This window comes from Achroia grisella, unplaced genomic scaffold (assembly GCF_030625045.1).
Source record: "Achroia grisella isolate CSIRO2021 unplaced genomic scaffold, CSIRO_AGI_Agris_v1 utg537, whole genome shotgun sequence".
NCBI lineage: Eukaryota > Metazoa > Arthropoda > Insecta > Lepidoptera > Pyralidae > Achroia > Achroia grisella.
Window position 1 is genome coordinate 311,830 of NW_026712923.1, and position 57,899 is coordinate 369,728.

Sequence of the window (57,899 nt, forward strand, 5' to 3'; positions counted from 1 at the left end):
TAGTGTTAAGGTAAAGAAACCAATGCTATTGCGAAGAAAGATGCAAAAGCATATGGTACTAAGAAAATGATAGAAGGTCATTATAAAGTGGGTGAAACTTGTCTTATAATTGAAGATGTAGTAACTTCTGGTTCTAGTGTATTAGAAACAGTCAAAGATTTAAATAAAGAAGGGTTAATAGTTAAAAATGCTATAATTATTTTAGACAGAGAACAAGGTGGCAGAATGAATCTTGAATCCAATAATGTATATATTGATTCACTATTTACAATGACTGAGTTAATTGACATTCTCGAAAAACATAAAAAGATTACAAAAGAAATGTCTATAAAGCTTCACAAATATCTAAGAGAAGTTAAAGCACCAGTAACTAAAGGTAAGTGCATATATCTGATTTCTATATAAGATTTACCATTTATTATATCAACTCCTTGATATAAGTTATTTTATTGATGACCATTTCCAACAATTTAATAATACTCATTGTTTGCAGATTAATTTGAGGACAGAATTCGAATACCTTTCGAGAAGAGAGCAGAGTTATCAAAGAATCTAGTAGCAAAACAACTCTTTAACATTATGTCTATTAAAAAAACAAACCTATGTTTATCTGTCGATTTGACATCATCTGTAAAAATTCTCGAACTTCTAGAAAAAGTAGGAGAATACATATGCTTAGTGAAAACCCATGTTGATATTATAGAAGATTTTACTTCTGATTTCATTTCTCGACTTAAACAATTAGCGGACAGATTTAATTTTTTGATTCTGGAGGACAGGAAATTTGCGGATATTGGTAACACAGTATCATTACAATATCAAAAAGGGTTATATAAGATTTCAGAATGGGGAGATTGTGTGACATCTCATTCTTTACCTGGAGAGGGTATATTGAAGGCTCTGAGCAGTGCATGTACTGGAATAGAAAACCGTGGTGTATTTCTTCTAGCTGAATTGAGCAGTGAGGTATAAATAGAATCTTAGCTCTTAGATGAAACGAAATTTAAACTTAGAACCTGGTTATGTAAACAAATTATTTTTTTGACAGGGAAATTTGATTTCTGCAGAATACAGAGAAGAAACTGAACATGGCTTCAAAGAATCCAAATATAATTACTGGTTTTGTATGCCAAAATAAGGATACATTTAAAGATCCTGGGCTGTTACAATTAACTCCTGGCGTACAACTCGAAAGTGCTAAGGACGATCTGGGTCAAGTATACAATACACCAGAAAAAGTAATTTTAGAAAATGGTGCAGATATTGTGGTTGTTGGGCGCGGAATAGTCAATGCAAAGAGCCCAGAAGCACAGGCGGTCGTTTACAGAGATGCTTTATGGAAATGTTATTCAAAAAGAATCTCAGGTAAATTAGAGTAAGTGTTAGTTGAGTAAAAAATTATTATTACATATATATATATATATAATTATGGTATAGTAATTATATAACTAAAGAAGTAGTAATTGAGCGACGGAGCTGAGTTCGGCATCTATGCAATGGCGCTATATCTATAAAGTAAATTTTAGATTTGTTTTGGTTTAAATAGAGTGACTTGACAGAGGTCCTATAAACTTTAGAAACTATAAAATACAGGTTCTTATATTTGTGTACAAACAGGATAGATCGTAAAATATATACTAAGCGGAAGTTTTATTTGTGAATAACTTTCGAAACATTCCAGTCTAATATATTTATTTAAGATATAAAAACAGATAAATGTCAATAACTTAAGTGCCTACTCATATATATATATATTATAAAACATACCTACCCTGTATACATAAGTCAATCTAATGTGAAAAATTTTTAGACGTCTCGTCATAGGACTTATTACATAAGTGCTTAAAATTAAAATTATTCTATTCCCTATTCTTGCACTGATGACAACTAGTAAATCAAAGTATAATTAGCTTATGTGTAATATCTAGAAGTTAAGGTGGGTTGGTGGTGATATATATATTGTATTCTTACTATGTCACGCACAGAGCCGATATGCATCTATTTAGACATTCCTAGATAGACTTGTATTATGGTTGGTCAATTAAATACATCATGTATACAATAAACCTACAGAAGAAGGCAAGAGCATTTATTGGCATTTTATTTAAGTACCGATCTATATACTACTACTACTATTATACTATAGATGTGAAATAAATGGAATACAAAGAAAAATATCGTTTTATTGTCTATATTTTATCATTACATGTAATAAAATCGTCGAACTTTAACAAGGCGAAATCTGTGTTGTAATTTGTAAATTTGTGTGTTTACTTCCTCTCGTATACCTACTGATGATATATATATATATTTATAAAATAAAGTATCGTTCTACAATTAGAATGAGAATTTCACATTACTGCAATGAAATAAGAACCATGGGTACAACGATAGCCTTTATAGGGGAACAAAATGAAATTTACGTACCTACGTAGGAGAAATAAGGGAAAATTAAACGATAATGTAGGAGAGAATGAGAATGATATAATTGTCTACTGTGGGTTAGGTGGGTAGGTACATTCGAATCATATATATCTATCTATAATTAATAATGATATATGATGTATATATAGTTGTTCTTGTAACAAAACATCCCGTCCCCTGGATGAATGGAACCAAAGAAGAATGTTATATGTGCTTCTTACGACGCGACGCTAGACGCTAGTTTACATTTACCTACATGTGTTGTGTTCTACACGTGTTACAAGGCAATTATTGTTTACTATCGTAATTAACTGTTTAATTAAACAACACGCATACATACATACTACTACTAGACATACTATTTCAAATTATTAATCAATTATTATTTCTTACCAAGTAATAAGGTATTACCTATACCTATGTAAACATTTTTTGATCTAGAGGACATACTGGCTGGTTGTAAAAAAATCGTGTATCACTTGTTTTTTTTTTTCACAAAATTTAGTATTCTGTATCAATTTTACGGAAAAGAACGGGTTAAATTTTGGACATACTCGGAATTAGTAATCATGGGTTTTCAAGTGTAATGTTATTACGTAGCTTATTTTAGACAGCTTATTTGATGAGAAAGTTTTATTAGTAATTTGTACGATTAGAGTCATGTTTTTTTTAAGCTACATGGCACTTAAACTCAACAAACGTTATAAAAAAAAATCGTTTGTGGTCCTAGCTATTATTATACTTATTAAGCATTCATGGGTATTTTGTCAGTTATTATGTTTTTGTTACCAAGTCCTCTACACATAAAAATTAGGTTGAAATACATTCAACAAGCCATTTTTTTTAATAAGTTGTAAAGACGCTGAATTGGATATTTTTTTAAAAATCACATAATTTAGAATAACTCGAAACATATAGAGGGTCAAAATAATTGCATCTGAGCTCCTCTACCTAGTCCTGATGGGAAAACGTCGAGTCACCAGTAACCTTGTATACATGAGTAATATATTAGTTATCTGTGGTAATACCGATGGACAGAAACAAAAGATAGATGCTGACTGTTAAATAGTTCGTCCCGAAAATCATAGATGTCCTATATTTTGTTACGAGTTGTTCTTCCCCTCCCCTGAATGAATGGAACTGAATGGAACATTCTTAGCATCTTAGTACTGCGCTAACGCACATACACACGTGGTATAATATAATTGTTGTTTACTATCGTAATTTTGTTTAATCAAATAACAATGGCTTATAATACACTAGAAGAACTAGCAATAAAGTTGTTTGATATAGATGCAGTTAAATTCGGGGAGTTTAAGACGAAGAGTGGAACTATGACACCTGTTTACTTTGATTTGAGGGTTATAGTTAGTTATCCGGACGTAATGGTATGTGAAAAATTAATATTCTTACTAATAAGTTGTATCTAATACTGTCTTATATTAACTTGAATTTATTGTACGACGTCAGATTCGACATTAGTTGTGTTTCATATTATATCTATTCCCAGGTTATTGAGACTGGTACTGTGGCTGTCATGTGGTGTTTTATAGAGTATCTATTGTATTCAAAATATTTATAATAATAATGTGTAAAGGGACCGGCTATATTATCAATTTAATTAACGACAATAATAAAATTATTTTTTTATTATTCAGAATTGAAATGAAATATGATTTTAATAATTTATTTGACTTGTATAAACATACTTGTGTTATAAACAGATGTTCAATATTTTAATATTTCAGATCCAATTCTAAAAGTGAATACACTTCAGGAATATAATTTGCTATTTTTGCATTATTTAAATATTAATTATCTACTTGTTTTTTTCAGGAACTATTAACAGTCCTGCTTTACGACATTGTTAGTAACCATAAAAAATATGATCACATATGTGGAGTCCCTTACACAGCTCTACCAATTGCTACTTTACTTAGTGTTAAGGTAAAGAAACCAATGCTATTGCGAAGAAAAGAGGCAAAAGCATATGGTACTAAGAAAATGATAGAAGGTCATTATAAAGTGGGTGAAACTTGTCTTATAATTGAAGATGTAGTAACTTCTGGTTCTAGTGTATTAGAAACAGTCAAAGATTTAAATAAAGAAGGGTTAATAGTTAAAAATGCTATAATTATTTTAGACAGAGAACAAGGTGGCAGAATGAATCTTGAATCCAATAATGTATATATTGATTCACTATTTACAATGACTGAGTTAATTGACATTCTCGAAAAACATAAAAAGATTACAAAAGAAATGTCTATAAAGATTCACAAATATTTAAGAGAAGTTAAAGCACCAGTAACTAAAGGTAAGTGCATATATCTGATTTCTATATAAGATTTACCATTTATTATATCAACTCCTTGATATAAGTTATTTTGTTGATGTCCATTTCCAACAATTTAATAATACTCATTGTTTGCAGATTCATTTGAGGACAGAATTCGAATACCTTTCGAGAAGAGAGCAGAGTTATCAAAGAATCTAGTAGCAAAACAACTCTTTAACATTATGTCTATTAAAAAAACAAACCTATGTTTATCTGTCGATTTGACATCAACTGTAAAAATTCTCGAACTTCTTGAAAAAGTAGGAGAATACATATGCTTAGTGAAAACCCATGTTGATATTATAGAAGATTTTACTTCTGATTTCATTTCTCGACTTAAACAATTAGCGGACAGATTTAATTTTTTGATTCTGGAGGACAGGAAATTTGCGGATATTGGTAACACAGTATCATTACAATATCAAAAAGGGTTATATAAGATTTCAGAATGGGCAGATTGTGTGACATCTCATTCTTTACCTGGAGAGGGTATATTGAAGGCTCTGAGCAGTGCATGTACTGGAATAGAAAACCGTGGTGTATTTCTTCTAGCTGAAATGAGCAGTGAGGTATAAATAGAATCTTAGCTCTTAGATGAAACGAAATTTAAACTTAGAACCTGGTTATGTAAACAAATTATTTTTTTTGACAGGGAAATTTGATCTCTGCAGAATACAGAGAAGAAACTGTGAACATGGCTTCAAAGAATCCAAATATAATTACTGGTTTTGTATGCCAAAATAAGGATACATTTAAAGATCCTGGGCTGTTACAATTAACTCCTGGCGTACAACTCGAAAGTGCTAAGGACGATCTGGGTCAAGTATACAATACACCAGAAAAAGTAATTTTAGAAAATGGTGCAGATATTGTGGTTGTTGGGCGCGGAATAGTCAATGCAAAGAGCCCAGAAGCACAGGCGGTCGTTTACAGAGATGCTTTATGGAAATGTTATTCAAAAAGAATCTCAGGTAAATTAGAGTAAGTGTTAGTTGAGTAAAAAATTATTATTAAATATATATATATATATATATATATATATAATTATGGTATAGTAATTATATAACTAAAGAAGTAGTAATTGAGCGACGGAGCTGAGCTCGGCATCTATGCAATGGCGCTATATCTATAAAGTCAATTTTAGATTTGTTTTGGTTTAATACTGTCTTATATTAACTTGAATTTATTGTACGACGTCAGATTCGACATTAGTTGTGTTTCATATTATATCTATTCCCAGGTTATTGAGACTGTACTGTGGCTGTAATGTGGTGTTGAAGAGTATCTATTGTATTCAAAATATTTATAATAATAATGTGTAAAGGGACCGGCTATATTATCAATTTAATTAACGACAATAATAAAATTATTTTTTTATTATTCAGAATTGAAATGAAATATGATTTTAATAATTTATTTGACTTGTATAAACATACTTGTGTTATAAACAGATGTTCAATATTTTAATATTTCAGATCCAATTCTAAAAGTGAATACACTTCAGGAATATAATTTGCTATTTTTGCATTATTTAAATATTAATTATCTACTTGTTTTTTTCAGGAACTATTAACAGTCCTGCTTTACGACATTGTTAGTAACCATAAAAAATATGATCACATATGTGGAGTACCTTACACAGCTCTACCAATTGCTACTTTACTTAGTGTTAAGGTAAAGAAACCAATGCTATTGCGAAGAAAAGATGCAAAAGCATATGGTACTAAGAAAATGATAGAAGGTCATTGTAAAGTGGGTGAAACTTGTCTTATAATTGAAGATGTAGTAACTTCTGGTTCTAGTGTATTAGAAACAGTCAAAGATTTAAATAAAGAAGGGTTAATAGTTAAAAATGCTATAATTATTTTAGACAGAGAACAAGGTGGCAGAATGAATCTTGAATCCAATAATGTATATATTGATTCACTATTTACAATGACTGAGTTAATTGACATTCTCGAAAAACATAAAAAGATTACAAAAGAAATGTCTATAAAGCTTCACAAATATCTAAGAGAAGTTAAAGCACCAGTAACTAAAGGTAAGTGCATATATCTGATTTCTATATAAGATTTACCATTTATTATATCAACTCCTTGATATAAGTTATTTTATTGATGACCATTTCCAACAATTTAATAATACTCATTGTTTGCAGATTAATTTGAGGACAGAATTCGAATACCTTTCGAGAAGAGAGCAGAGTTATCAAAGAATCTAGTAGCAAAACAACTCTTTAACATTATGTCTATTAAAAAAACAAACCTATGTTTATCTGTCGATTTGACATCATCTGTAAAAATTCTCGAACTTCTAGAAAAAGTAGGAGAATACATATGCTTAGTGAAAACCCATGTTGATATTATAGAAGATTTTACTTCTGATTTCATTTCTCGACTTAAACAATTAGCGGACAGATTTAATTTTTTGATTCTGGAGGACAGGAAATTTGCGGATATTGGTAACACAGTATCATTACAATATCAAAAAGGGTTATATAAGATTTCAGAATGGGGAGATTGTGTGACATCTCATTCTTTACCTGGAGAGGGTATATTGAAGGCTCTGAGCAGTGCATGTACTGGAATAGAAAACCGTGGTGTATTTCTTCTAGCTGAATTGAGCAGTGAGGTATAAATAGAATCTTAGCTCTTAGATGAAACGAAATTTAAACTTAGAACCTGGTTATGTAAACAAATTATTTTTTTGACAGGGAAATTTGATTTCTGCAGAATACAGAGAAGAAACTGAACATGGCTTCAAAGAATCCAAATATAATTACTGGTTTTGTATGCCAAAATAAGGATACATTTAAAGATCCTGGGCTGTTACAATTAACTCCTGGCGTACAACTCGAAAGTGCTAAGGACGATCTGGGTCAAGTATACAATACACCAGAAAAAGTAATTTTAGAAAATGGTGCAGATATTGTGGTTGTTGGGCGCGGAATAGTCAATGCAAAGAGCCCAGAAGCACAGGCGGTCGTTTACAGAGATGCTTTATGGAAATGTTATTCAAAAAGAATCTCAGGTAAATTAGAGTAAGTGTTAGTTGAGTAAAAAATTATTATTACATATATATATATATATAATTATGGTATAGTAATTATATAACTAAAGAAGTAGTAATTGAGCGACGGAGCTGAGTTCGGCATCTATGCAATGGCGCTATATCTATAAAGTAAATTTTAGATTTGTTTTGGTTTAAATAGAGTGACTTGACAGAGGTCCTATAAACTTTAGAAACTATAAAATACAGGTTCTTATATTTGTGTACAAACAGGATAGATCGTAAAATATATACTAAGCGGAAGTTTTATTTGTGAATAACTTTCGAAACATTCCAGTCTAATATATTTATTTAAGATATAAAAACAGATAAATGTCAATAACTTAAGTGCCTACTCATATATATATTATAAAACATACCTACCCTATATACCTAAGTCAATCTAATGTGAAAAATTTTTAGACGTCTCGTCATAGGACTTATTACATAAGTGCTTAAAATTAAAATTATTCTATTCCCTATTCTTGCACTGATGACAACTAGTAAATCAAAGTATAATTAGCTTATGTGTAATATCTAGAAGTTAAGGTGGGTTGGTGGTGATATATATATTGTATTCTTACTATGTCACGCACAGAGCCGATATGCATCTATTTAGACATTCCTAGATAGACTTGTATTATGGTTGGTCAATTAAATACATCATGTATACAATAAACCTACAGAAGAAGGCAAGAGCATTTATTGGCATTTTATTTAAGTACCGATCTATATACTACTACTACTATTATACTATAGATGTGAAATAAATGGAATACAAAGAAAAATATCGTTTTATTGTCTATATTTTATCATTACATGTAATAAAATCGTCGAACTTTAACAAGGCGAAATCTGTGTTGTAATTTGTAAATTTGTGTGTTTACTTCCTCTCGTATACCTACTGATGATATATATATATTTATAAAATAAAGTATCGTTCTACAATTAGAATGAGAATTTCACATTACTGCAATGAAATAAGAACCATGGGTACAACGATAGCCTTTATAGGGGAACAAAATGAAATTTACGTACCTACGTAGGAGAAATAAGGGAAAATTAAACGATAATGTAGGAGAGAATGAGAATGATATAATTGTCTACTGTGGGTTAGGTGGGTAGGTACATTCGAATCATATATATCTATCTATAATTAATAATGATATATGATGTATATATAGTTGTTCTTGTAACAAAACATCCCGTCCCCTGGATGAATGGAACCAAAGAAGAATGTTATTTGTGCTTCTTACGACGCGACGCTAGACGCTAGTTTACATTTACCTACATGTGTTGTGTTCTACACGTGTTACAAGGCAATTATTGTTTACTATCGTAATTAACTGTTTAATTAAACAACACGCATACATACATACTACTACTAGACATACTATTTCAAATTATTAATCAATTATTATTTCTTACCAAGTAATAAGGTATTACCTATACCTATGTAAACATTTTTTGATCTAGAGGACATACTGGCTGGTTGTAAAAAAATCGTGTATCACTTGTTTTTTTTTTTCACAAAATTTAGTATTCTGTATCAATTTTACGGAAAAGAACGGGTTAAATTTTGGACATACTCGGAATTAGTAATCATGGGTTTTCAAGTGTAATGTTATTACGTAGCTTATTTTAGACAGCTTATTTGATGAGAAAGTTTTATTAGTAATTTGTACGATTAGAGTCATGTTTTTTTTAAGCTACATGGCACTTAAACTCAACAAACGTTATAAAAAAAAATCGTTTGTGGTCCTAGCTATTATTATACTTATTAAGCATTCATGGGTATTTTGTCAGTTATTATGTTTTTGTTACCAAGTCCTCTACACATAAAAATTAGGTTGAAATACATTCAACAAGCCATTTTTTTTAATAAGTTGTAAAGACGCTGAATTGGATATTTTTTTAAAAATCACATAATTTAGAATAACTCGAAACATATAGAGGGTCAAAATAATTGCATCTGAGCTCCTCTACCTAGTCCTGATGGGAAAACGTCGAGTCACCAGTAACCTTGTATACATGAGTAATATATTAGTTATCTGTGGTAATACCGATGGACAGAAACAAAAGATAGATGCTGACTGTTAAATAGTTCGTCCCGAAAATCATAGATGTCCTATATTTTGTTACGAGTTGTTCTTCCCCTCCCCTGAATGAATGGAACTGAATGGAACATTCTTAGCATCTTAGTACTGCGCTAACGCACATACACGTGGTATAATATAATTGTTGTTTACTATCGTAATTTTGTTTAATCAAATAACAATGGCTTATAATACACTAGAAGAACTAGCAATAAAGTTGTTTGATATAGATGCAGTTAAATTCGGGGAGTTTAAGACGAAGAGTGGAACTATGACACCTGTTTACTTTGATTTGAGGGTTATAGTTAGTTATCCGGACGTAATGGTATGTGAAAAATTAATATTCTTACTAATAAGTTGTATCTAATACTGTCTTATATTAACTTGAATTTATTGTACGACGTCAGATTCGACATTAGTTGTGTTTCATATTATATCTATTCCCAGGTTATTGAGACTGGTACTGTGGCTGTCATGTGGTGTTTTATAGAGTATCTATTGTATTCAAAATATTTATAATAATAATGTGTAAAGGGACCGGCTATATTATCAATTTAATTAACGACAATAATAAAATTATTTTTTTATTATTCAGAATTGAAATGAAATATGATTTTAATAATTTATTTGACTTGTATAAACATACTTGTGTTATAAACAGATGTTCAATATTTTAATATTTCAGATCCAATTCTAAAAGTGAATACACTTCAGGAATATAATTTGCTATTTTTGCATTATTTAAATATTAATTATCTACTTGTTTTTTTCAGGAACTATTAACAGTCCTGCTTTACGACATTGTTAGTAACCATAAAAAATATGATCACATATGTGGAGTCCCTTACACAGCTCTACCAATTGCTACTTTACTTAGTGTTAAGGTAAAGAAACCAATGCTATTGCGAAGAAAAGAGGCAAAAGCATATGGTACTAAGAAAATGATAGAAGGTCATTATAAAGTGGGTGAAACTTGTCTTATAATTGAAGATGTAGTAACTTCTGGTTCTAGTGTATTAGAAACAGTCAAAGATTTAAATAAAGAAGGGTTAATAGTTAAAAATGCTATAATTATTTTAGACAGAGAACAAGGTGGCAGAATGAATCTTGAATCCAATAATGTATATATTGATTCACTATTTACAATGACTGAGTTAATTGACATTCTCGAAAAACATAAAAAGATTACAAAAGAAATGTCTATAAAGATTCACAAATATTTTAAGAGAAGTTAAAGCACCAGTAACTAAAGGTAAGTGCATATATCTGATTTCTATATAAGATTTACCATTTATTATATCAACTCCTTGATATAAGTTATTTTGTTGATGTCCATTTCCAACAATTTAATAATACTCATTGTTTGCAGATTCATTTGAGGACAGAATTCGAATACCTTTCGAGAAGAGAGCAGAGTTATCAAAGAATCTAGTAGCAAAACAACTCTTTAACATTATGTCTATTAAAAAAACAAACCTATGTTTATCTGTCGATTTGACATCAACTGTAAAAATTCTCGAACTTCTTGAAAAAGTAGGAGAATACATATGCTTAGTGAAAACCCATGTTGATATTATAGAAGATTTTACTTCTGATTTCATTTCTCGACTTAAACAATTAGCGGACAGATTTAATTTTTTGATTCTGGAGGACAGGAAATTTGCGGATATTGGTAACACAGTATCATTACAATATCAAAAAGGGTTATATAAGATTTCAGAATGGGCAGATTGTGTGACATCTCATTCTTTACCTGGAGAGGGTATATTGAAGGCTCTGAGCAGTGCATGTACTGGAATAGAAAACCGTGGTGTATTTCTTCTAGCTGAAATGAGCAGTGAGGTATAAATAGAATCTTAGCTCTTAGATGAAACGAAATTTAAACTTAGAACCTGGTTATGTAAACAAATTATTTTTTTTGACAGGGAAATTTGATCTCTGCAGAATACAGAGAAGAAACTGTGAACATGGCTTCAAAGAATCCAAATATAATTACTGGTTTTGTATGCCAAAATAAGGATACATTTAAAGATCCTGGGCTGTTACAATTAACTCCTGGCGTACAACTCGAAAGTGCTAAGGACGATCTGGGTCAGTATACAATACACCAGAAAAAGTAATTTTAGAAAATGGTGCAGATATTGTGGTTGTTGGGCGCGGAATAGTCAATGCAAAGAGCCCAGAAGCACAGGCGGTCGTTTACAGAGATGCTTTATGGAAATGTTATTCAAAAAGAATCTCAGGTAAATTAGAGTAAGTGTTAGTTGAGTAAAAAAAAATATATATATATATATATATATATATATATATAATTATGGTATAGTAATTATATAACTAAAGAAGTAGTAATTGAGCGACGGAGCTGAGCTCGGCATCTATGCAATGGCGCTATATCTATAAAGTCAATTTTAGATTTGTTTTGGTTTAATACTGTCTTATATTAACTTGAATTTATTGTACGACGTCAGATTCGACATTAGTTGTGTTTCATATTATATCTATTCCCAGGTTATTGAGACTGTACTGTGGCTGTAATGTGGTGTTTTGAAGAGTATCTATTGTATTCAAAATATTTATAATAATAATGTGTAAAGGGACCGGCTATATTATCAATTTAATTAACGACAATAATAAAATTATTTTTTTATTATTCAGAATTGAAATGAAATATGATTTTAATAATTTATTTGACTTGTATAAACATACTTGTGTTATAAACAGATGTTCAATATTTTAATATTTCAGATCCAATTCTAAAAGTGAATACACTTCAGGAATATAATTTGCTATTTTTGCATTATTTAAATATTAATTATCTACTTGTTTTTTTCAGGAACTATTAACAGTCCTGCTTTACGACATTGTTAGTAACCATAAAAAATATGATCACATATGTGGAGTACCTTACACAGCTCTACCAATTGCTACTTTACTAAGTGTTAAGGTAAAGAAACCAATGCTATTGCGAAGAAAAGATGCAAAAGCATATGGTACTAAGAAAATGATAGAAGGTCATTGTAAAGTGGGTGAAACTTGTCTTATAATTGAAGATGTAGTAACTTCTGGTTCTAGTGTATTAGAAACAGTCAAAGATTTAAATAAAGAAGGGTTAATAGTTAAAAATGCTATAATTATTTTAGACAGAGAACAAGGTGGCAGAATGAATCTTGAATCCAATAATGTATATATTGATTCACTATTTACAATGACTGAGTTAATTGACATTCTCGAAAAACATAAAAAGATTACAAAAGAAATGTCTATAAAGCTTCACAAATATCTAAGAGAAGTTAAAGCACCAGTAACTAAAGGTAAGTGCATATATCTGATTTCTATATAAGATTTACCATTTATTATATCAACTCCTTGATATAAGTTATTTTATTGATGACCATTTCCAACAATTTAATAATACTCATTGTTTGCAGATTAATTTGAGGACAGAATTCGAATACCTTTCGAGAAGAGAGCAGAGTTATCAAAGAATCTAGTAGCAAAACAACTCTTTAACATTATGTCTATTAAAAAAACAAACCTATGTTTATCTGTCGATTTGACATCATCTGTAAAAATTCTCGAACTTCTAGAAAAAGTAGGAGAATACATATGCTTAGTGAAAACCCATGTTGATATTATAGAAGATTTTACTTCTGATTTCATTTCTCGACTTAAACAATTAGCGGACAGATTTAATTTTTTGATTCTGGAGGACAGGAAATTTGCGGATATTGGTAACACAGTATCATTACAATATCAAAAAGGGTTATATAAGATTTCAGAATGGGGAGATTGTGTGACATCTCATTCTTTACCTGGAGAGGGTATATTGAAGGCTCTGAGCAGTGCATGTACTGGAATAGAAAACCGTGGTGTATTTCTTCTGGCTGAATTGAGCAGTGAGGTATAAATAGAATCTTAGCTCTTAGATGAAACGAAATTTAAACTTAGAACCTGGTTATGTAAACAAATTATTTTTTTGACAGGGAAATTTGATTTCTGCAGAATACAGAGAAGAAACTGAACATGGCTTCAAAGAATCCAAATATAATTACTGGTTTTGTATGCCAAAATAAGGATACATTTAAAGATCCTGGGCTGTTACAATTAACTCCTGGCGTACAACTCGAAAGTGCTAAGGACGATCTGGGTCAAGTATACAATACACCAGAAAAAGTAATTTTAGAAAATGGTGCAGATATTGTGGTTGTTGGGCGCGGAATAGTCAATGCAAAGAGCCCAGAAGCACAGGCGGTCGTTTACAGAGATGCTTTATGGAAATGTTATTCAAAAAGAATCTCAGGTAAATTAGAGTAAGTGTTAGTTGAGTAAAAAATTATTATTACATATATATATATATATATATATAATTATGGTATAGTAATTATATAACTAAAGAAGTAGTAATTGAGCGACGGAGCTGAGTTCGGCATCTATGCAATGGCGCTATATCTATAAAGTAAATTTTAGATTTGTTTTGGTTTAAATAGAGTGACTTGACAGAGGTCCTATAAACTTTAGAAACTATAAAATACAGGTTCTTATATTTGTGTACAAACAGGATAGATCGTAAAATATATACTAAGCGGAAGTTTTATTTGTGAATACAACTTTCGAAACATTCCAGTCTAATATATTTATTTAAGATATAAAAACAGATAAATGTCAATAACTTAAGTGCCTACTCATATATATATTATAAAACATACCTACCCTATATACCTAAGTCAATCTAATGTGAAAAATTTTTAGACGTCTCGTCATAGGACTTATTACATAAGTGCTTAAAATTAAAATTATTATATTCCCTATTCTTGCACTGATGACAACTAGTAAATCAAAGTATAATTAGCTTATGTGTAATATCTAGAAGTTAAGGTGGGTTGGTGGTGATATATATATTGTATTCTTACTATGTCACGCACAGAGCCGATATGCATCTATTTAGACATTCCTAGATAGACTTGTATTATGGTTGGTCAATTAAATACATCATGTATACAATAAACCTACAGAAGAAGGCAAGAGCATTTATTGGCATTTTATTTAAGTACCGATCTATATACTACTACTACTATTATACTATAGATGTGAAATAAATGGAATACAAGAAAAATATCGTTTTATTGTCTATATTTTATCGTTACATGTAATAAAATCGTCGAACTTTAACAAGGCGAAATCTGTGTTGTAATTTGTAAATTTGTGTGTTTACTTCCTCTCGTATACCTACTGATGATATATATATATTTATAAAATAAAGTATCGTTCTACAATTAGAATGAGAATTTCACATTACTGCAATGAAATAAGAACCATGGGTACAACGATAGCCTTTATAGGGGAACAAAATGAAATTTACGTACCTACGTAGGAGAAATAAGGGAAAATTAAACGATAATGTAGGAGAGAATGAGAATGATATAATTGTCTACTGTGGGTTAGGTGGGTAGGTACATTCGAATCATATATATCTATCTATAATTAATAATGATATATGATGTATATATAGTTGTTCTTGTAACAAAACATCCCGTCCCCTGGATGAATGGAACCAAAGAAGAATGTTATATGTGCTTCTTACGACGCGACGCTAGACGCTAGATTACATTTACCTACATGTGTTGTGTTCTACACGTGTTACAAGGCAATTATTGTTTACTATCGTAATTAACTGTTTAATTAAACAACACGCATACATACATACATACTACTACTAGACATACTATTTCAAATTATTAATCAATTATTATTTCTTACCAAGTAATAAGGTATTACCTATACCTATGTAAACATTTTTTGATCTAGAGGACATACTGGCTGGTTGTAAAAAAATCGTGTATCATTTTTTTTTTTTCACAAAATTTAGTATTCTGTATCAATTTTACGGAAAAGAACGGGTTAAATTTTGGACATACTCGGAATTAGTAATCATGGGTTTTCAAGTGTAATGTTATTACGTAGCTTATTTTAGACAGCTTATTTGATGAGAAAGTTTTATTAGTAATTTGTACGATTAGAGTCATGTTTTTTTTAAGCTACATGGCACTTAAACTCAACAAACGTTATAATATCGTTTGTATATATATATATATATATTAAGCATTCATGGGTATTTTGTCAGTTATTATGTTTTTGTTAATACACATATAGGTTGAAATACATTCAACAAGCCATTTTTTTTAATAAGTTGTAAAGACGCTGAATTGGATATTTTTTTAAAAATCACATAATTTAGAATAACTCGAAACATATAGAGGGTCAAAATAATTGCATCTGAGCTCCTCTACCTAGTCCTGATGGGAAAACGTCGAGTCACCAGTAATGTATACATGAGTAATATATTAGTTATCTGTGGTAATACCGATGGACAGAAACAAAAGATAGATGCTGACTGTTAAATAGTTCGTCCCGAAAATCATAGATGTCCTATATTTTGTTACGAGTTGTTCTTCCCCTCCCCTGAATGAATGGAACTGAATGGAACATTCTTAGCATCTTAGTACTGCGCTAACGCACATACACACGTGGTATAATATAATTGTTGTTTACTATCGTAATTTTGTTTAATCAAATAACAATGGCTTATAATACACTAGAATCTAGCAATAAAGTTGTTTGATATAGATGCAGTTAAATTCGGGGAGTTTAAGACGAAGAGTGGAACTATGACACCTGTTTACTTTGATTTGAGGGTTATAGTTAGTTATCCGGACGTAATGGTATGTGAAAAATTAATATTCTTACTAATAAGTTGTATCTAATACTGTCTTATATTAACTTGAATTTATTGTACGACGTCAGATTCGACATTAGTTGTGTTTCATATTATATCTATTCCCAGGTTATTGAGACTGGTACTGTGGCTGTCATGTGGTGTTTTGAAGAGTATCTATTGTATTCAAAATATTTATAATAATAATGTGTAAAGGGACCGGCTATATTATCAATTTAATTAACGACAATAATAAAATTATTTTTTTATTATTCAGAATTGAAATGAAATATGATTTTAATAATTTATTTGACTTGTATAAACATACTTGTGTTATAAACAGATGTTCAATATTTTAATATTTCAGATCCAATTCTAAAAGTGAATACACTTCAGGAATATAATTTGCTATTTTTGCATTATTTAAATATTAATTATCTACTTGTTTTTTTCAGGAACTATTAACAGTCCTGCTTTACGACATTGTTAGTAACCATAAAAAATATGATCACATATGTGGAGTCCCTTACACAGCTCTACCAATTGCTACTTTACTTAGTGTTAAGGTAAAGAAACCAATGCTATTGCGAAGAAAAGAGGCAAAAGCATATGGTACTAAGAAAATGATAGAAGGTCATTATAAAGTGGGTGAAACTTGTCTTATAATTGAAGATGTAGTAACTTCTGGTTCTAGTGTATTAGAAACAGTCAAAGATTTAAATAAAGAAGGGTTAATAGTTAAAAATGCTATAATTATTTTAGACAGAGAACAAGGTGGCAGAATGAATCTTGAATCCAATAATGTATATATTGATTCACTATTTACAATGACTGAGTTAATTGACATTCTCGAAAAACATAAAAAGATTACAAAAGAAATGTCTATAAAGATTCACAAATATTTAAGAGAAGTTAAAGCACCAGTAACTAAAGGTAAGTGCATATATCTGATTTCTATATAAGATTTACCATTTATTATATCAACTCCTTGATATAAGTTATTTTGTTGATGTCCATTTCCAACAATTTAATAATACTCATTGTTTGCAGATTCATTTGAGGACAGAATTCGAATACCTTTCGAGAAGAGAGCAGAGTTATCAAAGAATCTAGTAGCAAAACAACTCTTTAACATTATGTCTATTAAAAAAACAAACCTATGTTTATCTGTCGATTTGACATCAACTGTAAAAATTCTCGAACTTCTTGAAAAAGTAGGAGAATACATATGCTTAGTGAAAACCCATGTTGATATTATAGAAGATTTTACTTCTGATTTCATTTCTCGACTTAAACAATTAGCGGACAGATTTAATTTTTTGATTCTGGAGGACAGGAAATTTGCGGATATTGGTAACACAGTATCATTACAATATCAAAAAGGGTTATATAAGATTTCAGAATGGGCAGATTGTGTGACATCTCATTCTTTACCTGGAGAGGGTATATTGAAGGCTCTGAGCAGTGCATGTACTGGAATAGAAAACCGTGGTGTATTTCTTCTAGCTGAAATGAGCAGTGAGGTATAAATAGAATCTTAGCTCTTAGATGAAACGAAATTTAAACTTAGAACCTGGTTATGTAAACAAATTATTTTTTTTGACAGGGAAATTTGATCTCTGCAGAATACAGAGAAGAAACTGTGAACATGGCTTCAAAGAATCCAAATATAATTACTGGTTTTGTATGCCAAAATAAGGATACATTTAAAGATCCTGGGCTGTTACAATTAACTCCTGGCGTACAACTCGAAAGTGCTAAGGACGATCTGGGTCAAGTATACAATACACCAGAAAAAGTAATTTTAGAAAATGGTGCAGATATTGTGGTTGTTGGGCGCGGAATAGTCAATGCAAAGAGCCCAGAAGCACAGGCGGTCGTTTACAGAGATGCTTTATGGAAATGTTATTCAAAAAGAATCTCAGGTAAATTAGAGTAAGTGTTAGTTGAGTAAAAATATATATATATATATATATATATATATATATAATTATGGTATAGTAATTATATAACTAAAGAAGTAGTAATTGAGCGACGGAGCTGAGCTCGGCATCTATGCAATGGCGCTATATCTATAAAGTCAATTTTAGATTTGTTTTGGTTTAATACTGTCTTATATTAACTTGAATTTATTGTACGACGTCAGATTCGACATTAGTTGTGTTTCATATTATATCTATTCCCAGGTTATTGAGACTGTACTGTGGCTGTAATGTGGTGTTTTGAAGAGTATCTATTGTATTCAAAATATTTATAATAATAATGTGTAAAGGGACCGGCTATATTATCAATTTAATTAACGACAATAATAAAATTATTTTTTTATTATTCAGAATTGAAATGAAATATGATTTTAATAATTTATTTGACTTGTATAAACATACTTGTGTTATAAACAGATGTTCAATATTTTAATATTTCAGATCCAATTCTAAAAGTGAATACACTTCAGGAATATAATTTGCTATTTTTGCATTATTTAAATATTAATTATCTACTTGTTTTTTTCAGGAACTATTAACAGTCCTGCTTTACGACATTGTTAGTAACCATAAAAAATATGATCACATATGTGGAGTACCTTACACAGCTCTACCAATTGCTACTTTACTTAAGTGTTAAGGTAAAGAAACCAATGCTATTGCGAAGAAAAGATGCAAAAGCATATGGTACTAAGAAAATGATAGAAGGTCATTATAAAGTGGGTGAAACTTGTCTTATAATTGAAGATGTAGTAACTTCTGGTTCTAGTGTATTAGAAACAGTCAAAGATTTAAATAAAGAAGGGTTAATAGTTAAAAATGCTATAATTATTTTAGACAGAGAACAAGGTGGCAGAATGAATCTTGAATCCAATAATGTATATATTGATTCACTATTTACAATGACTGAGTTAATTGACATTCTCGAAAAACATAAAAAGATTACAAAAGAAATGTCTATAAAGATTCACAAATATTTAAGAGAAGTTAAAGCACCAGTAACTAAAGGTAAGTGCATATATCTGATTTCTATATAAGATTTACCATTTATTATATCAACTCCTTGATATAAGTTATTTTATTGATGTCCATTTCCAACAATTTAATAATACTCATTGTTTGCAGATTCATTTGAGGACAGAATTCGAATACCTTTCGAGAAGAGAGCAGAGTTATCAAAGAATCTAGTAGCAAAACAACTCTTTAACATTATGTCTATTAAAAAAACAAACCTATGTTTATCTGTCGATTTGACATCATCTGTAAAAATTCTCGAACTTCTAGAAAAAGTAGGAGAATACATATGCTTAGTGAAAACCCATGTTGATATTATAGAAGATTTTACTTCTGATTTCATTTCTCGACTTAAACAATTAGCGGACAGATTTAATTTTTTGATTCTGGAGGACAGGAAATTTGCGGATATTGGTAACACAGTATCATTACAATATCAAAAAGGGTTATATAAGATTTCAGAATGGGCAGATTGTGTGACATCTCATTCTTTACCTGGAGAGGGTATATTGAAGGCTCTGAGCAGTGCATGTACTGGAATAGAAAACCGTGGTGTATTTCTTCTAGCTGAAATGAGCAGTGAGGTATAAATAGAATCTTAGCTCTTAGATGAAACGAAATTTAAACTTAGAACCTGGTTATGTAAACAAATTATTTTTTTGACAGGGAAATTTGATTTCTGCAGAATACAGAGAAGAAACTGAACATGGCTTCAAAGAATCCAAATATAATTACTGGTTTTGTATGCCAAAATAAGGATACATTTAAAGATCCTGGGCTGTTACAATTAACTCCTGGCGTACAACTCGAAAGTGCTAAGGACGATCTGGGTCAAGTATACAATACACCAGAAAAAGTAATTTTAGAAAATGGTGCAGATATTGTGGTTGTTGGGCGCGGAATAGTCAATGCAAAGAGCCCAGAAGCACATATCGTTTACAGAGATGCTTTATGGAAATGTTATTCAAAAAGAATCTCAGGTAAATTAGAGTAAGTGTTAGTTGAGTAAAAAATTATTATTACATATATATATATATATAATTATGGTATATAATTATATAACTAAAGAATAGTAATTGAGCGACGGAGCTGAGTTCGGCATCTATGCAATGGCGCTATATCTATAAAGTAAATTTTAGATTTGTTTTGGTTTAAATAGAGTGACTTGACAGATCCTATAAACTTTAGAAACTATAAAATACAGGTTCTTATATTTGTGTACAAACAGGATAGATCGTAAAATATATACTAAGCGGAAGTTTTATTTGTGAATAACTTTCGAAACATTCCAGTCTAATATATTTATTTAAGATATAAAAACAGATAAATGTCAATAACTTAAGTGCCTACTCATATATATATTATAAAACATACCTACCCTATATACCTAAGTCAATCTAATGTGAAAAATTTTTAGACGTCTCGTCATAGGACTTATTACATAAGTGCTTAAAATTAAAATTATTCTATTCCCTATTCTTGCACTGATGACAACTAGTAAATCAAAGTATAATTAGCTTATGTGTAATATCTAGAAGTTAAGGTGGGTTGGTGGTGATATATATATTGTATTCTTACTATGTCACGCACAGAGCCGATATGCATCTATTTAGACATTCCTAGATAGACTTGTATTATGGTTGGTCAATTAAATACATCATGTATACAATAAACCTACAGAAGAAGGCAAGAGCATTTATTGGCATTTTATTTAAGTACCGATCTATATACTACTACTACTATTATACTATAGATGTGAAATAAATGGAATACAAAGAAAAATATCGTTTTATTGTCTATATTTTATCGTTACATGTAATAAAATCGTCGAACTTTAACAAGGCGAAATCTGTGTTGTAATTTGTAAATTTGTGTGTTTACTTCCTCGTATACCTACTGATGATATATATATATTTATAAAATAAAGTATCGTTCTACAATTAGAATGAGAATTTCACATTACTGCAATGAAATAAGAACCATGGGTACAACGATAGCCTTTATAGGGGAACAAAATGAAATTTACGTACCTACGTAGGAGAAATAAGGGAAAATTAAACGATAATGTAGGAGAGAATGAGAATGATATAATTGTCTACTGTGGGTTAGGTGGGTAGGTACATTCGAATCATATATATCTATCTATAATTAATAATGATATATGATGTATATATAGTTGTTCTTGTAACAAAACATCCCGTCCCCTGGATGAATGGAACCAAAGAAGAATGTTATATGTGCTTCTTACGACGCGACGCTAGACTCTAGTTTACATTTACCTACATGTGTTGTGTTCTACACGTGTTACAAGGCAATTATTGTTTACTATCGTAATTAACTGTTTAATTAAACAACACGCATACATACATACTACTACTAGACATACTATTTCAAATTATTAATCAATTATTATTTCTTACCAAGTAATAAGGTATTACCTATACCTATGTAAACATTTTTCGATCTAGAGGACATACTGGCTGGTTGTAAAAAAATCGTGTATCACTTGTTTTTTTTTTCACAAAATTTAGTATTCTGTATCAATTTTATGGAAAAGAACGGGTTAAATTTTGGACATACTCGGAATTAGTAATCATGGGTTTTCAAGTGTAATGTTATTACGTAGCTTATTTTAGACAGCTTATTTGATGAGAAAGTTTTATATATGTTTTTTTTAATTACATGGCACTTAAACTCAACAAACGTTATAAAAAAAAATCGTTTGTGGTCCTAGCTATTATTATACTTATTAAGCATTCATGGGTATTTTGTCAGTTATTATGTTTTTGTTACCAAGTCCTCTACACATAAAAATTAGGTTGAAATACATTCAACAAGCCATTTTTTTTAATAAGTTGTAAAGACGCTGATTTGGATATTTTTTTAAAAATCACATAATTTAGAATAACTCGAAACATATAGAGGGTCAAAATAATTGCATCTGAGCTCCTCTACCTAGTCCTGATGGGAAAACGTCGAGTCACCAGTAACCTTGTATACATGAGTAATATATTAGTTATCTGTGGTAATACCGATGGACAGAAACAAAAGATAGATGCTGACTGTTAAATAGTTCGTCCCGAAAATCATAGATGTCCTATATTTTGTTACGAGTTGTTCTTCCCCTCCCCTGAATGAATGGAACTGAATGGAACATTCTTAGCATCTTAGTACTGCGCTAACGCACATACACACGTGGTATAATATAATTGTTGTTTACTATCGTAATTTTGTTTAATCAAATAACAATGGCTTATAATACACTAGAAGAACTAGCAATAAAGTTGTTTGATATAGATGCAGTTAAATTCGGGGAGTTTAAGACGAAGAGTGGAACTATGACACCTGTTTACTTTGATTTGAGGGTTATAGTTAGTTATCCGGACGTAATGGTATGTGAAAAATTAATATTCTTACTAATAAGTTGTATCTAATACTGTCTTATATTAACTTGAATTTATTGTACGACGTCAGATTCGACATTAGTTGTGTTTCATATTATATCTATTCCCAGGTTATTGAGACTGGTACTGTGGCTGTCATGTGGTGTTTTATAGAGTATCTATTGTATTCAAAATATTTATAATAATAATGTGTAAAGGGACCGGCTATATTATCAATTTAATTAACGACAATAATAAAATTATTTTTTTATTATTCAGAATTGAAATGAAATATGATTTTAATAATTTATTTGACTTGTATAAACATACTTGTGTTATAAACAGATGTTCAATATTTTAATATTTCAGATCCAATTCTAAAAGTGAATACACTTCAGGAATATAATTTGCTATTTTTGCATTATTTAAATATTAATTATCTACTTGTTTTTTTCAGGAACTATTAACAGTCCTGCTTTACGACATTGTTAGTAACCATAAAAAATATGATCACATATGTGGAGTCCCTTACACAGCTCTACCAATTGCTACTTTACTTAGTGTTAAGGTAAAGAAACCAATGCTATTGCGAAGAAAAGAGGCAAAAGCATATGGTACTAAGAAAATGATAGAAGGTCATTATAAAGTGGGTGAAACTTGTCTTATAATTGAAGATGTAGTAACTTCTGGTTCTAGTGTATTAGAAACAGTCAAAGATTTAAATAAAGAAGGGTTAATAGTTAAAAATGCTATAATTATTTTAGACAGAGAACAAGGTGGCAGAATGAATCTTGAATCCAATAATGTATATATTGATTCACTATTTACAATGACTGAGTTAATTGACATTCTCGAAAAACATAAAAAGATTACAAAAGAAATGTCTATAAAGATTCACAAATATTTAAGAGAAGTTAAAGCACCAGTAACTAAAGGTAAGTGCATATATCTGATTTCTATATAAGATTTACCATTTATTATATCAACTCCTTGATATAAGTTATTTTGTTGATGTCCATTTCCAACAATTTAATAATACTCATTGTTTGCAGATTCATTTGAGGACAGAATTCGAATACCTTTCGAGAAGAGAGCAGAGTTATCAAAGAATCTAGTAGCAAAACAACTCTTTAACATTATGTCTATTAAAAAAACAAACCTATGTTTATCTGTCGATTTGACATCAACTGTAAAAATTCTCGAACTTCTTGAAAAAGTAGGAGAATACATATGCTTAGTGAAAACCCATGTTGATATTATAGAAGATTTTACTTCTGATTTCATTTCTCGACTTAAACAATTAGCGGACAGATTTAATTTTTTGATTCTGGAGGACAGGAAATTTGCGGATATTGGTAACACAGTATCATTACAATATCAAAAAGGGTTATATAAGATTTCAGAATGGGCAGATTGTGTGACATCTCATTCTTTACCTGGAGAGGGTATATTGAAGGCTCTGAGCAGTGCATGTACTGGAATAGAAAACCGTGGTGTATTTCTTCTAGCTGAAATGAGCAGTGAGGTATAAATAGAATCTTAGCTCTTAGATGAAACGAAATTTAAACTTAGAACCTGGTTATGTAAACAAATTATTTTTTTTGACAGGGAAATTTGATCTCTGCAGAATACAGAGAAGAAAGTGTGAACATGGCTTCAAAGAATCCAAATATAATTACTGGTTTTGTATGCCAAAATAAGGATACATTTAAAGATCCTGGGCTGTTACAATTAACTCCTGGCGTACAACTCGAAAGTGCTAAGGACGATCTGGGTCAAGTATACAATACACCAGAAAAAGTAATTTTAGAAAATGGTGCAGATATTGTGGTTGTTGGGCGCGGAATAGTCAATGCAAAGAGCCCAGAAGCACAGGCGGTCGTTTACAGAGATGCTTTATGGAAATGTTATTCAAAAAGAATCTCAGGTAAATTAGAGTAAGTGTTAGTTGAGTAAAAAATTATTATTACGTATATATATATAATTATGGTATAGTAATTATATAACTAAAGAAGTAGTAATTGAGCGACGGAGCTGAGCTCGGCATCTATGCAATGGCGCTATATCTATAAAGTCAATTTTAGATTTGTTTTGGTTTAATACTGTCTTATATTAACTTGAATTTATTGTACGACGTCAGATTCGACATTAGTTGTGTTTCATATTATATCTATTCCCAGGTTATTGAGACTGTACTGTGGCTGTAATGTGGTGTTTTGAAGAGTATCTATTGTATTCAAAATATTTATAATAATAATGTGTAAAGGGACCGGCTATATTATCAATTTAATTAACGACAATAATAAAATTATTTTTTTATTATTCAGAATTGAAATGAAATATGATTTTAATAATTTATTTGACTTGTATAAACATACTTGTGTTATAAACAGATGTTCAATATTTTAATATTTCAGATCCAATTCTAAAAGTGAATACACTTCAGGAATATAATTTGCTATTTTTGCATTATTTAAATATTAATTATCTACTTGTTTTTTTCAGGAACTATTAACAGTCCTGCTTTACGACATTGTTAGTAACCATAAAAAATATGATCACATATGTGGAGTACCTTACACAGCTCTACCAATTGCTACTTTACTAAGTGTTAAGGTAAAGAAACCAATGCTATTGCGAAGAAAAGATGCAAAAGCATATGGTACTAAGAAAATGATAGAAGGTCATTGTAAAGTGGGTGAAACTTGTCTTATAATTGAAGATGTAGTAACTTCTGGTTCTAGTGTATTAGAAACAGTCAAAGATTTAAATAAAGAAGGGTTAATAGTTAAAAATGCTATAATTATTTTAGACAGAGAACAAGGTGGCAGAATGAATCTTGAATCCAATAATGTATATATTGATTCACTATTTACAATGACTGAGTTAATTGACATTCTCGAAAAACATAAAAAGATTACAAAAGAAATGTCTATAAAGCTTCACAAATATCTAAGAGAAGTTAAAGCACCAGTAACTAAAGGTAAGTGCGTATATCTGATTTCTATATAAGATTTACCATTTATTATATCAACTCCTTGATATAAGTTATTTTATTGATGACCATTTCCAACAATTTAATAATACTCATTGTTTGCAGATTAATTTGAGGACAGAATTCGAATACCTTTCGAGAAGAGAGCAGAGTTATCAAAGAATCTAGTAGCAAAATAACTCTTTAACATTATGTCTATTAAAAAAACAAACCTATGTTTATCTGTCGATTTGACATCATCTGTAAAAATTCTCGAACTTCTAGAAAAAGTAGGAGAATACATATGCTTAGTGAAAACCCATGTTGATATTATAGAAGATTTTACTTCTGATTTCATTTCTCGACTTAAACAATTAGCGGACAGATTTAATTTTTTGATTCTGGAGGACAGGAAATTTGCGGATATTGGTAACACAGTATCATTACAATATCAAAAAGGGTTATATAAGATTTCAGAATGGGGAGATTGTGTGACATCTCATTCTTTACCTGGAGAGGGTATATTGAAGGCTCTGAGCAGTGCATGTACTGGAATAGAAAACCGTGGTGTATTTCTTCTGGCTGAATTGAGCAGTGAGGTATAAATAGAATCTTAGCTCTTAGATGAAACGAAATTTAAACTTAGAACCTGGTTATGTAAACAAATTATTTTTTTGACAGGGAAATTTGATTTCTGCAGAATACAGAGAAGAAACTGAACATGGCTTCAAAGAATCCAAATATAATTACTGGTTTTGTATGCCAAAATAAGGATACATTTAAAGATCCTGGGCTGTTACAATTAACTCCTGGCGTACAACTCGAAAGTGCTAAGGACGATCTGGGTCAAGTATACAATACACCAGAAAAAGTAATTTTAGAAAATGGTGCAGATATTGTGGTTGTTGGGCGCGGAATAGTCAATGCAAAGAGCCCAGAAGCACAGGCGGTCGTTTACAGAGATGCTTTATGGAAATGTTATTCAAAAAGAATCTCAGGTAAATTAGAGTAAGTGTTAGTTGAGTAAAAAATTATTATTACATATATATATATATATATATAATTATGGTATAGTAATTATATAACTAAAGAAGTAGTAATTGAGCGACGGAGCTGAGTTCGGCATCTATGCAATGGCGCTATATCTATAAAGTAAATTTTAGATTTGTTTTGGTTTAAATAGAGTGACTTGACAGAGGTCCTATAAACTTTAGAAACTATAAAATACAGGTTCTTATATTTGTGTACAAACAGGATAGATCGTAAAATATATACTAAGCGGAAGTTTTATTTGTGAATAACTTTCGAAACATTCCAGTCTAATATATTTATTTAAGATATAAAAACAGATAAATGTCAATAACTTAAGTGCCTACTCATATATATATTATAAAACATACCTACCCTATATACCTAAGTCAATCTAATGTGAAAAATTTTTAGACGTCTCGTCATAGGACTTATTACATAAGTGCTTAAAATTAAAATTATTATATTCCCTATTCTTGCACTGATGACAACTAGTAAATCAAAGTATAATTAGCTTATGTGTAATATCTAGAAGTTAAGGTGGGTTGGTGGTGATATATATATTGTATTCTTACTATGTCACGCACAGAGCCGATATGCATCTATTTAGACATTCCTAGATAGACTTGTATTATGGTTGGTCAATTAAATACATCATGTATACAATAAACCTACAGAAGAAGGCAAGAGCATTTATTGGCATTTTATTTAAGTACCGATCTATATACTACTACTACTATTATACTATAGATGTGAAATAAATGGAATACAAAGAAAAATATCGTTTTATTGTCTATATTTTATCGTTACATGTAATAAAATCGTCGAACTTTAACAAGGCGAAATCTGTGTTGTAATTTGTAAATTTGTGTGTTTACTTCCTCTCGTATACCTACTGATGATATATATATATTTATAAAATAAAGTATCGTTCTACAATTAGAATGAGAATTTCACATTACTGCAATGAAATAAGAACCATGGGTACAACGATAGCCTTTATAGGGGAACAAAATGAAATTTACGTACCTACGTAGGAGAAATAAGGGAAAATTAAACGATAATGTAGGAGAGAATGAGAATGATATAATTGTCTACTGTGGGTTAGGTGGGTAGGTACATTCGAATCATATATATCTATCTATAATTAATAATGATATATGATGTATATATAGTTGTTCTTGTAACAAAACATCCCGTCCCCTGGATGAATGGAACCAAAGAAGAATGTTATATGTGCTTCTTACGACGCGACGCTAGACGCTAGTTTACATTTACCTACATGTGTTGTGTTCTACACGTGTTACAAGGCAATTATTGTTTACTATCGTAATTAACTGTTTAATTAAACAACACGCATACATACATACTACTACTAGACATACTATTTCAAATTATTAATCAATTATTATTTCTTACCAAGTAATAAGGTATTACCTATACCTATGTAAACATTTTTCGATCTAGAGGACATACTGGCTGGTTGTAAAAAAATCGTGTATCAATTTGTTTTTTTTTTTTCACAAAATTTAGTATTCTGTATCAATTTTACGGAAAAGAACGGGTTAAATTTTGGACATACTCGGAATTAGTAATCATGGGTTTTCAAGTGTAATGTTATTACGTAGCTTATTTTAGACAGCTTATTTGATGAGAAAGTTTTATTAGTAATTTGTACGATTAGAGTCATGTTTTTTTTAAGCTACATGGCACTTAAACTCAACAAACGTTATAAAAAAAAATCGTTTGTGGTCCTAGCTATTATTATACTTATTAAGCATTCATGGGTATTTTGTCAGTTATTATGTTTTTGTTACCAAGTCCTCTACACATAAAAATTAGGTTGAAATACATTCAACAAGCCATTTTTTTTAATAAGTTGTAAAGACGCTGAATTGGATATTTTTTTAAAAATCACATAATTTAGAATAACTCGAAACATATAGAGGGTCAAAATAATTGCATCTGAGCTCCTCTACCTAGTCCTGATGGGAAAACGTCGAGTCACCAGTAACCTTGTATACATGAGTAATATATTAGTTATCTGTGGTAATACCGATGGACAGAAACAAAAGATAGATGCTGACTGTTAAATAGTTCGTCCCGAAAATCATAGATGTCCTATATTTTGTTACGAGTTGTTCTTCCCCTCCCCTGAATGAATGGAACTGAATGGAACATTCTTAGCATCTTAGTACTGCGCTAACGCACATACACACGTGGTATAATATAATTGTTGTTTACTATCGTAATTTTGTTTAATCAAATAACAATGGCTTATAATACACTAGAAGAACTAGCAATAAAGTTGTTTGATATAGATGCAGTTAAATTCGGGGAGTTTAAGACGAAGAGTGGAACTATGACACCTGTTTACTTTGATTTGAGGGTTATAGTTAGTTATCCGGACGTAATGGTATGTGAAAAATTAATATTCTTACTAATAAGTTGTATCTAATACTGTCTTATATTAACTTATTATTGTACGACGTCAGATTCGACATTAGTTGTGTTTCATATTATATCTATTCCCAGGTTATTGAGACTGGTACTGTGGCTGTCATGTGGTGTTTTATAGAGTATCTATTGTATTCAAAATATTTATAATAATAATGTGTAAAGGGACCGGCTATATTATCAATTTAATTAACGACAATAATAAAATTATTTTTTTATTATTCAGAATTGAAATGAAATATGATTTTAATAATTTATTTGACTTGTATAAACATACTTGTGTTATAAACAGATGTTCAATATTTTAATATTTCAGATCCAATTCTAAAAGTGAATACACTTCAGGAATATAATTTGCTATTTTTGCATTATTTAAATATTAATTATCTACTTGTTTTTTTCAGGAACTATTAACAGTCCTGCTTTACGACATTGTTAGTAACCATAAAAAATATGATCACATATGTGGAGTCCCTTACACAGCTCTACCAATTGCTACTTTACTTAGTGTTAAGGTAAAGAAACCAATGCTATTGCGAAGAAAAGAGGCAAAAGCATATGGTACTAAGAAAATGATAGAAGGTCATTATAAAGTGGGTGAAACTTGTCTTATAATTGAAGATGTAGTAACTTCTGGTTCTAGTGTATTAGAAACAGTCAAAGATTTAAATAAAGAAGGGTTAATAGTTAAAAATGCTATAATTATTTTAGACAGAGAACAAGGTGGCAGAATGAATCTTGAATCCAATAATGTATATATTGATTCACTATTTACAATGACTGAGTTAATTGACATTCTCGAAAAACATAAAAAGATTACAAAAGAAATGTCTATAAAGATTCACAAATATTTAAGAGAAGTTAAAGCACCAGTAACTAAAGGTAAGTGCATATATCTGATTTCTATATAAGATTTACCATTTATTATATCAACTCCTTGATATAAGTTATTTTGTTGATGTCCATTTCCAACAATTTAATAATACTCATTGTTTGCAGATTCATTTGAGGACAGAATTCGAATACCTTTCGAGAAGAGAGCAGAGTTATCAAAGAATCTAGTAGCAAAACAACTCTTTAACATTATGTCTATTAAAAAAACAAACCTATGTTTATCTGTCGATTTGACATCAACTGTAAAAATTCTCGAACTTCTTGAAAAAGTAGGAGAATACATATGCTTAGTGAAAACCCATGTTGATATTATAGAAGATTTTACTTCTGATTTCATTTCTCGACTTAAACAATTAGCGGACAGATTTAATTTTTTGATTCTGGAGGACAGGAAATTTGCGGATATTGGTAACACAGTATCATTACAATATCAAAAAGGGTTATATAAGATTTCAGAATGGGCAGATTGTGTGACATCTCATTCTTTACCTGGAGAGGGTATATTGAAGGCTCTGAGCAGTGCATGTACTGGAATAGAAAACCGTGGTGTATTTCTTCTAGCTGAAATGAGCAGTGAGGTATAAATAGAATCTTAGCTCTTAGATGAAACGAAATTTAAAATTTAAACTTAGAACCTGGTTATGTAAACAAATTATTTTTTTTGACAGGGAAATTTGATCTCTGCAGAATACAGAGAAGAAAGTGTGAACATGGCTTCAAAGAATCCAAATATAATTACTGGTTTTGTATGCCAAAATAAGGATACATTTAAAGATCCTGGGCTGTTACAATTAACTCCTGGCGTACAACTCGAAAGTGCTAAGGATGATCTGGGTCAAGTATACAATACACCAGAAAAAGTAATTTTAGAAAATGGTGCAGATATTGTGGTTGTTGGGCGCGGAATAGTCAATGCAAAGAGCCCAGAAGCACAGGCGGTCGTTTACAGAGATGCTTTATGGAAATGTTATTCAAAAAGAATCTCAGGTAAATTAGAGTAAGTGTTAGTTGAGTAAAAAATATATATATATATATATATATATATATAATTATGGTATAGTAATTATATAACTAAAGAAGTAGTAATTGAGCGACGGAGCTGAGCTCGGCATCTATGCAATGGCGCTATATCTATAAAGTCAATTTTAGATTTGTTTTGGTTTAATACTGTCTTATATTAACTTGAATTTATTGTACGACGTCAGATTCGACATTAGTTGTGTTTCATATTATATCTATTCCCAGGTTATTGAGACTGTACTGTGGCTGTAATGTGGTGTTTTGAAGAGTATCTATTGTATTCAAAATATTTATAATAATAATGTGTAAAGGGACCGGCTATATTATCAATTTAATTAACGACAATAATAAAATTATTTTTTTATTATTCAGAATTGAAATGAAATATGATTTTAATAATTTATTTGACTTGTATAAACATACTTGTGTTATAAACAGATGTTCAATATTTTAATATTTCAGATCCAATTCTAAAAGTGAATACACTTCAGGAATATAATTTGCTATTTTTGCATTATTTAAATATTAATTATCTACTTGTTTTTTTCAGGAACTATTAACAGTCCTGCTTTACGACATTGTTAGTAACCATAAAAAATATGATCACATATGTGGAGTACCTTACACAGCTCTACCAATTGCTACTTTACTTAGTGTTAAGGTAAAGAAACCAATGCTATTGCGAAGAAAAGATGCAAAAGCATATGGTACTAAGAAAATGATAGAAGGTCATTGTAAAGTGGGTGAAACTTGTCTTATAATTGAAGATGTAGTAACTTCTGGTTCTAGTGTATTAGAAACAGTCAAAGATTTAAATAAAGAAGGGTTAATAGTTAAAAATGCTATAATTATTTTAGACAGAGAACAAGGTGGCAGAATGAATCTTGAATCCAATAATGTATATATTGATTCACTATTTACAATGACTGAGTTAATTGACATTCTCGAAAAACATAAAAAGATTACAAAAGAAATGTCTATAAAGATTCACAAATATTTAAGAGAAGTTAAAGCACCAGTAACTAAAGGTAAGTGCATATATCTGATTTCTATATAAGATTTACCATTTATTATATCAACTCCTTGATATAAGTTATTTTGTTGATGTCCATTTCCAACAATTTAATAATACTCATTGTTTGCAGATTCATTTGAGGACAGAATTCGAATACCTTTCGAGAAGAGAGCAGAGTTATCAAAGAATCTAGTAGCAAAACAACTCTTTAACATTATGTCTATTAAAAAAACAAACCTATGTTTATCTGTCGATTTGACATCAACTGTAAAAATTCTCGAACTTCTTAGAAAAAGTAGGAGAATACATATGCTTAGTGAAAACCCATGTTGATATTATAGAAGATTTTACTTCTGATTTCATTTCTCGACTTAAACAATTAGCGGACAGATTTAATTTTTTGATTCTGGAGGACAGGAAATTTGCGGATATTGGTAACACAGTATCATTACAATATCAAAAAGGGTTATATAAGATTTCAGAATGGGCAGATTGTGTGACATCTCATTCTTTACCTGGAGAGGGTATATTGAAGGCTCTGAGCAGTGCATGTACTGGAATAGAAAACCGTGGTGTATTTCTTCTAGCTGAAATGAGCAGTGAGGTATAAATAGAATCTTAGCTCTTAGATGAAACGAAATTTAAACTTAGAACCTGGTTATGTAAACAAATTATTTTTTTTGACAGGGAAATTTGATCTCTGCAGAATACAGAGAAGAAACTGTGAACATGGCTTCAAAGAATCCAAATATAATTACTGGTTTTGTATGCCAAAATAAGGATACATTTAAAGATCCTGGGCTGTTACAATTAACTCCTGGCGTACAACTCGAAAGTGCTAAGGACGATCTGGGTCAAGTATACAATACACCAGAAAAAGTAATTTTAGAAAATGGTGCAGATATTGTGGTTGTTGGGCGCGGAATAGTCAATGCAAAGAGCCCAGAAGCACAGGCGGTCGTTTACAGAGATGCTTTATGGAAATGTTATTCAAAAAGAATCTCAGGTAAATTAGAGTAAGTGTTAGTTGAGTAAAAAATTATTATATATATATATATATATATATATATATATATATAGTAATTATATAACTAAAGAAGTAGTAATTGAGCGACGGAGCTGAGCTCGGCATCTATGCAATGGCGCTATATCTATAAAGTCAATTTTAGATTTGTTTTGGTTTAATACTGTCTTATATTAACTTGAATTTATTGTACGACGTCAGATTCGACATTAGTTGTGTTTCATATTATATCTATTCCCAGGTTATTGAGACTGTACTGTGGCTGTAATGTGGTGTTTTGAAGAGTATCTATTGTATTCAAAATATTTATAATAATAATGTGTAAAGGGACCGGCTATATTATCAATTTAATTAACGACAATAATAAAATTATTTTTTTATTATTCAGAATTGAAATGAAATATGATTTTAATAATTTATTTGACTTGTATAAACATACTTGTGTTATAAACAGATGTTCAATATTTTAATATTTCAGATCCAATTCTAAAAGTGAATACACTTCAGGAATATAATTTGCTATTTTTGCATTATTTAAATATTAATTATCTACTTGTTTTTTTCAGGAACTATTAACAGTCCTGCTTTACGACATTGTTAGTAACCATAAAAAATATGATCACATATGTGGAGTACCTTACACAGCTCTACCAATTGCTACTTTACTAAGTGTTAAGGTAAAGAAACCAATGCTATTGCGAAGAAAAGATGCAAAAGCATATGGTACTAAGAAAATGATAGAAGGTCATTGTAAAGTGGGTGAAACTTGTCTTATAATTGAAGATGTAGTAACTTCTGGTTCTAGTGTATTAGAAACAGTCAAAGATTTAAATAAAGAAGGGTTAATAGTTAAAAATGCTATAATTATTTTAGACAGAGAACAAGGTGGCAGAATGAATCTTGAATCCAATAATGTATATATTGATTCACTATTTACAATGACTGAGTTAATTGACATTCTCGAAAAACATAAAAAGATTACAAAAGAAATGTCTATAAAGCTTCACAAATATCTAAGAGAAGTTAAAGCACCAGTAACTAAAGGTAAGTGCATATATCTGATTTCTATATAAGATTTACCATTTATTATATCAACTCCTTGATATAAGTTATTTTATTGATGACCATTTCCAACAATTTAATAATACTCATTGTTTGCAGATTAATTTGAGGACAGAATTCGAATACCTTTCGAGAAGAGAGCAGAGTTATCAAAGAATCTAGTAGCAAAATAACTCTTTAACATTATGTCTATTAAAAAAACAAACCTATGTTTATCTGTCGATTTGACATCATCTGTAAAAATTCTCGAACTTCTAGAAAAAGTAGGAGAATACATATGCTTAGTGAAAACCCATGTTGATATTATAGAAGATTTTACTTCTGATTTCATTTCTCGACTTAAACAATTAGCGGACAGATTTAATTTTTTGATTCTGGAGGACAGGAAATTTGCGGATATTGGTAACACAGTATCATTACAATATCAAAAAGGGTTATATAAGATTTCAGAATGGGGAGATTGTGTGACATCTCATTCTTTACCTGGAGAGGGTATATTGAAGGCTCTGAGCAGTGCATGTACTGGAATAGAAAACCGTGGTGTATTTCTTCTGGCTGAATTGAGCAGTGAGGTATAAATAGAATCTTAGCTCTTAGATGAAACGAAATTTAAACTTAGAACCTGGTTATGTAAACAAATTATTTTTTTGACAGGGAAATTTGATTTCTGCAGAATACAGAGAAGAAACTGAACATGGCTTCAAAGAATCCAAATATAATTACTGGTTTTGTATGCCAAAATAAGGATACATTTAAAGATCCTGGGCTGTTACAATTAACTCCTGGCGTACAACTCGAAAGTGCTAAGGACGATCTGGGTCAAGTATACAATACACCAGAAAAAGTAATTTTAGAAAATGGTGCAGATATTGTGGTTGTTGGGCGCGGAATAGTCAATGCAAAGAGCCCAGAAGCACAGGCGGTCGTTTACAGAGATGCTTTATGGAAATGTTATTCAAAAAGAATCTCAGGTAAATTAGAGTAAGTGTTAGTTGAGTAAAAAATTATTATTATATATATATATATATATATAATTATGGTATAGTAATTATATAACTAAAGAAGTAGTAATTGAGCGACGGAGCTGAGTTCGGCATCTATGCAATGGCGCTATATCTATAAAGTAAATTTTAGATTTGTTTTGGTTTAAATAGAGTGACTTGACAGAGGTCCTATAAACTTTAGAAACTATAAAATACAGGTTCTTATATTTGTGTACAAACAGGATAGATCGTAAAATATATACTAAGCGGAAGTTTTATTTGTGAATAACTTTCGAAACATTCCAGTCTAATATATTTATTTAAGATATAAAAACAGATAAATGTCAATAACTTAAGTGCCTACTCATATATATATTATAAAACATACCTACCCTATATACCTAAGTCAATCTAATGTGAAAAATTTTTAGACGTCTCGTCATAGGACTTATTACATAAGTGCTTAAAATTAAAATTATTATATTCCCTATTCTTGCACTGATGACAACTAGTAAATCAAAGTATAATTAGCTTATGTGTAATATCTAGAAGTTAAGGTGGGTTGGTGGTGATATATATATTGTATTCTTACTATGTCACGCACAGAGCCGATATGCATCTATTTAGACATTCCTAGATAGACTTGTATTATGGTTGGTCAATTAAATACATCATGTATACAATAAACCTACAGAAGAAGGCAAGAGCATTTATTGGCATTTTATTTAAGTACCGATCTATATACTACTACTACTATTATACTATAGATGTGAAATAAATGGAATACAAAGAAAAATATCGTTTTATTGTCTATATTTTATCGTTACATGTAATAAAATCGTCGAACTTTAACAAGGCGAAATCTGTGTTGTAATTTGTAAATTTGTGTGTTTACTTCCTCTCGTATACCTACTGATGATATATATATATTTATAAAATAAAGTATCGTTCTACAATTAGAATGAGAATTTCACATTACTGCAATGAAATAAGAACCATGGGTACAACGATAGCCTTTATAGGGGAACAAAATGAAATTTACGTACCTACGTAGGAGAAATAAGGGAAAATTAAACGATAATGTAGGAGAGAATGAGAATGATATAATTGTCTACTGTGGGTTAGGTGGGTAGGTACATTCGAATCATATATATCTATCTATAATTAATAATGATATATGATGTATATATAGTTGTTCTTGTAACAAAACATCCCGTCCCCTGGATGAATGGAACCAAAGAAGAATGTTATATGTGCTTCTTACGACGCGACGCTAGACTCTAGTTTACATTTACCTACATGTGTTGTGTTCTACACGTGTTACAAGGCAATTATTGTTTACTATCGTAATTAACTGTTTAATTAAACAACACGCATACATACATACTACTACTAGACATACTATTTCAAATTATTAATCAATTATTATTTCTTACCAAGTAATAAGGTATTACCTATACCTATGTAAACATTTTTCGATCTAGAGGACATACTGGCTGGTTGTAAAAAAATCGTGTATCACTTGTTTTTTTTTTCACAAAATTTAGTATTCTGTATCAATTTTACGGAAAAGAACGGGTTAAATTTTGGACATACTCGGAATTAGTAATCATGGGTTTTCAAGTGTAATGTTATTACGTAGCTTATTTTAGACAGCTTATTTGATGAGAAAGTTTTATTAGTAATTTGTACGATTAGAGTCATGTTTTTTTTAAGCTACATGGCACTTAAACTCAACAAACGTTATAAAAAAAAATCGTTTGTGGTCCTAGCTATTATTATACTTATTAAGCATTCATGGGTATTTTGTCAGTTATTATGTTTTTGTTACCAAGTCCTCTACACATAAAAATTAGGTTGAAATACATTCAACAAGCCATTTTTTTTAATAAGTTGTAAAGACGCTGATTTGGATATTTTTTTAAAAATCACATAATTTAGAATAACTCGAAACATATAGAGGGTCAAAATAATTGCATCTGAGCTCCTCTACCTAGTCCTGATGGGAAAACGTCGAGTCACCAGTAACCTTGTATACATGAGTAATATATTAGTTATCTGTGGTAATACCGATGGACAGAAACAAAAGATAGATGCTGACTGTTAAATAGTTCGTCCCGAAAATCATAGATGTCCTATATTTTGTTACGAGTTGTTCTTCCCCTCCCCTGAATGAATGGAACTGAATGGAACATTCTTAGCATCTTAGTACTGCGCTAACGCACATACACACGTGGTATAATATAATTGTTGTTTACTATCGTAATTTTGTTTAATCAAATAACAATGGCTTATAATACACTAGAAGAACTAGCAATAAAGTTGTTTGATATAGATGCAGTTAAATTCGGGGAGTTTAAGACGAAGAGTGGAACTATGACACCTGTTTACTTTGATTTGAGGGTTATAGTTAGTTATCCGGACGTAATGGTATGTGAAAAATTAATATTCTTACTAATAAGTTGTATCTAATACTGTCTTATATTAACTTGAATTTATTGTACGACGTCAGATTCGACATTAGTTGTGTTTCATATTATATCTATTCCCAGGTTATTGAGACTGGTACTGTGGCTGTCATGTGGTGTTTTATAGAGTATCTATTGTATTCAAAATATTTATAATAATAATGTGTAAAGGGACCGGCTATATTATCAATTTAATTAACGACAATAATAAAATTATTTTTTTATTATTCAGAATTGAAATGAAATATGATTTTAATAATTTATTTGACTTGTATAAACATACTTGTGTTATAAACAGATGTTCAATATTTTAATATTTCAGATCCAATTCTAAAAGTGAATACACTTCAGGAATATAATTTGCTATTTTTGCATTATTTAAATATTAATTATCTACTTGTTTTTTTCAGGAACTATTAACAGTCCTGCTTTACGACATTGTTAGTAACCATAAAAAATATGATCACATATGTGGAGTCCCTTACACAGCTCTACCAATTGCTACTTTACTTAGTGTTAAGGTAAAGAAACCAATGCTATTGCGAAGAAAAGAGGCAAAAGCATATGGTACTAAGAAAATGATAGAAGGTCATTATAAAGTGGGTGAAACTTGTCTTATAATTGAAGATGTAGTAACTTCTGGTTCTAGTGTATTAGAAACAGTCAAAGATTTAAATAAAGAAGGGTTAATAGTTAAAAATGCTATAATTATTTTAGACAGAGAACAAGGTGGCAGAATGAATCTTGAATCCAATAATGTATATATTGATTCACTATTTACAATGACTGAGTTAATTGACATTCTCGAAAAACATAAAAAGATTACAAAAGAAATGTCTATAAAGATTCACAAATATTTAAGAGAAGTTAAAGCACCAGTAACTAAAGGTAAGTGCATATATCTGATTTCTATATAAGATTTACCATTTATTATATCAACTCCTTGATATAAGTTATTTTGTTGATGTCCATTTCCAACAATTTAATAATACTCATTGTTTGCAGATTCATTTGAGGACAGAATTCGAATACCTTTCGAGAAGAGAGCAGAGTTATCAAAGAATTAGTAGCAAAACAACTCTTTAACATTATGTCTATTAAAAAAACAAACCTATGTTTATCTGTCGATTTGACATCAACTGTAAAAATTCTCGAACTTCTTGAAAAAGTAGGAGAATACATATGCTTAGTGAAAACCCATGTTGATATTATAGAAGATTTTACTTCTGATTTCATTTCTCGACTTAAACAATTAGCGGACAGATTTAATTTTTTGATTCTGGAGGACAGGAAATTTGCGGATATTGGTAACACAGTATCATTACAATATCAAAAAGGGTTATATAAGATTTCAGAATGGGCAGATTGTGTGACATCTCATTCTTTACCTGGAGAGGGTATATTGAAGGCTCTGAGCAGTGCATGTACTGGAATAGAAAACCGTGGTGTATTTCTTCTAGCTGAAATGAGCAGTGAGGTATAAATAGAATCTTAGCTCTTAGATGAAACGAAATTTAAACTTAGAACCTGGTTATGTAAACAAATTATTTTTTTTGACAGGGAAATTTGATCTCTGCAGAATACAGAGAAGAAACTGTGAACATGGCTTCAAAGAATCCAAATATAATTACTGGTTTTGTATGCCAAAATAAGGATACATTTAAAGATCCTGGGCTGTTACAATTAACTCCTGGCGTACAACTCGAAAGTGCTAAGGATGATCTGGGTCAAGTATACAATACACCAGAAAAAGTAATTTTAGAAAATGGTGCAGATATTGTGGTTGTTGGGCGCGGAATAGTCAATGCAAAGAGCCCAGAAGCACAGGCGGTCGTTTACAGAGATGCTTTATGGAAATGTTATTCAAAAAGAATCTCAGGTAAATTAGAGTAAGTGTTAGTTAGTTGAAAAAAAATTATTATATATATATATATATATATATATATAATTATGGTATAGTAATTATATAACTAAAGAAGTAGTAATTGAGCGACGGAGCTGAGCTCGGCATCTATGCAATGGCGCTATATCTATAAAGTCAATTTTAGATTTGTTTTGGTTTAATACTGTCTTATATTAACTTGAATTTATTGTACGACGTCAGATTCGACATTAGTTGTGTTTCATATTATATCTATTCCCAGGTTATTGAGACTGTACTGTGGCTGTAATGTGGTGTTTTGAAGAGTATCTATTGTATTCAAAATATTTATAATAATAATGTGTAAAGGGACCGGCTATATTATCAATTTAATTAACGACAATAATAAAATTATTTTTTTATTATTCAGAATTGAAATGAAATATGATTTTAATAATTTATTTGACTTGTATAAACATACTTGTGTTATAAACAGATGTTCAATATTTTAATATTTCAGATCCAATTCTAAAAGTGAATACACTTCAGGAATATAATTTGCTATTTTTGCATTATTTAAATATTAATTATCTACTTGTTTTTTTCAGGAACTATTAACAGTCCTGCTTTACGACATTGTTAGTAACCATAAAAAATATGATCACATATGTGGAGTACCTTACACAGCTCTACCAATTGCTACTTTACTAAGTGTTAAGGTAAAGAAACCAATGCTATTGCGAAGAAAAGATGCAAAAGCATATGGTACTAAGAAAATGATAGAAGGTCATTGTAAAGTGGGTGAAACTTGTCTTATAATTGAAGATGTAGTAACTTCTGGTTCTAGTGTATTAGAAACAGTCAAAGATTTAAATAAAGAAGGGTTAATAGTTAAAAATGCTATAATTATTTTAGACAGAGAACAAGGTGGCAGAATGAATCTTGAATCCAATAATGTATATATTGATTCACTATTTACAATGACTGAGTTAATTGACATTCTCGAAAAACATAAAAAGATTACAAAAGAAATGTCTATAAAGATTCACAAATATTTAAGAGAAGTTAAAGCACCAGTAACTAAAGGTAAGTGCATATATCTGATTTCTATATAAGATTTACCATTTATTATATCAACTCCTTGATATAAGTTATTTTGTTGATGTCCATTTCCAACAATTTAATAATACTCATTGTTTGCAGATTCATTTGAGGACAGAATTCGAATACCTTTCGAGAAGAGAGCAGAGTTATCAAAGAATCTAGTAGCAAAACAACTCTTTAACATTATGTCTATTAAAAAAACAAACCTATGTTTATCTGTCGATTTGACATCAACTGTAAAAATTCTCGAACTTCTAGAAAAAGTAGGAGAATACATATGCTTAGTGAAAACCCATGTTGATATTATAGAAGATTTTACTTCTGATTTCATTTCTCGACTTAAACAATTAGCGGACAGATTTAATTTTTTGATTCTGGAGGACAGGAAATTTGCGGATATTGGTAACACAGTATCATTACAATATCAAAAAGGGTTATATAAGATTTCAGAATGGGCAGATTGTGTGACATCTCATTCTTTACCTGGAGAGGGTATATTGAAGGCTCTGAGCAGTGCATGTACTGGAATAGAAAACCGTGGTGTATTTCTTCTAGCTGAAATGAGCAGTGAGGTATAAATAGAATCTTAGCTCTTAGATGAAACGAAATTTAAACTTAGAACCTGGTTATGTAAACAAATTATTTTTTTTGACAGGGAAATTTGATCTCTGCAGAATACAGAGAAGAAACTGTGAACATGGCTTCAAAGAATCCAAATATAATTACTGGTTTTGTATGCCAAAATAAGGATACATTTAAAGATCCTGGGCTGTTACAATTAACTCCTGGCGTACAACTCGAAAGTGCTAAGGACGATCTGGGTCAAGTATACAATACACCAGAAAAAGTAATTTTAGAAAATGGTGCAGATATTGTGGTTGTTGGGCGCGGAATAGTCAATGCAAAGAGCCCAGAAGCACAGGCGGTCGTTTACAGAGATGCTTTATGGAAATGTTATTCAAAAAGAATCTCAGGTAAATTAGAGTAAGTGTTAGTTGAGTAAAAAAAAAAAAGTATATATATATATATATATATATATATATATATATATAATTATATAATTAATAACTAAAGTAGTAATTGAGCGACGGAGCTGAGCTCGGCATCTATGCAATGGCGCTATATCTATAAAGTCAATTTTAGATTTGTTTTGGTTTAATACTGTCTTATATTAACTTGAATTTATTGTACGACGTCAGATTCGACATTAGTTGTGTTTCATATTATATCTATTCCCAGGTTATTGAGACTGTACTGTGGCTGTAATGTGGTGTTTTGAAGAGTATCTATTGTATTCAAAATATTTATAATAATAATGTGTAAAGGGACCGGCTATATTATCAATTTAATTAACGACAATAATAAAATTATTTTTTTATTATTCAGAATTGAAATGAAATATGATTTTAATAATTTATTTGACTTGTATAAACATACTTGTGTTATAAACAGATGTTCAATATTTTAATATTTCAGATCCAATTCTAAAAGTGAATACACTTCAGGAATATAATTTGCTATTTTTGCATTATTTAAATATTAATTATCTACTTGTTTTTTTCAGGAACTATTAACAGTCCTGCTTTACGACATTGTTAGTAACCATAAAAAATATGATCACATATGTGGAGTACCTTACACAGCTCTACCAATTGCTACTTTACTAAGTGTTAAGGTAAAGAAACCAATGCTATTGCGAAGAAAAGATGCAAAAGCATATGGTACTAAGAAAATGATAGAAGGTCATTGTAAAGTGGGTGAAACTTGTCTTATAATTGAAGATGTAGTAACTTCTGGTTCTAGTGTATTAGAAACAGTCAAAGATTTAAATAAAGAAGGGTTAATAGTTAAAAATGCTATAATTATTTTAGACAGAGAACAAGGTGGCAGAATGAATCTTGAATCCAATAATGTATATATTGATTCACTATTTACAATGACTGAGTTAATTGACATTCTCGAAAAACATAAAAAGATTACAAAAGAAATGTCTATAAAGCTTCACAAATATCTAAGAGAAGTTAAAGCACCAGTAACTAAAGGTAAGTGCATATATCTGATTTCTATATAAGATTTACCATTTATTATATCAACTCCTTGATATAAGTTATTTTATTGATGACCATTTCCAACAATTTAATAATACTCATTGTTTGCAGATTAATTTGAGGACAGAATTCGAATACCTTTCGAGAAGAGAGCAGAGTTATCAAAGAATCTAGTAGCAAAACAACTCTTTAACATTATGTCTATTAAAAAAACAAACCTATGTTTATCTGTCGATTTGACATCATCTGTAAAAATTCTCGAACTTCTAGAAAAAGTAGGAGAATACATATGCTTAGTGAAAACCCATGTTGATATTATAGAAGATTTTACTTCTGATTTCATTTCTCGACTTAAACAATTAGCGGACAGATTTAATTTTTTGATTCTGGAGGACAGGAAATTTGCGGATATTGGTAACACAGTATCATTACAATATCAAAAAGGGTTATATAAGATTTCAGAATGGGGAGATTGTGTGACATCTCATTCTTTACCTGGAGAGGGTATATTGAAGGCTCTGAGCAGTGCATGTACTGGAATAGAAAACCGTGGTGTATTTCTTCTGGCTGAATTGAGCAGTGAGGTATAAATAGAATCTTAGCTCTTAGATGAAACGAAATTTAAACTTAGAACCTGGTTATGTAAACAAATTATTTTTTTGACAGGGAAATTTGATTTCTGCAGAATACAGAGAAGAAACTGAACATGGCTTCAAAGAATCCAAATATAATTACTGGTTTTGTATGCCAAAATAAGGATACATTTAAAGATCCTGGGCTGTTACAATTAACTCCTGGCGTACAACTCGAAAGTGCTAAGGACGATCTGGGTCAAGTATACAATACACCAGAAAAAGTAATTTTAGAAAATGGTGCAGATATTGTGGTTGTTGGGCGCGGAATAGTCAATGCAAAGAGCCCAGAAGCACAGGCGGTCGTTTACAGAGATGCTTTATGGAAATGTTATTCAAAAAGAATCTCAGGTAAATTAGAGTAAGTGTTAGTTGAGTAAAAAATTATTATTACATATATATATATATATATAATTATGGTATAGTAATTATATAACTAAAGAAGTAGTAATTGAGCGACGGAGCTGAGTTCGGCATCTATGCAATGGCGCTATATCTATAAAGTAAATTTTAGATTTGTTTTGGTTTAAATAGAGTGACTTGACAGAGGTCCTATAAACTTTAGAAACTATAAAATACAGGTTCTTATATTTGTGTACAAACAGGATAGATCGTAAAATATATACTAAGCGGAAGTTTTATTTGTGAATAACTTTCGAAACATTCCAGTCTAATATATTTATTTAAGATATAAAAACAGATAAATGTCAATAACTTAAGTGCCTACTCATATATATATTATAAAACATACCTACCCTATATACCTAAGTCAATCTAATGTGAAAAATTTTTAGACGTCTCGTCATAGGACTTATTACATAAGTGCTTAAAATTAAAATTATTCTATTCCCTATTCTTGCACTGATGACAACTAGTAAATCAAAGTATAATTAGCTTATGTGTAATATCTAGAAGTTAAGGTGGGTTGGTGGTGATATATATATTGTATTCTTACTATGTCACGCACAGAGCCGATATGCATCTATTTAGACATTCCTAGATAGACTTGTATTATGGTTGGTCAATTAAATACATCATGTATACAATAAACCTACAGAAGAAGGCAAGAGCATTTATTGGCATTTTATTTAAGTACCGATCTATATACTACTACTACTATTATACTATAGATGTGAAATAAATGGAATACAAAGAAAAATATCGTTTTATTGTCTATATTTTATCGTTACATGTAATAAAATCGTCGAACTTTAACAAGGCGAAATCTGTGTTGTAATTTGTAAATTTGTGTGTTTACTTCCTCTCGTATACCTACTGATGATATATATATATTTATAAAATAAAGTATCGTTCTACAATTAGAATGAGAATTTCACATTACTGCAATGAAATAAGAACCATGGGTACAACGATAGCCTTTATAGGGGAACAAAATGAAATTTACGTACCTACGTAGGAGAAATAAGGGAAAATTAAACGATAATGTAGGAGAGAATGAGAATGATATAATTGTCTACTGTGGGTTAGGTGGGTAGGTACATTCGAATCATATATATCTATCTATAATTAATAATGATATATGATGTATATATAGTTGTTCTTGTAACAAAACATCCCGTCCCCTGGATGAATGGAACCAAAGAAGAATGTTATATGTGCTTCTTACGACGCGACGCTAGACTCTAGTTTACATTTACCTACATGTGTTGTGTTCTACACGTGTTACAAGGCAATTATTGTTTACTATCGTAATTAACTGTTTAATTAAACAACACGCATACATACATACTACTACTAGACATACTATTTCAAATTATTAATCAATTATTATTTCTTACCAAGTAATAAGGTATTACCTATACCTATGTAAACATTTTTCGATCTAGAGGACATACTGGCTGGTTGTAAAAAAATCGTGTATCACTTGTTTTTTTTTTTCACAAAATTTAGTATTCTGTATCAATTTTACGGAAAAGAACGGGTTAAATTTTGGACATACTCGGAATTAGTAATCATGGGTTTTCAAGTGTAATGTTATTACGTAGCTTATTTTAGACAGCTTATTTGATGAGAAAGTTTTATTAGTAATTTGTACGATTAGAGTCATGTTTTTTTTAAGCTACATGGCACTTAAACTCAACAAACGTTATAAAAAAAAATCGTTTGTGGTCCTAGCTATTATTATACTTATTAAGCATTCATGGGTATTTTGTCAGTTATTATGTTTTTGTTACCAAGTCCTCTACACATAAAAATTAGGTTGAAATACATTCAACAAGCCATTTTTTTTAATAAGTTGTAAAGACGCTGAATTGGATATTTTTTTAAAAATCACATAATTTAGAATAACTCGAAACATATAGAGGGTCAAAATAATTGCATCTGAGCTCCTCTACCTAGTCCTGATGGGAAAACGTCGAGTCACCAGTAACCTTGTATACATGAGTAATATATTAGTTATCTGTGGTAATACCGATGGACAGAAACAAAAGATAGATGCTGACTGTTAAATAGTTCGTCCCGAAAATCATAGATGTCCTATATTTTGTTACGAGTTGTTCTTCCCCTCCCCTGAATGAATGGAACTGAATGGAACATTCTTAGCATCTTAGTACTGCGCTAACGCACATACACACGTGGTATAATATAATTGTTGTTTACTATCGTAATTTTGTTTAATCAAATAACAATGGCTTATAATACACTAGAAGAACTAGCAATAAAGTTGTTTGATATAGATGCAGTTAAATTCGGGGAGTTTAAGACGAAGAGTGGAACTATGACACCTGTTTACTTTGATTTGAGGGTTATAGTTAGTTATCCGGACGTAATGGTATGTGAAAAATTAATATTCTTACTAATAAGTTGTATCTAATACTGTCTTATATTAACTTGAATTTATTGTACGACGTCAGATTCGACATTAGTTGTGTTTCATATTATATCTATTCCCAGGTTATTGAGACTGGTACTGTGGCTGTCATGTGGTGTTTTATAGAGTATCTATTGTATTCAAAATATTTATAATAATAATGTGTAAAGGGACCGGCTATATTATCAATTTAATTAACGACAATAATAAAATTATTTTTTTATTATTCAGAATTGAAATGAAATATGATTTTAATAATTTATTTGACTTGTATAAACATACTTGTGTTATAAACAGATGTTCAATATTTTAATATTTCAGATCCAATTCTAAAAGTGAATACACTTCAGGAATATAATTTGCTATTTTTGCATTATTTAAATATTAATTATCTACTTGTTTTTTTCAGGAACTATTAACAGTCCTGCTTTACGACATTGTTAGTAACCATAAAAAATATGATCACATATGTGGAGTCCCTTACACAGCTCTACCAATTGCTACTTTACTTAGTGTTAAGGTAAAGAAACCAATGCTATTGCGAAGAAAAGAGGCAAAAGCATATGGTACTAAGAAAATGATAGAAGGTCATTATAAAGTGGGTGAAACTTGTCTTATAATTGAAGATGTAGTAACTTCTGGTTCTAGTGTATTAGAAACAGTCAAAGATTTAAATAAAGAAGGGTTAATAGTTAAAAATGCTATAATTATTTTAGACAGAGAACAAGGTGGCAGAATGAATCTTGAATCCAATAATGTATATATTGATTCACTATTTACAATGACTGAGTTAATTGACATTCTCGAAAAACATAAAAAGATTACAAAAGAAATGTCTATAAAGATTCACAAATATTTAAGAGAAGTTAAAGCACCAGTAACTAAAGGTAAGTGCATATATCTGATTTCTATATAAGATTTACCATTTATTATATCAACTCCTTGATATAAGTTATTTTGTTGATGTCCATTTCCAACAATTTAATAATACTCATTGTTTGCAGATTCATTTGAGGACAGAATTCGAATACCTTTCGAGAAGAGAGCAGAGTTATCAAAGAATCTAGTAGCAAAACAACTCTTTAACATTATGTCTATTAAAAAAACAAACCTATGTTTATCTGTCGATTTGACATCAACTGTAAAAATTCTCGAACTTCTTGAAAAAGTAGGAGAATACATATGCTTAGTGAAAACCCATGTTGATATTATAGAAGATTTTACTTCTGATTTCATTTCTCGACTTAAACAATTAGCGGACAGATTTAATTTTTTGATTCTGGAGGACAGGAAATTTGCGGATATTGGTAACACAGTATCATTACAATATCAAAAAGGGTTATATAAGATTTCAGAATGGGCAGATTGTGTGACATCTCATTCTTTACCTGGAGAGGGTATATTGAAGGCTCTGAGCAGTGCATGTACTGGAATAGAAAACCGTGGTGTATTTCTTCTAGCTGAAATGAGCAGTGAGGTATAAATAGAATCTTAGCTCTTAGATGAAACGAAATTTAAACTTAGAACCTGGTTATGTAAACAAATTATTTTTTTTGACAGGGAAATTTGATCTCTGCAGAATACAGAGAAGAAAGTGTGCATGGCTTCAAAGAATCCAAATATAATTACTGGTTTTGTATGCCAAAATAAGGATACATTTAAAGATCCTGGGCTGTTACAATTAACTCCTGGCGTACAACTCGAAAGTGCTAAGGATGATCTGGGTCAAGTATACAATACACCAGAAAAAGTAATTTTAGAAAATGGTGCAGATATTGTGGTTGTTGGGCGCGGAATAGTCAATGCAAAGAGCCCAGAAGCACAGGCGGTCGTTTACAGAGATGCTTTATGGAAATGTTATTCAAAAAGAATCTCAGGTAAATTAGAGTAAGTGTTAGTTGAGTAAAAAATTATTATTATATATATATATATATATATATATATATAATTATGGTATAGTAATTATATAACTAAAGAAGTAGTAATTGAGCGACGGAGCTGAGCTCGGCATCTATGCAATGGCGCTATATCTATAAAGTCAATTTTAGATTTGTTTTGGTTTAATACTGTCTTATATTAACTTGAATTTATTGTACGACGTCAGATTCGACATTAGTTGTGTTTCATATTATATCTATTCCCAGGTTATTGAGACTGTACTGTGGCTGTAATGTGGTGTTTTGAAGAGTATCTATTGTATTCAAAATATTTATAATAATAATGTGTAAAGGGACCGGCTATATTATCAATTTAATTAACGACAATAATAAAATTATTTTTTTATTATTCAGAATTGAAATGAAATATGATTTTAATAATTTATTTGACTTGTATAAACATACTTGTGTTATAAACAGATGTTCAATATTTTAATATTTCAGATCCAATTCTAAAAGTGAATACACTTCAGGAATATAATTTGCTATTTTTGCATTATTTAAATATTAATTATCTACTTGTTTTTTTCAGGAACTATTAACAGTCCTGCTTTACGACATTGTTAGTAACCATAAAAAATATGATCACATATGTGGAGTACCTTACACAGCTCTACCAATTGCTACTTTACTTAGTGTTAAGGTAAAGAAACCAATGCTATTGCGAAGAAAAGATGCAAAAGCATATGGTACTAAGAAAATGATAGAAGGTCATTGTAAAGTGGGTGAAACTTGTCTTATAATTGAAGATGTAGTAACTTCTGGTTCTAGTGTATTAGAAACAGTCAAAGATTTAAATAAAGAAGGGTTAATAGTTAAAAATGCTATAATTATTTTAGACAGAGAACAAGGTGGCAGAATGAATCTTGAATCCAATAATGTATATATTGATTCACTATTTACAATGACTGAGTTAATTGACATTCTCGAAAAACATAAAAAGATTACAAAAGAAATGTCTATAAAGATTCACAAATATTTAAGAGAAGTTAAAGCACCAGTAACTAAAGGTAAGTGCATATATCTGATTTCTATATAAGATTTACCATTTATTATATCAACTCCTTGATATAAGTTATTTTGTTGATGTCCATTTCCAACAATTTAATAATACTCATTGTTTGCAGATTCATTTGAGGACAGAATTCGAATACCTTTCGAGAGAGCAGAGTTATCAAAGAATCTAGTAGCAAAACAACTCTTTAATATTATGTCTATTAAAAAAACAAACCTATGTTTATCTGTCGATTTGACATCACCTGTAAAAATTCTCGAACTTCTAGAAAAAGTAGGAGAATACATATGCTTAGTGAAAACCCATGTTGATATTATAGAAGATTTTACTTCTGATTTCATTTCTCGACTTAAACAATTAGCGGACAGATTTAATTTTTTGATTCTGGAGGACAGGAAATTTGCGGATATTGGTAACACAGTATCATTACAATATCAAAAAGGGTTATATAAGATTTCAGAATGGGCAGATTGTGTGACATCTCATTCTTTACCTGGAGAGGGTATATTGAAGGCTCTGAGCAGTGCATGTACTGGAATAGAAAACCGTGGTGTATTTCTTCTAGCTGAAATGAGCAGTGAGGTATAAATAGAATCTTAGCTCTTAGATGAAACGAAATTTAAACTTAGAACCTGGTTATGTAAACAAATTATTTTTTTTGACAGGGAAATTTGATCTCTGCAGAATACAGAGAAGAAACTGTGAACATGGCTTCAAAGAATCCAAATATAATTACTGGTTTTGTATGCCAAAATAAGGATACATTTAAAGATCCTGGGCTGTTACAATTAACTCCTGGCGTACAACTCGAAAGTGCTAAGGACGATCTGGGTCAAGTATACAATACACCAGAAAAAGTAATTTTAGAAAATGGTGCAGATATTGTGGTTGTTGGGCGCGGAATAGTCAATGCAAAGAGCCCAGAAGCACAGGCGGTCGTTTACAGAGATGCTTTATGGAAATGTTATTCAAAAAGAATCTCAGGTAAATTAGAGTAAGTGTTAGTTGAGTAAAAAAATATTATTACATATATATATATATATATATATATATATATATATATATATAATTATGGTATAGTAATTATATAACTAAAGAAGTAGTAATTGAGCGACGGAGCTGAGCTCGGCATCTATGCAATGGCGCTATATCTATAAAGTCAATTTTAGATTTGTTTTGGTTTAATACTGTCTTATATTAACTTGAATTTATTGTACGACGTCAGATTCGACATTAGTTGTGTTTCATATTATATCTATTCCCAGGTTATTGAGACTGTACTGTGGCTGTAATGTGGTGTTTTGAAGAGTATCTATTGTATTCAAAATATTTATAATAATAATGTGTAAAGGGACCGGCTATATTATCAATTTAATTAACGACAATAATAAAATTATTTTTTTATTATTCAGAATTGAAATGAAATATGATTTTAATAATTTATTTGACTTGTATAAACATACTTGTGTTATAAACAGATGTTCAATATTTTAATATTTCAGATCCAATTCTAAAAGTGAATACACTTCAGGAATATAATTTGCTATTTTTGCATTATTTAAATATTAATTATCTACTTGTTTTTTTCAGGAACTATTAACAGTCCTGCTTTACGACATTGTTAGTAACCATAAAAAATATGATCACATATGTGGAGTACCTTACACAGCTCTACCAATTGCTACTTTACTTAGTGTTAAGGTAAAGAAACCAATGCTATTGCGAAGAAAAGAGCCAAAAGCATATGGTACTAAGAAAATGATAGAAGGTCATTATAAAGTGGGTGAAACTTGTCTTATAATTGAAGATGTAGTAACTTCTGGTTCTAGTGTATTAGAAACAGTCAAAGATTTAAATAAAGAAGGGTTAATAGTTAAAAATGCTGTAATTATTTTAGACAGAGAACAAGGTGGCAGAATGAATCTTGAATCCAATAATGTATATATTGATTCACTATTTACAATGACTGAGTTAATTGACATTCTCGAAAAACATAAAAAGATTACAAAAGAAATGTCTATAAAGCTTCACAAATATCTAAGAGAAGTTAAAGCACCAGTAACTAAAGGTAAGTGCATATATCTGATTTCTATATAAGATTTACCATTTATTATATCAACTCCTTGATATAAGTTATTTTATTGATGACCATTTCCAACAATTTAATAATACTCATTGTTTGCAGATTAATTTGAGGACAGAATTCGAATACCTTTCGAGAAGAGAGCAGAGTTATCAAAGAATCTAGTAGCAAAATAACTCTTTAACATTATGTCTATTAAAAAAACAAACCTATGTTTATCTGTCGATTTGACATCATCTGTAAAAATTCTCGAACTTCTAGAAAAAGTAGGAGAATACATATGCTTAGTGAAAACCCATGTTGATATTATAGAAGATTTTACTTCTGATTTCATTTCTCGACTTAAACAATTAGCGGACAGATTTAATTTTTTGATTCTGGAGGACAGGAAATTTGCGGATATTGGTAACACAGTATCATTACAATATCAAAAAGGGTTATATAAGATTTCAGAATGGGCAGATTGTGTGACATCTCATTCTTTACCTGGAGAGGGTATATTGAAGGCTCTGAGCAGTGCATGTACTGGAATAGAAAACCGTGGTGTATTTCTTCTAGCTGAATTGAGCAGTGAGGTATAAATAGAATCTTAGCTCTTAGATGAAACGAAATTTAAACTTAGAACCTGGTTATGTAAACAAATTATTTTTTTGACAGGGAAATTTGATTTCTGCAGAATACAGAGAAGAAACTGAACATGGCTTCAAAGAATCCAAATATAATTACTGGTTTTGTATGCCAAAATAAGGATACATTTAAAGATCCTGGGCTGTTACAATTAACTCCTGGCGTACAACTCGAAAGTGCTAAGGACGATCTGGGTCAAGTATACAATACACCAGAAAAAGTAATTTTAGAAAATGGTGCAGATATTGTGGTTGTTGGGCGCGGAATAGTCAATGCAAAGAGCCCAGAAGCACAGGCGGTCGTTTACAGAGATGCTTTATGGAAATGTTATTCAAAAAGAATCTCAGGTAAATTAGAGTAAGTGTTAGTTGAGTAAAAAATTATTATATATATATATATATATATAATTATGGTATAGTAATTATATAACTAAAGAAGTAGTAATTGAGCGACGGAGCTGAGTTCGGCATCTATGCAATGGCGCTATATCTATAAAGTAAATTTTAGATTTGTTTTGGTTTAAATAGAGTGACTTGACAGAGGTCCTATAAACTTTAGAAACTATAAAATACAGGTTCTTATATTTGTGTACAAACAGGATAGATCGTAAAATATATACTAAGCGGAAGTTTTATTTGTGAATAACTTTCGAAACATTCCAGTCTAATATATTTATTTAAGATATAAAAACAGATAAATGTCAATAACTTAAGTGCCTACTCATATATATATTATAAAACATACCTACCCTATATACCTAAGTCAATCTAATGTGAAAAATTTTTAGACGTCTCGTCATAGGACTTATTATATAAGTGCTTAAAATTAAAATTATTATATTCCCTATTCTTGCACTGATGACAACTAGTAAATCAAAGTATAATTAGCTTATGTGTAATATCTAGAAGTTAAGGTGGGTTGGTGGTGATATATATATTGTATTCTTACTATGTCACGCACAGAGCCGATATGCATCTATTTAGACATTCCTAGATAGACTTGTATTATGGTTGGTCAATTAAATACATCATGTATACAATAAACCTACAGAAGAAGGCAAGAGCATTTATTGGCATTTTATTTAAGTACCGATCTATATACTACTACTACTATTATACTATAGATGTGAAATAAATGGAATACAAAGAAAAATATCGTTTTATTGTCTATATTTTATCATTACATGTAATAAAATCGTCGAACTTTAACAAGGCGAAATCTGTGTTGTAATTTGTAAATTTGTGTGTTTACTTCCTCTCGTATACCTACTGATGATATATATATATTTATAAAATAAAGTATCGTTCTACAATTAGAATGAGAATTTCACATTACTGCAATGAAATAAGAACCATGGGTACAACGATAGCCTTTATAGGGGAACAAAATGAAATTTACGTACCTACGTAGGAGAAATAAGGGAAAATTAAACGATAATGTAGGAGAGAATGAGAATGATATAATTGTCTACTGTGGGTTAGGTGGGTAGGTACATTCGAATCATATATATCTATCTATAATTAATAATGATATATGATGTATATATAGTTGTTCTTGTAACAAAACATCCCGTCCCCTGGATGAATGGAACCAAAGAAAAATGTTATTTGTGCTTCTTACGACGCGACGCTAGACGCTAGTTTACATTTACCTACATGTGTTGTGTTCTACACGTGTTACAAGGCAATTATTGTTTACTATCGTAATTAACTGTTTAATTAAACAACACGCATACATACATACTACTACTAGACATACTATTTCAAATTATTAATCAATTATTATTTCTTACCAAGTAATAAGGTATTACCTATACCTATGTAAACATTTTTTGATCTAGAGGACATACTGGCTGGTTGTAAAAAAATCGTGTATCACTTGTTTTTTTTTTTCACAAAATTTAGTATTCTGTATCAATTTTACGGAAAAGAACGGGTTAAATTTTGGACATACTCGGAATTAGTAATCATGGGTTTTCAAGTGTAATGTTATTACGTAGCTTATTTTAGACAGCTTATTTGATGAGAAAGTTTTATTAGTAATTTGTACGCTTAGAGTCATGTTTTTTTTAAGCTACATGGCACTTAAACTCAACAAACGTTATAAAAAAAAATCGTTTGTGGTCCTAGCTATTATTATACTTATTAAGCATTCATGGGTATTTTGTCAGTTATTATGTTTTTGTTACCAAGTCCTCTACACATAAAAATTAGGTTGAAATACATTCAACAAGCCATTTTTTTTAATAAGTTGTAAAGACGCTGAATTGGATATTTTTTTAAAAATCACATAATTTAGAATAACTTGAAACATATAGAGGGTCAAAATAATTGCATCTGAGCTCCTCTACCTAGTCCTGATGGGAAAACGTCGAGTCACCAGTAACCTTGTATACATGAGTAATATATTAGTTATAATAATATATAATAATAATATAATAATATATTTTATTGACACCAATTTAAGTAGTTACAGTTATTCTCCTTATAAACTATTACATTTTTATTAAATACGCATTATACATATAATTTACCAGTAGCATCTATACTAGGCCGAGCCTGTATCATAGATACTACCTTCTTCCAGCGACAAATAGGTAAAAATTAAAATGTTGCAATTGCGTGGGTAGATTTACATTTCAACTTGTACAAAATATGAATGAATTGCATTGGCATCAATCCATTCGCATTTCGTAAACAGGTTTACAAGTGACTCAGCGCGACCACAATAACCATGAACATAAACAATATAATAACGTTAGTTAACAAACTAAAATAATATAGTTTTAATTTTATCTCTTTATATCTTAATGTACGCTTAATCTTAATTTTGTTTATAATAACAGTATATCGTAGATGTATATAAATATATATATTGCTTGTTTAAGGTGTATATTTTTAATGTTACATTTTCATACTATTTAATAAAGAGATGTATATATAATGGTGTGTATAGTGTTTACGTGTGTGTGTATGTGTATGAGTGTGTGTGATGTTTGTGTATGTGTGCGGTTGTATGTGTATGTACTCATGTTATTTTACTGCTACAAGAAGATTTTCAATGTCATTGTAATTTAATGATTTTAGCCATATTGTTAGAATTTCTTTACATTTTAAGTAATTGAGGTGATATATATCGATAATTTTATTAATTTTATTATAAAGCATAGGACCGAGGTACATTTGAAATTTATTAATAAAATAGCTTTTGAAGGGAATTCTTTGGCAAACATCTTTTCTACGAAGTTTCATCAGATCCATGCTAAATGGAGTTTTAAGGTGTTGGGACAACACTGTATCTCTTACAAACATTTGTCTAATGGTTAGCACATCAGTATCTGCATATAATTCTATAGTGGGATATCGAAAAGGTTTGAAGGTCATTACTTTTAGTATTGCTCTCTGTGCTCGCTCTATTTTTAATAAATGGGTTTTTCGTGCTCCACCCCAAGTAGTTATACAGTAACTTAATATTGACTGGACCAATGCAAAATAAACTTTTTTAATTAATTTAGAATCTGCTATATGTCGTAATGTTTTAAAAATATAAATAAGTCGTCGTGTTCATGATGATAGCAGGTCAATATGAGGTTTCCACGTTAGGTTTCGTCGAGTATAACTCCCAGGTATTTAATGGTGTCTGTTTTACATATGTAAACACAGTCACAGCTGTCGTTATTTGCGGGCGTTATATCATTGAAGCATTTATGTATTTTTATGTGAAAATTTTGTTCTGTGGGAATTAGTCTTTTTGTAATGCCAAAAGTAACATATTTTGTTTTAGCGATGTTTAATGTTAAAAGATTACTGTGTAACCATTGAGCCACTATTTGAAATCCGTTTTCAGCTAGAATTCTCGTCTCCTCCCATGTCTTCCCATAAAAAATTAAAGCAGTATCATCAGCATAAGTAAAGACTTTACAATTTTGAATTAATAAGTTACAGAGATCATTGACATAAAGTAAGAAAAGGGTAGGACCGAGGACACTACCTTGTGGTACTCCATGGGATATATCAGCTTTAGGGCTATAATAATCACCAATTTTAACTATTTGTTTACGGTTTGTGAGATAATCTTTGAACAAATCAAGCACTTTACCACGAATTCCACATATTTCCATTTTCTTTAAAAGAGTGGGGACATAAACTGTATCAAATGCCCTGGCAAGATCTAGAAACACACCAACACACTTATTTTTTGCATCTAAGTGAGTGGCTATAAATTCAGACATTTCTGAGACAGCGTCCTTCGTAGACTTGCCTGGTGTAAATCCGTATTGATTTGTTGACAATATATTATTATCATTAAGGTAAGACAATAGTCTCCTATTTATAATCTTTTCAAGTATTTTAGACATTGCCGGTAACAATGAAATAGGACGGTAGTTGCTTACATTATCACCATCTCCCTCCTTATATCTGGGATGTATTATTGATGTTTTAAATACGTTGGGAAAGGTAGCTGAACTTAGGCTCAGGTTACAAATATGCGTAAGTAAAGGCACCAAAATGTCTTTTGCCAGTTTTAGCAGTCTAGTAGGAATATTATCGTGTCCCATTGCCGAATCAGTTTTTAAATCAAGAATTATTGAATTTACTTCATCTTCTAAATAGCATAACCATAGAATTTACAGGACTATTTTCATCGAGATTTACTATATTTCCATTATAATAACAAAAATCTGAATTTTTCAGTAGCTTATCTGCTAGGTTCCGTCCAACATTGGCAAAATAGTTATTTACACGTTCTACCGCTTTCTCAGGGTTTGTTCTATTTTAAGCAAATTAGTTTCAGGTGACTTTATGATATTTCTATTTGTTATATTATTAATAATCTTCCATGTCATTTTAGGATTTTTACTGTGTTTTTCTAGTTCATCTTTTTCATAAATTGCTTTTAATCTTTTTAACAAATCGTTACAAAAATTTTTATACCTATTGTAGGTTCTGTTTAATATTAAATTTGTGGGGTCCTTTTTTGTTCGCATGTGCATCCTGTCCCTATTTTTAATACAGCGTAATAAACCTGGAGTAATCCATGGTTTGAGGCACCATTGTTTTCTAGGAGCAGAAATTTTATGCGTGTGTTTTGCTACTAGATCTGACAGAGTTTTAATAAGCGTATCTGTCGCCCAATTTGCATCAGATGATTTTAAAATGTCTTCAAAACCCGTTTTCTCTAATTCAGCGATGATAGCATTGTAGTTAATTTTGTTCTTAGCGTAGTTACGCGGAGTTTTCTCTAGTTTAATATTTACTTTGATAGTAGTTAGAACTGGAGAATGATCGGTTAAAGGAGAGGAAAACACAACAGTAGTTGCCGGAAACCTACATTTGATCATAACATGATCTATGCAGTTTTTACCTCTAGTAGGAAAATCATGACCAGATAAGAGTCCATGGCTTGCCAATAAATTTAAATAATCGAAGGAATTTTGATCTTCACTATCCATTTTAATGTCAATATTAACATCCCCGATAATTACAATATTTTTATACTTCGAATATGAAATCAATATATTATTAAGTGACGTAATAAAGTTATAAATATTTCTATATGAGGGAGATCTATAAATTGCTATTATAACTGTATCTGAGTTTACTATAATAATCATGCCTGTTGCGTCAGATAGTTCTTGTTCTTTTACATTACAACAGAAACCTACTTTTGCATACACAACGATACCATCATTCTGATTATAATTTTTCTTAGAGTAGTACGTATCATAGCCCTTTAATGTAGGAAAATTAGATAAATTTCTATTCCATGTTTCAGTTAGTATATAAAGTTCACACTCTATTTCTAACCTAGAAAGAAAGACTTCAAATTTTGAGAAGTT

The 57,899-nt window shown here is 30.2% G+C and overlaps 14 protein-coding genes and 3 pseudogenes across 14 annotated transcripts; all 17 read left to right on the forward strand.

The window, feature by feature from the left end:
- The first annotated feature begins 270 nt into the window (after positions 1 to 270).
- On the forward strand, positions 271 to 1,379 carry LOC131847497 (uridine 5'-monophosphate synthase-like). Its single transcript, XM_059197079.1, has 3 exons — positions 271 to 376; positions 845 to 966; positions 1,068 to 1,379. The coding sequence occupies exons 1-3, from the start codon at positions 271 to 273 to the stop codon at positions 1,377 to 1,379; spliced, it is 540 nt and encodes a 179-aa protein (XP_059053062.1).
- Positions 1,380 to 3,087: 1,708 nt separating this feature from the next.
- Positions 3,088 to 5,744, forward strand: LOC131847476 (uridine 5'-monophosphate synthase-like). The gene is made up of 4 exons (XM_059197064.1): positions 3,088 to 3,812; positions 4,261 to 4,738; positions 4,856 to 5,328; positions 5,412 to 5,744. The coding sequence occupies exons 1-4, from the start codon at positions 3,669 to 3,671 to the stop codon at positions 5,742 to 5,744; spliced, it is 1,428 nt and encodes a 475-aa protein (XP_059053047.1). The 5' UTR covers positions 3,088 to 3,668.
- A 950-nt stretch (positions 5,745 to 6,694) lies between these two features.
- Positions 6,695 to 7,803, forward strand: LOC131847498 (uridine 5'-monophosphate synthase-like). Its single transcript, XM_059197080.1, has 3 exons — positions 6,695 to 6,800; positions 7,269 to 7,390; positions 7,492 to 7,803. The coding sequence occupies exons 1-3, from the start codon at positions 6,695 to 6,697 to the stop codon at positions 7,801 to 7,803; spliced, it is 540 nt and encodes a 179-aa protein (XP_059053063.1).
- A 2,230-nt stretch (positions 7,804 to 10,033) lies between these two features.
- Positions 10,034 to 12,160, forward strand: LOC131847471 (uridine 5'-monophosphate synthase-like; annotated as a pseudogene).
- A 948-nt stretch (positions 12,161 to 13,108) lies between these two features.
- Positions 13,109 to 18,554, forward strand: LOC131847499 (uridine 5'-monophosphate synthase-like). Its single transcript, XM_059197081.1, has 7 exons — positions 13,109 to 13,214; positions 13,683 to 13,804; positions 13,906 to 14,076; positions 16,500 to 16,622; positions 17,071 to 17,548; positions 17,666 to 18,138; positions 18,222 to 18,554. Exons 1-7 carry the CDS (start codon positions 13,109 to 13,111, stop codon positions 18,552 to 18,554), a joined length of 1,806 nt encoding a protein of 601 aa, XP_059053064.1.
- A 945-nt stretch (positions 18,555 to 19,499) lies between these two features.
- On the forward strand, positions 19,500 to 20,605 carry LOC131847500 (uncharacterized). The gene is made up of 3 exons (XM_059197082.1): positions 19,500 to 19,605; positions 19,723 to 19,886; positions 20,297 to 20,605. Exons 1-3 carry the CDS (start codon positions 19,500 to 19,502, stop codon positions 20,603 to 20,605), a joined length of 579 nt encoding a protein of 192 aa, XP_059053065.1.
- A 1,885-nt stretch (positions 20,606 to 22,490) lies between these two features.
- Positions 22,491 to 24,935, forward strand: LOC131847516 (uridine 5'-monophosphate synthase-like). Its single transcript, XM_059197096.1, has 4 exons — positions 22,491 to 23,003; positions 23,452 to 23,929; positions 24,047 to 24,519; positions 24,603 to 24,935. The coding sequence occupies exons 1-4, from the start codon at positions 22,860 to 22,862 to the stop codon at positions 24,933 to 24,935; spliced, it is 1,428 nt and encodes a 475-aa protein (XP_059053079.1). The 5' UTR covers positions 22,491 to 22,859.
- A 936-nt stretch (positions 24,936 to 25,871) lies between these two features.
- On the forward strand, positions 25,872 to 26,980 carry LOC131847501 (uridine 5'-monophosphate synthase-like). Its single transcript, XM_059197083.1, has 3 exons — positions 25,872 to 25,977; positions 26,446 to 26,567; positions 26,669 to 26,980. The coding sequence occupies exons 1-3, from the start codon at positions 25,872 to 25,874 to the stop codon at positions 26,978 to 26,980; spliced, it is 540 nt and encodes a 179-aa protein (XP_059053066.1).
- Positions 26,981 to 28,688: 1,708 nt separating this feature from the next.
- Positions 28,689 to 31,349, forward strand: LOC131847480 (uridine 5'-monophosphate synthase-like). The gene is made up of 4 exons (XM_059197066.1): positions 28,689 to 29,413; positions 29,859 to 30,336; positions 30,454 to 30,926; positions 31,017 to 31,349. Exons 1-4 carry the CDS (start codon positions 29,270 to 29,272, stop codon positions 31,347 to 31,349), a joined length of 1,428 nt encoding a protein of 475 aa, XP_059053049.1. The 5' UTR covers positions 28,689 to 29,269.
- A 113-nt stretch (positions 31,350 to 31,462) lies between these two features.
- LOC131847502 (uridine 5'-monophosphate synthase-like) lies at positions 31,463 to 33,403 on the forward strand (annotated as a pseudogene).
- Positions 33,404 to 34,345: 942 nt separating this feature from the next.
- On the forward strand, positions 34,346 to 35,454 carry LOC131847504 (uridine 5'-monophosphate synthase-like). The gene is made up of 3 exons (XM_059197084.1): positions 34,346 to 34,451; positions 34,920 to 35,041; positions 35,143 to 35,454. The coding sequence occupies exons 1-3, from the start codon at positions 34,346 to 34,348 to the stop codon at positions 35,452 to 35,454; spliced, it is 540 nt and encodes a 179-aa protein (XP_059053067.1).
- Positions 35,455 to 37,369: 1,915 nt separating this feature from the next.
- On the forward strand, positions 37,370 to 39,813 carry LOC131847478 (uridine 5'-monophosphate synthase-like; annotated as a pseudogene).
- A 120-nt stretch (positions 39,814 to 39,933) lies between these two features.
- Positions 39,934 to 41,873, forward strand: LOC131847505 (uridine 5'-monophosphate synthase-like). Its single transcript, XM_059197085.1, has 4 exons — positions 39,934 to 39,957; positions 40,390 to 40,867; positions 40,985 to 41,457; positions 41,541 to 41,873. The coding sequence occupies exons 1-4, from the start codon at positions 39,934 to 39,936 to the stop codon at positions 41,871 to 41,873; spliced, it is 1,308 nt and encodes a 435-aa protein (XP_059053068.1).
- Positions 41,874 to 42,821: 948 nt separating this feature from the next.
- Positions 42,822 to 43,930, forward strand: LOC131847506 (uridine 5'-monophosphate synthase-like). The gene is made up of 3 exons (XM_059197086.1): positions 42,822 to 42,927; positions 43,396 to 43,517; positions 43,619 to 43,930. The coding sequence occupies exons 1-3, from the start codon at positions 42,822 to 42,824 to the stop codon at positions 43,928 to 43,930; spliced, it is 540 nt and encodes a 179-aa protein (XP_059053069.1).
- Positions 43,931 to 45,634: 1,704 nt separating this feature from the next.
- LOC131847479 (uridine 5'-monophosphate synthase-like) lies at positions 45,635 to 48,289 on the forward strand. Its single transcript, XM_059197065.1, is given in 5 exon segments — positions 45,635 to 46,359; positions 46,808 to 47,285; positions 47,403 to 47,875; positions 47,959 to 47,996; positions 47,998 to 48,289. Coding segments are annotated over 5 exon segments (1,425 nt in total). The 5' UTR covers positions 45,635 to 46,215.
- A 122-nt stretch (positions 48,290 to 48,411) lies between these two features.
- On the forward strand, positions 48,412 to 50,348 carry LOC131847507 (uridine 5'-monophosphate synthase-like). The gene is made up of 4 exons (XM_059197088.1): positions 48,412 to 48,435; positions 48,868 to 49,345; positions 49,463 to 49,932; positions 50,016 to 50,348. The coding sequence occupies exons 1-4, from the start codon at positions 48,412 to 48,414 to the stop codon at positions 50,346 to 50,348; spliced, it is 1,305 nt and encodes a 434-aa protein (XP_059053071.1).
- Positions 50,349 to 51,108: 760 nt separating this feature from the next.
- Positions 51,109 to 52,421, forward strand: LOC131847508 (uridine 5'-monophosphate synthase-like). Its single transcript, XM_059197089.1, has 3 exons — positions 51,109 to 51,418; positions 51,887 to 52,008; positions 52,110 to 52,421. Exons 1-3 carry the CDS (start codon positions 51,109 to 51,111, stop codon positions 52,419 to 52,421), a joined length of 744 nt encoding a protein of 247 aa, XP_059053072.1.
- Positions 52,422 to 57,899: the final 5,478 nt, after the last annotated feature.

Bases quoted from the DNA above. Each gene is read 5' to 3' on its own strand.
- LOC131847504 (XM_059197084.1), top strand. From the start codon at position 34,346: ATGACTGAGTTAATTGACATTCTCGAAAAACATAAAAAGATTACAAAA. The intron at 34,452-34,919 runs GTAAGTGCATAT...ATAAGATTTCAG, and splicing joins TAAAGCACCAGTAACTAAAG to AATGGGGAGATTGTGTGACA. The intron at 35,042-35,142 runs GTATAAATAGAA...TGATTTCTGCAG, and splicing joins TGGCTGAATTGAGCAGTGAG to AATACAGAGAAGAAACTGAA.
- LOC131847501 (XM_059197083.1), top strand. From the start codon at position 25,872: ATGACTGAGTTAATTGACATTCTCGAAAAACATAAAAAGATTACAAAA. The intron at 25,978-26,445 runs GTAAGTGCGTAT...ATAAGATTTCAG, and splicing joins TAAAGCACCAGTAACTAAAG to AATGGGGAGATTGTGTGACA. The intron at 26,568-26,668 runs GTATAAATAGAA...TGATTTCTGCAG, and splicing joins TGGCTGAATTGAGCAGTGAG to AATACAGAGAAGAAACTGAA.
- LOC131847499 (XM_059197081.1), top strand. From the start codon at position 13,109: ATGACTGAGTTAATTGACATTCTCGAAAAACATAAAAAGATTACAAAA. The intron at 13,215-13,682 runs GTAAGTGCATAT...ATAAGATTTCAG, and splicing joins TAAAGCACCAGTAACTAAAG to AATGGGGAGATTGTGTGACA. The intron at 17,549-17,665 runs GTAAGTGCATAT...CATTGTTTGCAG, and splicing joins TAAAGCACCAGTAACTAAAG to ATTCATTTGAGGACAGAATT.
- LOC131847480 (XM_059197066.1), top strand. From the start codon at position 29,270: ATGGCTTATAATACACTAGAAGAACTAGCAATAAAGTTGTTTGATATA. The intron at 30,337-30,453 runs GTAAGTGCATAT...CATTGTTTGCAG, and splicing joins TAAAGCACCAGTAACTAAAG to ATTCATTTGAGGACAGAATT. The intron at 30,927-31,016 runs GTATAAATAGAA...TTTTTTTGACAG, and splicing joins TAGCTGAAATGAGCAGTGAG to GGAAATTTGATCTCTGCAGA.
- LOC131847507 (XM_059197088.1), top strand. From the start codon at position 48,412: ATGCAATGGCGCTATATCTATAAA. The intron at 49,346-49,462 runs GTAAGTGCATAT...CATTGTTTGCAG, and splicing joins TAAAGCACCAGTAACTAAAG to ATTCATTTGAGGACAGAATT. The intron at 49,933-50,015 runs GTATAAATAGAA...TTTTTTTGACAG, and splicing joins TAGCTGAAATGAGCAGTGAG to GGAAATTTGATCTCTGCAGA.
- LOC131847476 (XM_059197064.1), top strand. From the start codon at position 3,669: ATGGCTTATAATACACTAGAAGAACTAGCAATAAAGTTGTTTGATATA. The intron at 4,739-4,855 runs GTAAGTGCATAT...CATTGTTTGCAG, and splicing joins TAAAGCACCAGTAACTAAAG to ATTCATTTGAGGACAGAATT. The intron at 5,329-5,411 runs GTATAAATAGAA...TTTTTTTGACAG, and splicing joins TAGCTGAAATGAGCAGTGAG to GGAAATTTGATCTCTGCAGA.
- LOC131847516 (XM_059197096.1), top strand. From the start codon at position 22,860: ATGGCTTATAATACACTAGAAGAACTAGCAATAAAGTTGTTTGATATA. The intron at 23,930-24,046 runs GTAAGTGCATAT...CATTGTTTGCAG, and splicing joins TAAAGCACCAGTAACTAAAG to ATTCATTTGAGGACAGAATT. The intron at 24,520-24,602 runs GTATAAATAGAA...TTTTTTTGACAG, and splicing joins TAGCTGAAATGAGCAGTGAG to GGAAATTTGATCTCTGCAGA.
- LOC131847498 (XM_059197080.1), top strand. From the start codon at position 6,695: ATGACTGAGTTAATTGACATTCTCGAAAAACATAAAAAGATTACAAAA. The intron at 6,801-7,268 runs GTAAGTGCATAT...ATAAGATTTCAG, and splicing joins TAAAGCACCAGTAACTAAAG to AATGGGGAGATTGTGTGACA. The intron at 7,391-7,491 runs GTATAAATAGAA...TGATTTCTGCAG, and splicing joins TAGCTGAATTGAGCAGTGAG to AATACAGAGAAGAAACTGAA.
- LOC131847506 (XM_059197086.1), top strand. From the start codon at position 42,822: ATGACTGAGTTAATTGACATTCTCGAAAAACATAAAAAGATTACAAAA. The intron at 42,928-43,395 runs GTAAGTGCATAT...ATAAGATTTCAG, and splicing joins TAAAGCACCAGTAACTAAAG to AATGGGGAGATTGTGTGACA. The intron at 43,518-43,618 runs GTATAAATAGAA...TGATTTCTGCAG, and splicing joins TGGCTGAATTGAGCAGTGAG to AATACAGAGAAGAAACTGAA.
- LOC131847505 (XM_059197085.1), top strand. From the start codon at position 39,934: ATGCAATGGCGCTATATCTATAAA. The intron at 39,958-40,389 runs GTCAATTTTAGA...TGTTTTTTTCAG, and splicing joins AATGGCGCTATATCTATAAA to GAACTATTAACAGTCCTGCT. The intron at 41,458-41,540 runs GTATAAATAGAA...TTTTTTTGACAG, and splicing joins TAGCTGAAATGAGCAGTGAG to GGAAATTTGATCTCTGCAGA.
- LOC131847497 (XM_059197079.1), top strand. From the start codon at position 271: ATGACTGAGTTAATTGACATTCTCGAAAAACATAAAAAGATTACAAAA. The intron at 377-844 runs GTAAGTGCATAT...ATAAGATTTCAG, and splicing joins TAAAGCACCAGTAACTAAAG to AATGGGGAGATTGTGTGACA. The intron at 967-1,067 runs GTATAAATAGAA...TGATTTCTGCAG, and splicing joins TAGCTGAATTGAGCAGTGAG to AATACAGAGAAGAAACTGAA.
- LOC131847508 (XM_059197089.1), top strand. From the start codon at position 51,109: ATGATAGAAGGTCATTATAAAGTGGGTGAAACTTGTCTTATAATTGAA. The intron at 51,419-51,886 runs GTAAGTGCATAT...ATAAGATTTCAG, and splicing joins TAAAGCACCAGTAACTAAAG to AATGGGCAGATTGTGTGACA. The intron at 52,009-52,109 runs GTATAAATAGAA...TGATTTCTGCAG, and splicing joins TAGCTGAATTGAGCAGTGAG to AATACAGAGAAGAAACTGAA.
- LOC131847500 (XM_059197082.1), top strand. From the start codon at position 19,500: ATGACTGAGTTAATTGACATTCTCGAAAAACATAAAAAGATTACAAAA. The intron at 19,606-19,722 runs GTAAGTGCATAT...CATTGTTTGCAG, and splicing joins TAAAGCACCAGTAACTAAAG to ATTCATTTGAGGACAGAATT. The intron at 19,887-20,296 runs GTAGGAGAATAC...TGATTTCTGCAG, and splicing joins TTCTCGAACTTCTAGAAAAA to AATACAGAGAAGAAACTGAA.